This window comes from Panulirus ornatus, chromosome 1 (genome assembly GCF_036320965.1).
Source record: "Panulirus ornatus isolate Po-2019 chromosome 1, ASM3632096v1, whole genome shotgun sequence".
Lineage (NCBI taxonomy): Eukaryota > Metazoa > Arthropoda > Malacostraca > Decapoda > Palinuridae > Panulirus > Panulirus ornatus.
In genome coordinates, this window is record NC_092224.1 from 37,538,410 (window position 1) to 37,610,498 (window position 72,089).

Sequence of the window (72,089 nt, forward strand, 5' to 3'; positions counted from 1 at the left end):
TTCTCCTACTCCACGATTCACCGAATCGGCTCGCCAATCCAGCCAATTCCTCCACCGATTCAGCAAACAGTACAGGATTCATCTGCATACAACAGCTGTCGTAACTTCCATGCTGTTTCGTCACGATTTATTAGTATAACGCTATCAGCCTCCCAACGTACACACACACACACACACACACACACACACACACACACACACACACACAAACGCATACACTAACCCTCACCTCACGCAGACCGCCAACATTAACAGCATTAACTTACCCTGGTGACCTCACACAACCCAACGCACTCGCACACACACACATACACACACACACACACACACACACACACACACACACACACACACACACACTTCCACCTCTCTCATAAACTCTCTTCTTATTATTTTGAAGTCGTTTACATAAACCACAAGGCTAGAATATCCCTGAACTACCATATATATATATATATATATATATATATATATATATATATATATATATATATATATATATATATATATATATATATATACTCTTCTTCTTTTCCTCCGGAACTTTCCCACTTCTTGCTTGAATAAACACATCACGGAGGGAAATCTGGACAGAGATGAGGTCATCATGAAGAACATCATCACCACACAAGACTCTAACAACGTCGTTGTCCTCGACCCGACGCGAGACCACAGGTGACGTAACCAGAGTGATCACACCACGTGTGTTGTAACCAATGTATTAACAGCGAAAGATGCGAGGTTAGGTTAGGTTAGGGTAGGTTAGGTTAGGTTAGGTTAGGTTAGGCCTTCAAAGCCAAGAGCAAAATCCGTGATGTTAGTCCTGCCCAAATCATTTGCTCTCGCAAGCCTTGAACCCCTGGTGAACACCTGGTGAACACCTGGTGAATACCCGGTGAACACCTGGTGAACCCCTGGTGAACGCCTGGTGAAGTCTGCTGGGGTCTTCATCACCCACAGCCCAGGATACTATGTCCAGGAATGTTGGATTGGGTCGTTGGTCGACCAAGTTGTTGGAAACCACAGGCTTCAAGCCCACATTGCCCTCACAGCCTAGCTGGTCTGGTTCACTGTGCACATACTAGTCCCATGTACTCGTGAGCGTCTCTACCGCACATCCCAGACTGCTTCTGATGATACCTGGCAAGGTGTGGAAGAGTCTTGGGCCCCGGGTGTCTGAAGTATTCTCTCTTCGTGTGCATATCGCATCTTTGGATCTCAGAGGTCGTGTTTTACAATGTCTTTAATACCTGTCGTGCCAGTAGGATGTTATTTCTGAATGTAAGAATTTCCACGAATAGATGATGATATACCTGTCCCATCTGAGTATATAGCTGTATAGCTGAGTACATCGCTGAAACAGGGAATCTTCAAAGACCTTTTCATTTCCTACATCGATAACATCACAAAATACATGTTCCTGGATACGGTTACAAAACACATCTGTTTATATATGCTGGGGCTAGAGCATTACATCCTTCGTTATCTATATATGGGAAAAAAAAAACTGGATAGAAGAGATCAAAGCCTATTTAACTATATATCAATCTCGTCTAATGGTGAGATACGAGGACTTTGTGAAAAATCACTGGCTGCAAAAATTCAAGAAATTATAGCCAATCACAGAGGACGAAAACGTGATTCAACTGATGACGAATATGACAACCAATGATCAGTCAGTCAGTCACTGAATCTATCAAAGGAGAAAGCGTGTACCTGACCACCTCATAGAGAGATAGGCTGACATGAGGATTGCAGCAACATGCGCCTGGATAAGTCAGATTCTCATCAGAAGGATGTTGAACTGTGGAGGCGAAGCTGAGATACTGAAAGCACTTAAAAGTATCGTGATGGAATCAAGGTTTCTGAGGCGACGCTGATAACGTTGCCACACCGTGTTAAGTGGTCTCCATGTATCAAAAAATACAGCTTAGGACTCACCAAATTCTCTCTTTGAGGATAACATGATATTAATAAGATAAGATGAAACATCAACAGATCAATTATACTACCATTTGAATTTTCACGTACGTACAGTGTCTGCAAAAATACATTCCCCTTCCCTCTCCTCTCCCCTTCCAATATATTCTCTGAAGGCGATACACAGTTAAAACTCATTGTGGGTATACGCACACGAAAATAGGCCTGTACTCACACGAAAATAGGCCTGTAGCCTCACCTGTCTAGGTTATACCCTAATCGTGATTGTGATGGGCAGACACACACAGGCTGACCAATGATTTGACAACCTGCTCAGCAACACGCCAGCTACCCCACCCACCGACAAGGTCAAGATATACCGTTTAAATCGAGCACGATTCCCCCGGATCTAACACCAATACTTGTCAACACCATAATGCTGTCCGATAAGGGCATATCAGCTCATAGACGACTTTACTGATAAAGGAGATAAGGTTTCAGATTACCCAACTCAAACAACGTAGAGTGCTTTCGTTTAAGCACTCTGTGGTAATCTCCTCCTGTTACAAGAATCTATCATTTTCTTCTTAACAAGACATATCTACCGAAAACTGTGACATAAATAACTTCAAAACAGCAGGCCTGCCACGTTTCCATCAAACATGACCAAAAATCTAATATGAAATATATATGATACGAAACATGCAATATATCAACCAGTCTTACTCAATCCAGTATGGCCTCGCCAACCTTAGGTATAACAGAACCACAGCGAAGTACATATTGAAGACCTACACACGTCACACACATATACTAGATTACACCAGCATCATTACACACATACCAGGTTACACCAGCATCATCACACACATACCAGATAACACCAGCATCATCACACACATACCAGGTTACACCAGCATCATTACACACATACCAGATAACACCAGCATCATTACACACATACCAGGTTACACCAGCATCATTACACACATACCAGATTACACCAGCATCATTACACACATACCAGGTTACACCAGCATCATTACACACATACCAGGTTACACCAGCATCATTACACACATATCAGGTTACACCAGCATCATTACACACATACCAGATTACACCAGCATCATTACACACATACCAGGTTACACCAGCATCATTACACACATACCAGGTTACACCAGCATCATTACACACATACCAGATTACACCAGCATCATTACACACATACCAGATTACACCAGCATCATTACACACATACCAGGTTACACCAGCATCATTACACACATACCAGATTACACCAGCATCATTACACACATACCAGGTTACACCAGCATCATTACACACATACCAGATAACACCAGCATCATCACACACATACCAGGTTACACCAGCATCATTACACACATACCAGATAACACCAGCATCATCACACACATACCAGGTTACACCAGCATCATTACACACATACCAGATTACACCAGCATCATTACACACATACCAGGTTACACCAGCATCATTCTCAGCAGGAAAACTAGGTGAATATCTGGCACATTTAAGCTAGTCCTGGCTACACCTTCTCTCTCTCTCCACACTACAACCATTCCTAGCCGTACAGTCAACCATTCCACAAGTACGAAAACCAATTCCCAGCGCCACAGAGACGTTCCCAGATACATAAACGCCATTGCTGGATACAGGAAGCCAATTCTGGTACACATCGCCTCTTAACACTCCAACACACGAGTCACGTCACCAACGAGGTGACCATTACCCTAATATATGTCTCACGTCCACCACACCGCCTGTCCTCCCTCGCCGTGGAGGAGAGGTATGGAGTCAAGAGCAGCCCTCAGGCAACTGAAGCCTCCTAAAACTAAATGTGAGGCAACGTGCGCCTCCAAAACTTGCTGTGAAGCAACTAAAACCTCCAATCTTACCTCTAAGTAAGTAAATCCATCAAAACTAGCTCTGAGTGAACTCAAGCCTCCAAAACTAAATCTGAGGGAACCAAAGCCAACGAAACTAAATATGAGGTAGTTAGGCCCTCCAAAATTTACATGTGCTGCAGCTAAAGCCTCCAAGACTTGCGCAAAGAAGCGATGAGTGAATGTGTGTGTGTGTGTGTGTGTGTGTGTGTGTGCGTGCGTGCGTGCGTGCGTGCGTGCGTGCGTGCGTGTGTGTGTGTGTGTGTGTGTGTGTGTCAGCACGAATCCTCAGATATGGCACAACGCAGAGGTGGAAGGGAGGAGGGAAAAGGGAGAGAGGATGGAAGATTACTCCACAAAAGTGTGGCACTGTCAGCAAAAGGGTGTCAGCAAGAGCTGGCATAGAGGCAGTGTTGCTGCTGCTGCTGACGGACGGGCGTGCTGCCTCAAGTCAGCGAGACCTCAGAGATGAGATCCGGTGCCGCAGAAGGATCACTCCTGACGAAGGGCGACCACGACGATGCCAAGCTTTTGAGATGAAGAGAGAGAGAGAGAGAGAGAGAGAGAGAGAGAGAGAGAGAGAGAGAGAGAGAGAGAGAGAGAGAGAGAGAGAGAGAGAGTATTCTGTTGACCCTGGCTATGGGAAGGTGGACGACTCAGGCCACACACACACACACACACACACACACACACACACACACACACACACACACACACACACACACACTCCCTCCCTTGCATCGCCAGAAAACGCCGCCTCCACCATTTTCATCATCGAGCGTTTAACGAAAAAAACAAAACAATCTCAACGAGGTAATCTACCGCAAATTCCCCTCTGAAGAGCGATGAGCCGCCGTCCAGGCCCCTGACACACACACACACACACACACACACACACACAACCAGGGACGCGAAGGCTTACTGGGCGACACTGTTCAGTGTAATCACTACTTGTCAATAAAGGGTTCAACACGAGGCGAATACCTGGTGAGTCTCCCTTCGTGTAGGGGGTCTTCTACTCCTTCCCAGAGAACCCCGGGGCTGGGCCCCGGGGTCAGTTGGGTTGGAAAGACCCAAGTGTTAGACCCCGCTCACGCAGCCCAGAATAGAGGACTGAACCTGAGAGGGAAAATCCTGACTAGGCCCCCTTCTCTGTTCCTTCTTTTGGGAAAGTAAAAACAGGAGGGGAGGATTTCCAGCCACCCCGCCACTCCCTCCCCCTTTTAGTCGCCTTCTAGGACACGCAGGGAATACGTGAGGGAGAGAGACTGGCAGAAACATTAAACCATGATAGGGTCTTAAGGAATATATACACGAGGACCAACCCCCCGTAATCAAAGGTCAGACTCGTTAGTTTGTCGACTCTCTCATGTAAAACCATTAACACCCTCACCTGCGACACTCATGTCCACGCCAACCTCCACAAAGTTCCAAGTTAACATCATATGCAAGTAAGGGAAGCAAACACGAAAAGAAAATGATTGCAGTTTACCATCAGAGTCTATGCTTAATTACCTGAAGAAGGGCGAGTGAAGTAAGGACCAAAAAAAATGGAGGGGAAAAAAAACAGAGAGAAAGATAACAAAATGCAAGCGGATTAATTCTTGGACACGGTATATAAGAGAGAGAGAGAGAGAGAGAGAGAGAGAGAGAGAGAGAGAGAGAGAGAGAGAGAGAGAGAGAGAGAGAGAGAGAGAGACTCGTGTCCGCTGGCAAAATACACAGATCCGTAGGAAAGCGGCTTTAGATCCATAGGTAAACTGCTTGGGTACACACTGGTAAACTGCTTGGGCGCAAGGGTGTAAACTCCTTGCATCAACGTTTTCTAAAATCACTGGGAGGTACGTTTTCTGACGGAACGTTTTCTAAAATCACTGGTAGATACGTTTTCAACAGAACATGAATACGGTCTAGAAGGAGAAGATATATTTACCTCTCAGGATCTCCCGAAGACGTTCTTTCTTACGTACCTGAAAGAGAATGAAACAAAATATTACATGTAGAGTATAAAACAAAAAAGTATATTCTTAAAGTATATCTTCTTTAAAGTATATAAACTTTTATACCTTGCATGATGTCTTGACATCTTCAGAAGATAGGAATCATAAATCCTTTTATTCCAGCAACAAAAGTACCAAGTTAAGAAAATAATGTATAAAATCTGTCTTAATTTACAGTGACATGTTACGTGACGCTTTTTTTGAATTTAAAATCTTATCAAATACATCCAAAAGACAGTAATGATTATAGTTCTGAATTCTTTTCAGTGCTCATCTTTGAGTTTATGTAAAATAAAAGATTAATGGAGAGGAAATTACAGAAAACTGGTTTCCATGATCAAGAGGGTGGATAAGTGGGGGAGGGCATGATCCGATAAGTGAATCTCCAAGATAAGTGAGGGGAATGAACCATAAAATGAACCTCCTGAATAAGTGGAAGAAAGGAGCCTCTCTATCATTGGTGGAACTGAACCACAAAATGAACCTTCAAGGTAAGCGGAGGAACTGAGCCATCAAGTGAACCTCCAGGGTTCGTGGATGGAAATGAACCATTTACTGAACCTTCAGTCCTAAACCCCAGGCCTCGGCCACCTCCCTAAGGGCAGCGGTTCAGGCAACCCTGTGAACCCCTGAATCGATGGCCATCCCTACACAGTGGCTACGCTGAGTCGATCGTGTGACTTACACTGAAATTCCCTACAGGGGAAACTTTAGTCCCATCAAGTGTTTTAAAACTGGAAACTTGTATCAGTAAAGTACCTTAAGGTGTAAACTTGAGTCCGTAGAGGTACTTACATTGGAAACTTGAAGTCAATGAACTCTTGCAATGGAAACTTGAGTCAGATAAATCTTTAACTCTTATACAAGAAATCTGAGTTCAATGAAGTCTTACACCGGAAACTTGAGTGTGTCTGTCTGTCTGTCTGTTTGTTTGTCTGTCTGTCTGTTTGTCTGTCTATCTGTCTGTCTGTCGAGTTTTACATTGGAAAGTTGAGTCAGTGAAGTCTGACGCTGAGAACCTGAGTCAGGGAAGACTGACCACTAGAAACTAAAGTCAAGTGAAGTCTCGAGTCGATGAAGTCACACTGGAAACTTGAGTCAGTGACTTATTACAATGGACAATGAAACACATGACATTGCTACACTATGTTCATTGAAACCACTGGCACCAGCGACTTACGAGAGAGTAGCCTCTGAAAATGACGAACCTTAAATATGGGAATCTATGGCCATGGTAAACCCTAGACTGTCATTCGCCTTTGCCTTTCTCAACACCCACGTTCATGGACAGATTAAACAGCCACGGTGACGACCATCTCACAGCCTTGACGCGGACCAGAATCTTTCCACCCACCAACTGTGGTCTTGGATCTGCTGGCTACACACTCGTTAAACGAGACACTAATGGTACAGACAATAGCCTCGCGGCACTGCACGTCAGCGCTGCAAGAGATATAATGAGGAATTGAATTACTGATGACCAAAGGAAAGTCAATGGGCGAGTCTTAAGTGCGACTTTCCAACAGTTTCCTCGATCCTTTCCATTTAATATTCTCTGGGATGAAGGGATGGCGGTCAAAGGTCTTAACCCCACATCATCATGTAAGTACGGACCTCAGGAGTCTTTCTTAACCTTGAAGACACGAATGTAATTCTTCTTCGTAAATCAGGGGTGTCATGTGGAGCTCCGTTCATAGGGCTATGTCTCCGTCTATAGGGCCATGTCTCCGTTCATAGGGCCATGTTTCCGTTCATAGGGCCATGTCTCCGCTCATAGGGCCATGTCTTCGTTCATAGGGCCATGTCTCCGCTCATAGGGCCATGTCTCCGTCCATAGGGCCATGTCTCCGTCCATAGGGCCATGTCTCCGTTCATAGAGCCATGTCTCCGCTCATAGGGCCATGTCTCCGTCTATAAGCTATCGATGTGTCTTTCCATCTTTCTTAATAAAGGTCACATTTCTTACGAGTCTCTCTCTCTCTCTCTCTCTCTCTCTCTCTCTCTCTCTCTCTCTCTCTCTCTCTCTCTCTCTCTCTCTTCAAACGGAGGAAATTTACGCGTCCTTCCCGATCGACAGCGGTAAAAATCTACAACGCCGACCAAACAAGTCGACAGCCAAATATTTCCAGAATTAATGTTTAACTTGGGCGAGCTTTCCTCCCGGGGTTCATCCAAGGTCAACAACAGATGATCAACATAGCGTAAACAATACATTCTGGTTTTCGTTCATTTATCGGAGAAAAAAAAAACGAAAATGAAAATGAAGAATCTGAAAATTATGTTGCATGACCTAACCCAGCCACATGGTACAAATATCGGAAAAAATTCTTAAAAATGGTAAATTCCATCTCGCTTCTTCGAAAAAAAAAAAATGAGTTCTGAAGAATTTATTTTCAAACTTTTGTAACATTTTGCCATGATGAGCATGTCCATTGTAAGAAATGAAGAGAAAACGTTATGAAAGACACTGTTTTAAAAATAATTTCAAATTACGAATTTATCTGTTCTCCTCTGAGTTGCAGGCAACCCTCACGACATGACCTTAAGACTAAGAGTGTTGTGCGCTTGTATAAAAACGACCCAGAAGTACCGCTGGGTACATAGAAATCGCCTCGTGTTCCTGGAAGCAAGAAATCTTTGCCTGTCTGGGTAAGACATGCCACACTGGTGTATGGCGGTACCTGGGAAGCACACATTACAGAAAACTGATGGTACATGAAGAGGTTATCAGCTGAAGAGAATACATGTGAAGGACACATGATGAAGACCTGATGGCATATGAAGAGCTTATCTGATGGAAGACAATACATGTAAAGGAGAGATAGCAGACGACCTGATGGTCTATGATTAGACTATCATGCTGAAAAACAGATACACTATCCTACAATCCTCATATATATATATATATATATATATATATATATATATATATATATATATATATATATATATATATATATATTTTCTTTCTTTCAAACTATTCGCCATTTCCCGCGTTAGCAAGGTAGCGTTAAGAACAGAGGACTGGGCCTCTGAGGGAATATCCTCACCTCCCCTTCTCTGTTCCTTCTTTTGGAAAACGGCGATTAAGTATCCCCCTGGGGACAAGGGAGAAAGAATACTTCCCAAGTATTCCATGCGTCTCGTAGAAGGCGACTAAAAGGGGAGGGAGCGGGGGGCTGGAAATCCAACCTTTCGTTTTTTACTTTTCCAGAAAAGGAAGAGAAGGGGACCATGTGAGAATATTCTCTCAAAGGCTCAGTCCTCTGTTCTTAACGCTACCTCGCAAATGCGGGAAATGGTCATATATATATGTATATATATATATATATATATATATATATATATATATATATATATATATATATATATATATATATATATATATATATATATCATTGCAACAGGATAGTTAAGATGGTCTATCAAGAGGGTTATCTGCTGGACGAATTGTAATACTATCCTAAATTCCTTATCTATATATACAGTGACTGGATAGTGGAGATGGAGACGTGATAATAAAGGAGAAGATACCTCACACAGCAGATGGCCTCCGGCAGCAGGCCCGGGCCACTCTGTCAAAAGGCCAGCTAATAACACACGCCAGTTTTCCAATACTGGCCACTGCTCCCCGACTGGCCTGGACTCATCCTCTCGGGGGTCGCTATACACCACAAGACGAGAACTGCAACCCAGCAATTTGGACGACTTTACAGAAAGCGGCTACCTCACGCATGACAGCTTCAGCGTATGAATGTAGCATCATAGTACATTTCTAGGACTATTATCTACTTTTTCTGGAGTCTATGTGCACATTTCTAGGACTGTATTATCTACTTTTACTGAAGTCTATGTACACAAATCTAGGACTGTATTACCTACTTTTGCTGAAGTCTGTGTACACATTTCTAGGAATTTATTATCTCCTTTTACTGAAGTCTATGTACACATTTCTAGGACTGTGTATTATCTACTTTTACTGAGGTCTATGTACACATTTCTAGGACTGTATTATCTATTTTTACAGACGTCAATGTATACATTTCTAGGAGTGTATTACCTACTTTTACAGACGTCCATGTAATCCCTGACATTCACACATCAAATTCTACTTTTAGCATTGAGGATCATTAAGCAGGATATATTTTTCCTATCTGTTCCACCTCTCGTCATCTTCATCCCTCACTCTCATCCTTGGTATTCTAATACAGACTCAGAATCGCTTATGAAGTGTTGGTTCTGTAAGTGGTATACAAATCTGCATCGACTGATGTTTCCACAAGATTGCAAAATACAAACGTTCAGCTAATTGGACAATGGAAATTGAAATGAAAAATGGAGCAAACTGAGTTACAAAATTCCTCTTACAATACAGCAATGCCTCTTTTGCCAGACACACACACACACACACACACACACACACTGTGGCATAAGGGTATAATATGTAAATTACTCTATTACAGTCTGTGATGGAGATGAAAATCAGAGGCACGTTAATCTATTAATGAATAGTAAATGAGAGAATGATTTACACAGCTAAGAGAACCAGACTCATTTTTTATTTTGTCTTCTTTCTACTGGGATGGAAATGACTTCACTTTGCAAATGACTAATGTGTGTGTGTGTGTGTGTGTGTGTGTGTGTAAGGCGGTAACCTTCGCCACAAGAGCGCCTACGAAGCCCTCAATTTTCACATTCAGTTTACCTTTTCTTGTTCACTACTTCATGTTCGATTCAAGTACCACACTGAGTACATAACAGCTTTGAGACACACGTTGCGAGTTTCTTCACCAGCATCGCAAGGTATACGAACACTCGTGGTTCTCAAAGGCGTTACGGCGAATACAGCGAAGTGCACAAAGGCCAGGGCGGCCATCTTTATATATATGCAACTAAAGGGAGAAATATTCACAGGGATCCGAGGCTTCAGAGCCTCTTCGAACACATCTAGGCTTACAAAACAAAGGAAAACGAACATTTTCTCCTCATTAATGACACTCATGTTTACATACGGCGGAGATGGCGTCTTTCGACATACCTTGTGGCATGGTGACCTAGGATTCCATTATAGGACAAAGGGGAGGAGAGTCATCCTACAGCCAGCGATCAGGCCAATCATTGCACCAAGCAACAGGCAAGAGAATTCGTCCAGGATGTAGCAGAGGAAGGTCCACACATCCATCCCCGAGTGTGGGTGAAGGACCTAAAATTGAATCTAGACATACCTTATGCAACAGAATGGCGATGTAGTATCTACAGAATCTCTGTAGGTCGTGAGAACACAGACGTCTCGGATGAAAGACCAAAATTCTGGATCGTAAGTCGAGGCCTGAATAGGCAGGGACAAGACACAGTAAAGGAATCTGCAACCCAATTTTTAAAGAAGCCAACAATGGATCAACACTCTGTGGTGTAACAGTCAGCTTTGCTTAATACCTATGCAAAACAATCAGTTCAGGAAGGGCAGCAGACTTACAGTTTCTTGACTTTGGAAATGAGTAAACGAGTTAAACCAGTCGTTCTCTATGTAAGGCAGAGGAGAGGTCAGGAATGGCAAGTCGCTAAGATCTGTACGTTGGAATCCCAACCATATTATGTAGAGTTAGAACTCAATAAGGAGTGTTGGGGGATTGAAAACTGTTCGATATATGATGCAAATTTTAGAACTGAGAGAACAGTAGGAGAGAACGAAAGAGTGGAAAGTTTGAAAACAACACGAGAAAGTTTGGCAATGTTACCGTCAAAGTACAAAGTTTAGAAATGTTACTGCCGAAGTACAAGGTGAAAATGAAAATAATAGAAGAGGAAAAAGAAGAGGCATCTATTTTGGGAGGGACGTGGTTGGGGGACACGGAGGCTGGTGAAGAAGAGAATGCATCACCTGACACAGCACAGGTTTAATGCAATCTGAGGAGACGGCGTGAGAGGATTTACTGAGAGACGGCAATGAAGGGAAAGCGTGCGTGTTGCTGAAGGAGAGTGAAGTCCAAATGGAACCTGACAGACGCTGAGTGCAGCACTGAACGTAAACAAGAGAGTGTCTTGATGAGAATCATTAAAATGGGACCAAAGTAGATAGATATATAAACTAACACAATATATATATATATATATATATATATATATATATATATATATATATATATATATATATATATATATATATATATATATATGTATGTATATATATATATATATATGAATGCCTTCAGTCTTTAAAAAAAAAAGTAAGGTCCTGTTTCGATGACCTCGCAAATATAACACGACAAACTGAGTGATTTCTTCTTAAGGATGTGAAGACCAAAACGTACAACAGGACATACTTAAGAAGCGTTACGAAGGCTACTTAAAGGCATGACTGCCATCGTGGATGAGCCACTGACTAATTCTCACACACACAAGAGGAAATCAAGCCACAGTGGCTGTGCTTTCCTTTAGTTTCTGTCTAGAGAGAGGGAGGCTGGGTGAGTTATGTGATGTCGCGTTCGTGCGTAACATCAGTAATGATAAAAATGAACGACCCACAGTGGAATTAGTCCACTGGGCTTCAGGTGATGCTTGTGTGGCACAGTTTGGTGACGGACAAGGGGTGCACAGGATTACAAGGGATCAATCAACTCAGACAACGGAAAACTTGATGGTCTATGGCGAGATTGTCTGTTTCATGTCAGTAATAGTGTCCTAAATTTGCAATTGGTAGATAGATGGTGATAGGATACTAAAGCAGAAAGCTGCTCCCATACCCATCGTGTCCTCCAGCTATTCAGCCGAAAACGAAATTGGTTATAAAGGAAGACTAGTGTATAGAAATGAAGTTATTCTAGGAAGAAAGATAATGAAAAAAGGTATATCTGATGGATTTAAGGCCAGATATTCCTGGGAAGAGAAGTTGTAATACGTCCATATCAAACTGTCATTCTATAACATGTTTATTATGGAGAGCAACTCTCTTGCTCTTCTTGCTCAACATTACAGTGGTTAACCCTGGCATGATTCAGAGGTGCTAACACAGTCTTTGCCTTAACGTAGTCCCTTGGCATCTTTTCTTTATAACTCTATTGTCGATCAAACTTTACCCAACGTTTATTTACATCTTATGTCTGTGTATCTTTATTGAGCGTAAAAAAAAATCATTGTAAGGTATTCTAACGAAATTATATCTGATAGTTTGAACACTATTAGATCTTGGAGTCAATAGTTTATTATTTTGAGGAAATTACTGTCTGTTTATTTGTTTAACTCATTTCAAAGAGGCAAAATTAGTGTTGTTTCTCTCTTTTGTATTCGTTCGAGTATTTCCTCGTCTTTAACAAACTCTGGTGACCAATTGTGACGGGTTACCCAAACGTGGTCTGACCAGCGCGCAGTGAAACTGTCTTTTGCTTAATATAATTTACAGATCTCACCACAAAACCTAACATTCTCTTTTATTATGTGCTTCTTTTTTCTTTACAGTGACCGACATTAAACATGCTCCCAATCAAGGCCATCTCGGGTTAAAGAAAAAAATAAAGAACAAGAAAAGATTTAATCAAGGCTCCGCACGTCTTGTTAGACTGAGTGTTGAAGGATGATAAAAAGATTATACGAAGAAGGAAAGACAAAAGAGGGATGATAAGTCCACAGTTTAGCCGTTCAAGGGGAGAAGGGGGCATCATAACAGCCAATCCTCGAGTGCCAGGCCTCTACATGTAAACTGTGTTAAGCAGAAGCCAAAGCGCATAAAAGAGAATGTGGCAAGAGGGAAGATGTGTGGCAAAGGTGGCGAAAGGTGGGGTCAGGCAAGTTGTATTGTTATGATCCCTGACGGATAACACAATTTCATGGGTATAAACAAATATCCATCAGAAAATTATTATTAGTATGCATTAAATAGGCATTGGCGCGCCTCGCTGATATGAAGAATCAGGTACCTGGAAAACTAAGAGCGAACACGACAATATTGTGGAACAGTATAGGGCTGGTCGATAATTTGGATATCTGGTTTAGGCTAGGGTTTATATATATATATATATATATATATATATATATATATATATATATATATATATATATATATATAAATATAAATATATATATATATATATATATATATATATATATATATATATATATATATATATATATATATACAACGGTAAGAAGAGTTGTGAAGGAGCATACAGAGGTTAGGTGTGACACAGGTGAAGGGAAGTGACAAAGAGTGTGGAATGGGGCAAGTGTGGGAAAATGAATTGTGGTAAGGGAGGTAGACTGTGGGAGTGGTGGATCAGGTGAGGGAGCCTGATGGTGAGGAAGACGGGTGAGGGAGGATATAAGTGAGAGGATGGAACGCGGCAGGATGTCAGTGGGTGAGGCGGGATCGGTGTGGCAGGATGTGGTTGAAGGACGTACGATGGATTGTTCCCATGTGGTACTAAACCACAGGTTATGGCACCAGCTCCTCCAGCATCACAACCACACACTCCATACCTGGTGACCAGGGGGCTCTTTCACCAAGTCCTCCTGCATCACAACCACACCCCTCACCTGGTGACCAGAGATTCCTTCAGCAGGAAGTGGCACCAAGTGCTAACACCTGAGGAAGCCACCCCAGACTGTAGACTGTAACAGCAGGTCCTCCCACTCTACACTGTAGACTGTAACAGCAAGTCCTCCCACCCTACACTGTAGACTGTAACAGCAAGTCCTCCCGCTCTCCACTGTAGACTGTAACAGCAAGGCCTCCCACCCTACACTGTAGACTGTAACAGCAGGTCCTCCCACCCTACAGTGTAGACTGTAACAGCAGGTCCTCCCACTCTACACTGTAGACTGTAACAGCAAGTCCTCCCGCTCTACACTGTAGACTGTAACAGCAAGTCCTCCCACCCTACACTGTAGACTGTAACAGCAGGTCCTCCCACCCTACACTGTAGACGGTAACAGCAGGTCCTCCCACTCTACACTGTAGACTGTAATAGCAAGTCCTCCCACCCTACACTGTAGACTGTAACAGAAAGTCCTCCCACTCTACACTGTAGACTGTAACAGCAAGTCCTCCCACTCTACACTGTAGACTGTAACAGCAAGTCCTCCCACTCTACACTGTAGACTGTAACAGCAAGTCCTCCCACCCTACACTGTAGACTGTAACAGCAGGTCCTCCCACCCTACACTGTATACTGTAACAGCAGGTCCTCCCACTCTACACTATAGACTGTAACAGCAGGTCCTCCCACCCTACACTGTAGACTGTAACAGCAGGGTCCTTCCCACTCTACACTGTAGACTGTAACAGCAGGTCCTCCCACTCTACACTGTAGACTGTAACAGCAAGTCCTCCCACCCTACACTGTAGACTGTAACAGCAAGTCCTTCCACTCTACACTGTAGACTGTAACAGCAGGTCCTCCCACCCTACACTGTAGACTGTAACAGCAGGTCCTCCCACTCTACACTATAGACTGTAACAGCAGGTCCTCCCACCCTACACTGTAGACTGTAACAGCAGGTCCTCCCACTCTACACTGTAGACTGTAACAGCAGGTCCTCCCACTCTACACTGTAGACTGTAACAGCAAGTCCTCCCACCCTACACTGTAGACTGTAACAGCAAGTCCTCCCACTCTACACTGTAGACTGTAACAGCAAGTCCTCCCACTCTACACTGTAGACTGTAACAGCAAGTCCTCCCACCCTACACTGTAGACTGTAACAGCAGGTCCTCCCACCCTACACTGTAGACTGTAACAGCAGGTCCTCCCACTCTACACTATAGACTGTAACAGCAGGTCCTCCCACCCTACACTGTAGACTGTAACAGCAGGTCCTCCCACTCTACACTGTAGACTGTAACAGCAGGTCCTCCCACTCTACACTGTAGACTGTAACAGCAAGTCCTCCCACCCTACACTGTAGACTGTAACAGCAAGTCCTCCCACTCTACACTGTAGACTGTAACAGCAAGTCCTCCCACCCTACACTGTAGACTGTAACAGCAGGTCCTCCCACTCTACACTGTAGACTGTAACAGCAGGTCCTCCCACTCTACACTGTAGACTGTAACAGCAAGTCCTCCCACTCTACACTGTAGACTGTAACAGCAAGTCCTCCCACCCTACACTGTAGACTGTAACAGCAGGTCCTCCCACTCTACACTGTAGACTGTAACAGCAGGTCCTCCCACCCTACACTGTAGACTGTAACAGCAGGTCGTGCCATCCTAGACTATAAACAACAAGACCAAAAACCTAGTCATCACAGGAAGCTAAACCAAGCATCGTGTCCTCTGACACCATCATAGCACCTGCTGCTGTTGGTGCTGCTGGCTCAAGTCTATCATACCCCAACCTGCCAGTTACTCAGATCTGTAATACGTTGATGATGCTACTGATAATCACAGATTAATTTCCACTGGCGGAGTCCAGTAACACCTAGGCTGTGGACTGTGTGTGTTTGTGTGTGTGTGTGTGTGTGTGTGTGTGTGTGTGTGTGTGTGTGTGTGTGTGTGTGTGTGTGTTTGTGTGTGTGTGTGCGTGTGTGTGTGTGTGTGCGAGCGCGCGTATGTATGGCCTAAAAGGTAATAATGAAGTCCTTGAATAAATGAATTTCTTCGTACCAGTTTAGCGAACCTACTCACACTTCAGAGATATTTCAGACAATTCATCATCGTCAAATCCATGATCATCAAATTTCCTTTCGTAAGCCAGACCTGTTCGCTGGGAGCCGACGGGAGAATGCTGGAGCAAAGAACACAGGGGATCAGTTTTGTGCATCTCTTCGTCAATAACCATGGCTTGAGAAATGGCATAGTCTGAGTGTGTGTGTGTGTCCACGTACGGGACAAGGATTACGGTTTTGTGTTCGCTACAAAAAAAAAATTATACGTTCGATGACATTAATGGTGAATACCTGGTGGGCCTCGAGCTGCGGGATATGATCGCTGATCGACCAAGCTGTTGGAAGCCGCAGCCCGCTGGCTTCACATATTCCCAGGACACCAGCCGTGTTCTTTATTTCTGTTATCACCGGCACTTTTGTAGACGAGTGATTCCCTTACACGGGTGAATACCAAAGCAGGATTACATTTCAAAGAGATACCGATAATGGAATTCACAGCGAGCTTCTACCCTCATCAAGTTATGGGAGTTGTATGATGGAAACAGATACGTCTGACAACCGTCTCCTTAATCTCTCTCTCTCTCTCTCTCTCTCTCTCTCTCTCTCTCTCTCTCTCTCTCTCTCTCTCTCTCCATAGATTCATTTTCCAGTCTATCTATCTAATTTTCCACCAATCTACCCATCTATTCATCTCACTCACTGATCTATCAATCTATTTATCTATCTACATATCAATCCATATATCTGTCCATCTATCTATCCATCTGTCTACCTTCCTACATAACTATCTATCTATCAATCTATATATCTATTTACTTATCTATCATAATCACCTCCGTTCCCATTACCATAAGATAGACCTATTGTCTACATAACACAGGATAGACCTAGCGTCCACAAGTTAATATATATACACCTTTCCTGGGATTAGATTGCGTTTCTAGGCCCCCCCCCCCCCAAACCCCACCTCCTGCCCACAACACTGAGGATGGCAAAATCGTCTGTGTCCGGAAGGTTCCACGGAAAGAGATATGATATACAACCTTCATGGACCAAATGGACGAAATTGCACCTCATATCTTGCCTCTCATATATCTCGCTCTTCAAATGTCTTTCATAATAACACGCATTTGGAAGGCCTATAACGTTAACCCGGCCTGAAATGTGTGGCCCCGAAATTACGCTCCCGTTGGATATCAACCTTGAAGACAAACGCTGGTAGCGTACACTCTGGGGATGCCTTAATGAATGAAAAAAGAAAACGGGAAAATGGTTATTCCCTTTCAAAACAATGCATTGCGAGAATTCTTTTTAGGGATTATGGATTTTTTTTTTCCCAGGTGGACGAAAACGAGACGCGGAGTGGAGTGCAGACAGACGTCCCTGCAACTCGCGTCGATATAATGGTAAACTTAGGACGGTGGGTGGGTGGGGGGGGGGGGAGACGAGGTCAGGTTATGTAAGGGCGAAATAGCGGGTAAGTTTGTGGAGGGGTGGGGGTAGGGTGGGGGGTGGGGGTAGGGTGGGGGGGGGGGGTCGTTATGTGACGTCAAGCGGCGGTGGAGGAGGGAGGAGGGGGGGAGGTGAGGCTGAGTGTGCTGGAACTTGCGTCATGACGGCTGAGAGAGAGAGAGAGAGAGAGAGAGAGAGAGAGAGAGAGAGAGAGAGAGAGAGAGAGAGAGAGAGAGAGAGAGCTATGGGGAAGTTGAGGCTGTGAGGGGAGAGTAATGTGTGGAGTGTAGCGCTGAGACCGCTAGACACGAGCACTCTAGCGGTGGAAGACCTTCGCTGATGTGCACTACTTTCGCTAGCTTTTCATTCTTCTCGTTTCATACGTTTCACTTAAATTTCTTTAAATCGAATTTGAGGTAAATACTACAAAAGAAAACATTCCCAAAGCCATTAATCAAACAGTTAATAGGAAATGCTACTTACGGGAAGTGCATAACAGTAGATTACATGTGTTTCTTAAATGATAAAGATTACGATATGATAACACGAGAAGATTAGGATGGTACACTAAGTGGTTTTAAATACCCAAACGACACGTACGATAAGATACTGCGGTACGACATCGGTATGTCGTAAAGCCATGCTTTGCCTTAGTGCAAGACGTCACTACTTCCAGTAGCTGGGAAATGTAGACTCCTTTAAAGTGAGAAGTTCTTTCACGAGAGAGTGCTCCCAGTGATACAGACTCACCAAAGGAGACGTTTCACTGCGACGTAACTTTGAGCAGGTGGCGTCCGGTAACACCGAGAAAAAGAATGGATGGACAATATGAAAATTAGTTTCTGATACACAGACACATAGGTGGATGTTGCCGTACTCCGCCTGCACGAGGTTATACCGCGAGTGGAAAGTCACCTCTAGCGAGGCAATATCATTGGGAATACAGTCCTCTTAAAGATCTTCTCCCTGCAAAAGAGCACATCTCATCATTTCCCTGCTACTACATGTAGCGCAGTCTTGCGCAACAAGATCTTCAGTGAAGGAAGACTTGGGCATCATCAGGACCCATTTTCACAAAGGGGTCTTTGGGGCTGGTGAATATACCAGGTGAAGTCTTCGGGGGTCTTCCACTCCAACAGCCCTGGCTGATAACAGAGTGTTGGGGGTTGGGAACCATGCCTTCTAGGATTTACAAGGTGAAGATAATGTTACACCTCTCCCGTCTGCTAGCATGAATATGAATCTTCGTATCTTTGTAGCACTAAACTGAAATACGGGCTGTCACTGTTTGGAGCAACAGAGCAAAAGATAAGAACTGTCTATTGAATTGCTTGTGCCTGTATTCTTGCTTCCTATAAGAGCTATAGTCTTAGGGAATTTAATGTGAATTTAAAGGAACACCTCCCATTCATTCCTCAGCAGAGGCGTGTGTTGAAATGACCTTCACAAACCTACTCAGTAAACACGTTTACATTCGTGATCTCCACAGTTTACTCACTTTGTACCTAGGATAAGCTCATGATGTCTCCATATGAAAGAGCCGCTTTCGTTCATTAACAAACACTTTCCTATGGAATTCTCTCCACACACACACACACACACACACACACACACACGCACACAAGTATCACAAGTGCACTCATCTTCCACTTAAAAGTTTATTTTTCGTCACCACATCTTCACTACACTACCACAGACCTCAATAAACCACCCCTGGCCCCGGGGGCCTCCATCTCAGAAAACTAATTTCCAACGCCTGCACTCCGTTGTTTATCCGATCATCCCACGCGCCTTGCCTGCCATACAATTCAATTTTGCCCAGGGGGGGGCACGAATCTATTGGGTCTCGCCCCACATCCTATCTGGAAAAATACCTCAGCCAGAGAATAGAAATAAATGCTACCCAAAGAGTTAATACGCTACTGGTCGCATCAACTCAGTCTTATAAGCCCAGGTTTAAGGGTCGAGACGCATTCACATATGAGCGACCAATATATAAAGTCTCCAGAGAATGAACGACACCTCTATATTTTCTCAAGAAAATCCTATCTAAACCATGGCATCTAAGTCGCTACATTTTCAGACTATAAACTCGTCAAAGAGACTAAAGGAGGAGACATAATGTTCAATACTATTGACACTTGGAGGTATTCTTAAATCACTATCATTCTGATAATGATTAAATACAGGCTTCAGTAAGGACTCTGAAATGAAGATGAGTATGATTAGATCATAAACATGAATAAACTGCACATTATTATGATGAATGAAGAACAGGGAAGTTAATAATGGGCCCCTGAAACTTGAGGCATGGGGTAATATTTTCTGAAGGTAATCCAACAAGCTATTATAATAATAATATTACATAATAACATTTATTTGCATTTTTGGTTCGGCCCATCAAGGATGGTTCAAGATCGAGTCTGAGACTACGCTGTGTTGCTCTGTCGATATTACTGATTACTTGATGGAAACAGAACTATCCCTCAAGGCATCTTGCCTCTCAATGATTTCCTCGTAGCCTCGTCTCCCACACACCTGACGCCGGGGCTGTCAGTCACCAAAGTGATGGTCTGGCGGGCTGGCAGCAGGGCAGGTAGGCAGGTACCGCACCTCACTCGCCGAGACTTGAGGGGGTTCCTTTTGCCTACCATGAAGGACGATCAAATGTCGCTCCTATAATATTACAAGACATCTATTTCTAGGCTTTATCAACCCAGCCCACGTAGCTGACATTCCCTCCCTCACCCGTGGGTAGCGAGAGTCGCATGACGGCACCTTCTTCAGCAGGATGTCACTGACATACGTGGGGAAAGTATATATATATATATATATATATATATATATATATATATATATATATATATATATATATATATATATATATATTGCTCCTCGAATAGGATGTGTTTAAACACTGTATATACTTGATCTTATTCGATAGCAGCTTATAAGAGTCAGGATCCTATATCATCCGACATAAAATGTGATGCATATCCCCTCAGAGGGAAACAGAAGCAACAAACACCACTTATGCACAACTTAGAGCCGCGGTGCGATCGTACAATCCTCCACGATTAATGCAAGAAAGACTACTTGACGACATCCTTTAGTGCAATAATTCCAAATATCAAATCATAAACTTCACATACCAGGAAGATGCATGTCAAGGCTTTCGCTCAAGACAGACTATAAGTTCCGGTTTTGCCAGGAGGCGAAACAGCAAAAGACAAAATCGCATCTGAGACTGGAAGACGAGACTCACTTGTGGTCTTTGACGGAGAAGGAAATGCACTTGCGTCTGGGACATAGTAGGAGACACCCTCGGTTATGAGAAAGTAAGAGAGGACGAACCTGGGCCTGAGACAAAGGAGGAGACGCACTCAAGACAAAGGTGGAGACGTACTTCTGTCTAAGACAAAGGAGGAGACGCACTCAAGCCTGAGACAGCCTGAGAAGACTCGCTCAAGAGCGAGTAAAAAAATAACAACAACAACTGTACAATACATCCCAGACAACGCTCTGTACCACTGGTGTGAGCAAGGGCGTCATCGTCGACTTTTCGTAGATGTGTCCGTCTAACGCCGACCTTACACGCTGGTTGACATGGGGTCCAATTCCACCAAACAACAGTCCACGTTGGATTAACTTTCACACTGAACTTTTTACCTCCATGTGTTCTTATCCTCCTCGTCCCAAGCGGCGTCTTAACGTCGTCATCCTCAAAAACATATAAGTTGGCCTGCGTCAGCAAGAGGGACTGACTGACCGCCTCATTGGTTACCAGGATGTGCGACGCATCGCTCCACTCCTCGCGGGAAAACCTCGAAAGCCACATCCTCCATCAGAGGGAACCATTTTACAATTACGTTTCCTATTTTCTTTTTTACTTTACACTTCACTCCCTCGCTAGCACTACTAGTGCTTCTTTAAGTCTCTTTCGTTTTTTATTTTACACTTCGCTCCCCCTCTAGCACTACCAGATCATCTAGTGCTTTTTAAAGTCTTTTATTTTCATGACGACATTTAAACATCTATTAGGCCTTTAAATACGTTCCTACAATGGCACTACCACAGTTATGCGTCTTTTACATTCCCCTTCACTGATACAGAGATTAAAACCTCATCTCTCGCTTGCTGTTTAACTCTTCGTTATATTACGTTTTCTCTGATGAATATACTGACGCCAGTCGCTCTCTACAGACGGATCCATGCGAGTTGTCTCTCATTTCTCCGTCACAGGAATGAGAAGATTAACTCGATGCAACACGTATATTCTGCATCATGTATTCGATATATTATATATTATGGATACTCTGAGCTGGTACAGTCCACACGGGCGTCACTGCCCTCACCTTGCATCACAAGTCCCTCCTTAACTATCAACCTTGCCTCTCACTACTGACCTGGCCATGCCTCAATGCCTCACCCACTCACGACCACCTACCTGAGCCTCGCTACCTTCCTCCTGCTCACACATGCATCACCACCGGCCACACTCGGCGAATCCTCAGAGGAAATGAAATTTCCTGAAATTATGTTTTCCTAATTATATCTCCTGGAGAGGAGAAAACTCCCTCTGGGCTTACTCGGTGAGGAAAGAGTTCCCTTTCCGTTCACTTCAATAAAAAAAAAAAAAAAAGATGAAAAAAGTATTTCAAAAGATGCTAACAAAACATGGGTCAACCTTTGAACAGGAGTGAAGAGAAAAAAGATGGGGTTCTCAGACCTAAAAAAAAAAAAAAAACTGGACAAGTCCTGCACTGAGATGAACACTTTAAAAAAAAATTCTATGTAGTGCTTTCAAAGACGAAAAATTCCAATTCTAGGCTTATGTCTACAGGTGACTAGTTCGAGTCTGACTGGGATAGAAGAAGTAAAAATAAGTAATTAAGAAAAAACAAAGATCTAGAAGAGTTTAGGACAACAATTCACTCATTCTAGGATGAAAGTGAGTAAATTTCTCTATTTACGTGTTGCATGTGGTTATCTGAACTGAGGAAAGATAAATCATAAAGACTGGAACACAAAGAAAGTGTTGTTTGAGGCGCACACACACACACACACACACACACACACACACACACAGAGTACACAGAACATAAACATGAAACTGTTTTCACTCCTAAATCTGATTTTCACGAGCATCAGAAACGCGCTGGTGAAAGTCTGGGTTGAAAGCTACCGCGTTGATGAGTCGTCCCACATTTTCCTGGAGAATCATCCATCAATTTGCCTCGGTTAACTTGCCTTGAACAGCCTCGGCTAATCTCAGCAACCTCAGCTTACATCAGAAGCCTCACCTACTGCCTCAGTAACCTAGCTTTGCATTAATTAAAAGCCTTACTTTCCTTCATTCGCCACTTTCGCCTTGCCTGGGGCTAGCCTCACCAACCTAAATGATCCTGAGTACTTCATGCCAACCACATTAGCCTCGCCTCACCCTCAACAACCCCGTCCTCACCTCACCAGTTTCCCTCCGTCTCGGCATCATCAAATTTTTTTTTCCACCAGACGCATCTTGTCCTTACCAGCATCGCTCCTCTGCATCAATTTGCCTTCTACACCAACCTTGCCTTTGACACTAACCTTGCCCTCTACACCAACCATGCCATCTACACCAACCTTGCCATCTACACCAACCTTATCTTCTACACCAACCTTGCCTTCGACACCAACCTGCCTTCTACACTAATCTTGCGTTTCTCCTCTCCGATCTAACTCTGCCTAATCAACATACGTCTTAGCAGGGGTCCCTTCTGTCTTCTTTAGGGGACTCCCGCAGCGCCCAGGAAGCCGCCCACGTCCACTGAGCGGTGCAACAGTGATGTCTGCAACCTCACTCTTATTTAACAACTACATCTTTTCTTTTTCTTGCTCATCATCATCTCACCTTGCCACTCCCACCCTTGTGTTAGTGACCTCATCTTACCTCCCTATAATTATCAGGGTCATATTCGCCGCACAAGTATAGTACCTGTTCCATTTCTGTCGATGGGAAGGGTGTCCGCCTCCCCTGAGGCAGTGTAATTAATATATATGGTCACTGGTGTAACTGGTCTTCACAGTTGATTAAACCAGAGTAAGTTATACTGCTCAATGTCAATAATGATCTCCGCGAAGTAAAGTATGAAGTTTAACATTTTCCACTTTTTTTTTTACCAGTTACACACGATTTGGAATATTCCTAGTTGTTAGTGTATTACTGCAGATCATATACCACTTATTCTATATTCCTACAGTATGTATAGGGTGCTGGACCTTTGAAAAGTTTCATAAAAGACTTAATCTTGGGATTGATCATGATTGGTGAAGGTCCTACTACACTAGGGTAGTACATTTGGTGATGGTAAGTAGGCACAGGTCTGGGTTTTGATGATCACCCTCCCTCACAATTCTCTCTCCCCCAGATGTGTCTCTGTCTTCCCCTCGTGATGTTAAGTCTCACCTAAGCAACCTCACTTTACCACGCTGTGCCTACGCAACTCAGTTTTGCCTGTAACATCGTGTTGCCATAGCAGCCCTGACTACAAGAACGGGTAACCAAAGCAGCCTTGCTATGTCTCGCTTGCTTCATACTCCTCATCCATCTATTCTTGTTACGCAAGTCTCCCCTTGCCACGGGCAACATCTCTCATCTGCATACATTGCTTCAGCAACTTCGGAGTGCATCAGTGGCTTATTGATCTTTCCTTTACAGTGTGCCTTACTTCAGCAAGCCACGCCAATTATGAGAACCCACAATACACGTCAATTGTAGTATAAAGAAAACCTCTCTTGAGATTCCAAAAGATCCAATGCAATGTGGAGCTTCTAGCTTGTGTCTCGACTCCCTGCTTCAACACGTCTGAACCTTATAAACTTCCTTCTCTGTGTGGCGACATATAGCGTCTGTTCTGTCCGTGATTAGGTTACCTAAGGCACGTGTATACAGGCGTTCCAATCACCTTACTGGTCAAGATCACGTAACCAGTGAGAGCGTGTGTGGTCTTAGAATGATACTAACCATAAGAAGGATCAGGTATTCGAACTTATTCGAGTCGTGGGTCTTGATGACCCTGGCAATCGATAGGATTAAGATCCAAATAACCAACCATCCTGGAACATCGTTGGCATGCCATCCAAACTATGCATAACTCGCAGCAGTAATAGAGCCGGGCTAAGGCCATTAGACCTCTTGAACTGCTCCTTTTGTGTATATCCAGCAGTACCCGCTTGTCGAACAACTTTAAGAAGCCACGAACGTCACTGAAAAGAACAACAGAGACGTCTAAAAGACTGGTCTTACACAGTGGAATGAGGAGAACATCGTTCAGCAACGATGATGTTCCTGCTTCATAGTACTCTCAAATTCTTTAGCTATTTCCAGTCTCGGAATCCTTCCTTGACTCCCATATCCTCAGACGTCTTGATTCTCACAGTCTTCCCTCTGGGCACTATCATGGCTTCCGTAAGGTGAGATCCACAGGTGATTATATATATATATATATATATATATATATATATATATATATATATATATATATATATATATATATATATATATAGTCATGAATTTCAGAAAATATAATGTTATAGTAATTGTAATTTGGCAAATAGGGGATAGGGGAGAAAGAATACTTCCCATGTATTCCCTGCGTGTCGTAGAAGGCGACTAAAAGGGGAGGGAGCGGGGGGCTGGAAATCCTCCCCTCTCGTTTTTTTTTTAATTTTCCAAAAGAAGGAACAGAGGGGGCCAGGTGAGGATATTCTGAAAAAGGCCCAGTCCTCTGTTCTTAACGCTACCTCGCTAACGCGGGAAATGGCGAATAGTTTGAAAAAAAAAAAAAAAATATATATATATATATATATATATATATATATATATATATATATATATATATATATATATATATATATATATATTTTCCTATCTTACTAATGTCTAGTCATCATCCCTGAAAGAATTTTGAGGATCCTATGTAGCTGCCCTTGATATATCCAAAGCTTTTGACAGGGTGTAGCATAAGGGTCTCATCTCTAAGCTCCATATACATTTATCATTTATTCATTATACTTTGTCGCTGTCTCCCGCATTAGCGAGGTAGCGCAAGGAAACGAAAGAATGGCCCAACCCACCCACATACACATGTATATACATACACGTCCACACACGCACATATACATACCTATACACTTCAACGTATACATATACATACATACACAGACATACACATATATATATATATATACATGCACATAGTTCATACTTGCTGCCTTTATTCATTCCCGTCGCCACCCCGCCACACATGAAATGACAATCCCCTCCCCCCGCACGCGCGCGAGGTAGCGTTAGGAAAAGACAACAAAGGCCACATTCGTTCACACTCAGTCTCTAGCTGTCATGTATAATGCACCGAAACCACAGCTCCCTTTCCACATATACCACCCCAAAAAATATGTCGACAGGACTTACGGCCAAAGTAAACAGTATATGTTGACACGGGGAACCATAGGGCGGTAGTGCACCCTGGCTCTCCTCCCTCCGGCGTCCACTCAACGCCCTGCCATGATTAATGCATTCTAATTACGGCGCCTGCCTGGCCGTCCGGCCGTCCGCACGCGTCCACTCATATTACCCTCATCTGGGTGTCCCTCGCCGCCTCATAACTCTCCCCAAGTCCACCACCAGCCTTCCTGTTGTAACACTTTCATATCCCACGTTCTTCTCCGTTGAAAGTATCACTTCACTACGCTGACTTCTCGTGTGTTTCACTACACTCAGGAAAGAACAACGTACTTTGACAACAGGCATAGGAAACTTTGTCAAATACTACCTCTGACATGCAAAGGTGCGACATGCACAATCGAAGGAACATCTAAAACATCCAGGGCCCAAGACTCTCTCCAGCACCTTGCCTCCTCTCATGAAACAGCGTGAGATGCACGGTAGAGAAGTTCAAGAGTACACTGGACAAGTACCCACAAAGCGTCCCAGACCAGCCTCGTTTTGGGGGCTATGAAGGCCTGCAAGGCAGCAGCTTCCAACAGCCTGGTCGACCAACGACCCAACCTAAAACTGCCAAGACGCAGCAGCCTGGGCTAATGGAAGAAGAAGACCCACGAAGACCTCACCAGGTATTTCACCTTCCCACTCATCCATGAAGTCTAATCATTTCCTTACGTGTCTTGTATCTCCTCTGTCTCAAGGCACTTGCCCCGTCCCGCTGTAGCCTCCACACACCCGTGTCCTCAAGTTCACAGTAGTCGGACGCCACCAGTTCGGGAAGAGGCTTGAAAAATCCTTGGAAGTTGACGTTTTAAGTCCAGCTTGGTAGCCTTGGATGCTCCTTAGCCCCTGCCGTCACCGAATCGTTGCAGCTACTGATACGGCTACTGCTGCTACTGCTGCTGTTGCTGGTGTTGACGCTCTCATGGGCAGAGCTCGAACACCTCTGAATACCCTGACACACCAGACGACCTTGACAAATGAAAATGCTTCCAAGATCTTCGCCGTACTCGGGAAAAGGAAAAAAATAATATATGAAGGAAGGGACACTGGTCAGTCTATCTGACCAAAATTCTTTAATGTAATTCTCGTCAGTATCTATATTTTTTTTTTTTCCAAGGAAAGGGAATGCTCTTTAAGAAGTGATGTGAACCACTGGCAAAAATCTAATGAACAAGATTCGATCATAATGTGAGACTTTAACATACCGGTATTTAAGTGAGGGGGGAATTCTTTCTTCACCAGTGGCACGTGGAGTAGGCTCGACCTATATATGCTTGAGACTGTCATAACACAATTACTTGAGAAACCTACACTGGGTGAAAACATACCAGATTTAGTTCTAACTACAAATGAAGATCTCTTTCCATAATCGTATTGATGAAGATATACTAAAGGTGCTCAATGGAAAGAGAGTACATCAAAACAGCAGGCCCTGATAACTTTAATCTAAGGACACTGAAGACACGAAAACAGATAGTTAAACCCTTGGTCGCTCTTTTCAAAAAGTTGCTCGCTACGGGAAACGTTCCAGAGAGAATGGAAATTTGCCAGTGCAACACCGATATTCATAATACGAATAAATCACTACCCGGAAATTATCGTCCAATCAGCGTAACGTTTGTAGTTGGTAAACTGATACATAAACCATCAACCTGGGTAAGACTGTTCATCATCTGGAGGACCGCCTTTCAATACACGATTCTCAGTGAGGTTTTCGACGATATCCTTCGTGTTTGACAAATCAGCTTTTGAAACTATCAGTATGTACGATGACAGTAAAGCTGTAGATGTCATGTATTTAGATCTTCAAAAACCATTCGATAAGACTCCTCATCAAAGGTTACTTACAAAAGTCAAGTTACACGGCATAAATGGAAATGTACTTCGATGGTTTGGGAAACTGGCTGTTTGGCCGTAAACAAATAGCAGTAATTAATCGTCAAGCCTTTGAATGGTTCGATGTAACAAGTGGAGTGCCGCAGGGTCTTGGAACCAGTTCTCTTTCTCACAAGTGTATCAACAATACTGATAATGCGGTGCAATGTAAATCCACGGAGGATACAACCTTGCGGAATATATCTTCAACAGAAATTCAATGTCTGTAGCTGCACACTTACACAGACAAACTAATGGACAAGGTTAATAGGTGGCAATAAATTTTGATATTGATAAAAGCAAAGTTTTACATATGGATGGTAAAAATGAAAAGGCAGGCCAAAATATGAATTCTGTTGAGCCTCAAAAGGTAATGAGGAAAAGAACTTGGGTATGATATTCATTGGTGATCTACTGAACCAGCATAAAAGGAAAAAAAAAATCTGTGAACCATAGGTAAGGATTTCGAATCTAAGTCTCAGGAAATTATTCTCACTCTTTACATCTCAATGGTGCGTCCCCATCTAGTATACTGTGTCCAGTTTTGGTCACCCAACTTGAGGAACAATGCAAGGCAAACAGAAGCGAGCTAACAAGATGATTCCCAGCCTCAGAAACAAATCCTTAGAGAACCCAATAAAAGAACTGAATAAATAGTTAACTTAGGAAAGAGAAGGTTAGGAAGTGAACGAATACTTGTACTCAAAACCATTAAATGTTTCGATAATCTCGACCTCACGAGCTATAATTAAGGTAACATTCCTCTGATATTACTTGTGGTAATGGCTGTAAACTCGTGGGCAAACGTTGCACCTCGAATGAGGAGAAGTACTTTTTCTTCAACAGAATTGTTAACATATGGAACGATATACTAGTTAAAGTGGTTGAAAGCAGACTCACAAATATGAAGCACAATTTGATAAAAGTTTTGCTTTAAATCCACAACGAACATATCCGCACCTCCTAATGAATATAGGTTTATGAACAGGTCTTCATCTTTTGAAAAAAAATCTGTAAGCCTTTCTCCTCCTACCACAATCATCCATGACTTCCCCATCTCTTCCATTATCACAAACAGCCTCGTTACGACCCAGTGTTCCTGTTGCTGTTTGAATTCAGTTATGTTATTCAGCTGTATTCCCCTGTGATTCATATGACTCTCTCTCCTCTCTCTCTCTCTCTCTCTCTCTCTCTCTCTCTCTCTCTCTCTCTCTCTCTCTCTCTCTCTCTCTCTCTCCACTGCTACAGCAACCCATGTCATGGTCTTGAGAGCCTATCTTGACACACGCTGAGGTCCTGACTTAGAGGCGTCCCAGGTTGGGTGTTAAGTAAGACGGCCTTGGCAGGGGTGTGCGCGCTACACAACTGACGTTATGTTTATACTGATCTGCCATCTTCGATAACCATAACTGTTCTCGTAGCTCAGTGGGTGTGGTTGGCATCCGCTCCCGATGTGTTATTATTGTGATACATGTTAGCTGACACGGCGCGGGCAACTGAGGCCCTGATCAAGGCCTTCCATTAACGCTATCTATCTATCTATCGATCTACACACACACACACACACACACACACACACACACACACACACACACACACACACACACACAGAGCTGTATCGTTGTAACCATTCATCACAATGTTCACCCACGTGCATTATGCATAAACCATACTGTTTACTCTGGAAACATCCCTTGTATATCTGCCCCTCTCTCTCTCTCTCTCTCTCTCTCTCTCTCTCTCTCTCTCTCTCTCTCTCTCTCTAGATGTACCTTACCCATGTGCTTGACCACTGTGGGAATATCCAGCTCACCCTAATCTTCAGCTCTTGTATGATCAGTTAACTAGTAACTAGCATGACCTCCCAGGTCTGTAATGTCTGTAATAACTCAACTGTGTATTTTCAACCGACTGGCTCAGTAAAGCCAATGAACCGCTACTCATCTATTTGTTGTCATATGGCTTACACACACACACACACACACACACACACCCTACGCACTCAAACATAGCTGGTTGGGTGCCCGCCATAGCTGGCTATACCGTGGCGACCACCATCTGACATGGTTCTGGTAAAGAAACAGAAGTATATAATAAATTCATAAAACCTGTCAATTTTTTTATTATCATCTGAGACATAGGTGAGAATTCTTCAGGTTTCTTGGTACGCAATACGTGTTCAGCAGGAGATTCGAGCCGTGGCTTCGCAGCGTCAAAATCGAATACGAACCACGATTCATAAATTTCGTGTGATTGCTCAAGGAATCTTTCCCTTCTGAGGGTAAACCCGGTCATTCCAGACTGAGCGAGCAGCTTCATTGATCAAAGATGAAGTACAAACCGAACATTGAGGAATTCACAACAGCAACAGACCACTGGAAGGTATCAGGCACTCAGAGATTAGAGTAGAAACGGCATAAGGATGGTCCAATATAAAAATCCTGTTCATGTGAACAAAGGAAGAACCTACGAACTGTTCATCTGAACCGAGAGGCGTGAATAACATTAGTCGTTGACCTGAAGCAGGAAACGTTCATGAGATATCAGTAAAGATCGCTAGGCCCATTCACAAACGCTGATAACGTTGCCGCAATCAGCGGCTAATTTAGCGTGTATCTCCACTTAATCCAATGAACTACACAGCGCTGAAGGATATACAGTGGTCACGATGGGACCTTTATCAGACCACAGTGAGCTGATAATACACGTAGAACGAGGCATAACCTTCCAATCAGCGTAGCAGACCACAACACCCCACACGACCTGTTATTTCAAGGACGACAGAGGTTAACAAGACACTAACCCTCCCTTCCCCTCGCCCCCGCCCGTCCGTCCGTACGCCCCGTTCGTGGCTGCTGCTGCTCCTGCTGCTGCCGAGGGGGTACAACAGCAACGTGCTGCTCATAATTGACATCCGCCGCGGCTGCCTGGGGGGAGGTTGGTGGTTGCCAAGTGAGTGGCCAGCTTGTCTTCGTCAAGTCTAACATTCTCAAGTAACTTGCTTGAAGGTCTACTGGCTCCTTAATGTACCAGTTGAGAGGGGGGAGGAGGAGGAGAAGGATGAAGAGGGGGAGGAGGAGGAGGAAGAAGAGGGGGAGGAGGAGGAGGAAGAAGAGGGGGGAGGAGGAGGAGAAGGAAGAAGAGGGGGAGGAGGAGGAGGAAGAAGAGGGGGAGGAGGAGGAGGAAGAAGAGGAGGGAGGAGGAGGAGGAAGAAGAGGAGGGAGGAGGAGGAGGAAGAAGAGGAAGAGGAGAAGATTGAGGAGGAGGAGGAAGAAGAGGAAGACGAGAAGACTGAGGAGGAGGAGGATTTCCCTGGAAGGGGTTCAAGATCCTGGTAAACAGTTATCATATTAATGACCCCCAGTTAAATGAATTAATGTCTTCCCGCCGTAGTAGGCAACATTTAATTGCCGTTATGGCTGTCAGCTATGGTAAAACAGGATCTCAGATCTTGTTTTCTTTATAAGAGAACCGGAGGACTTGCTTATTTGTGAAATATTCGGGTAATAGTAGGAGGCAGATTAATGACCCGGGGACATGTACATATGGTTAATATTGCTGACCATGAGTCACGCACGGGATTCGAATATCAGACCAGGCAGTCAGCCCTGGTTGGTCATCCTTTCAGCCCTAATATATATATATTCATTTATCTATCTATTTATCTATTATACTTAACCGCTGTTTCCCGCGTCAGCGAGGTAGCGCAAAGAAACAGACGAAGAATGGCCCAACCACTCACATACACATATATATACATAAACGCCTATACACGCACATATACATACATATACATATCAACGTATACATACATATGCATATACACACATACATATATACACATGTATATATTCATACTTGCTGCCTTCATCCATTCCCGTAGCTCTCCGCCACAAAGGAAATAGCCCCCCCCCCCCTTCCTTCACAACGAGGTATATATATATATATATATATATATATATATATATATATATATATATATATATATATATATATATATATATTCCTATGAGTCCACGGGGAAAATGAAAAACGATAAGTTCCCAAGTGCACTTTCGTGTAATAATCACATTATCAGGGGAGACACAAGAGAGAAATATAAGTCAGTTGATATACAATGAAGAGACGAAGCTAGGACGCCATTTGGTAAACATGTGATTGTTACATGTGAGTTGCTTTCCTGCGCCTACTCTCGTCTCCCGATCACCTGCAGACTTGTGAGCTCTACACGACGGATGCGTCAACGACGGTACGACGAAAAAAAAAAGAGCTGTACGAACCGTCTACGTCAAGAATCAAGGATCACGGTCTTGCGGATCCATACAAAAAACACGACGGCAAGTCCCACAAATATTTCCTCTTTTTTTTTGGTACTAATCAAAGGCTACGACGAGCACGGACGGTGCCATTGTTGCTGGGGCGCTCAGCTCCGCGGAGATCCATATCTAAAGAGCGAAGATTGAAAAGGTGTTGGAGGAGGAGACGAGGGAGGGGGGCTGGCTGGCTGAGGGGTCCTGGACAAAGGGAGGCCCAGAACGAAAAAAAAAAAAAAATACGAAAAAGGAAAGGAAGAGAAATACCCTTCCCCCTTTACTTTCCCATCCATACTTCTACATCTCTGGGGATATGATGAGAACAGAGGCATTCCCTCTACATCACTGAATATCATGGTCAATGGTTGGTGTTCATGCATCCATGTGTGGTGGTACATCAACCTTCACGACAACGCTACACACACCCTTACATATCAAACGCACATATATACTTCTTTTTCTTTCTTTCTTTTTGGTGTGGAAAATCATTCAGATTTTGGGAGAACATATTGGAGTCACGTCAGCAAATACTTACCAACGTCTTAGAGCCTGATAGATTCCCAAGATCTTGACGAGTGAGATATCATTTTCTCAGGACAATTAAAGTCTTAAATCAACAGTGATCGAAATCACCTTTACATCATCATGGGTTTTAATCTTCTCAATCCTTCGACGAATTCTCGAGAACACTGGTATGTTGTTGACTGACTCGCGACATATTTCCATATTTTGATAACAAGCATCAGGAGAATGTACATGAAGTGTTCTGCATCATATACGTACATGACAGTTTACATATGAAGTTTATCGACACAACGATGGTGCACTTGCTCCCAGCACCTGTTGCCTTCCTCCTCTTTAACTAGCTTTCTCATCCCGACGGCACTCCCACGAGCCCTCATACAAACCCCTCCCAAATTCCACAACCATTCCCTCCAAACAGCAACCATGAGATGTCTTTCGTGGCTTCGTCTCCCACCTCCACAACAAGTAGATCTTCATCTTCCCTCAGATTTAGGTTCTGATATATCCTATACGTTCCTTCCTTATCATATAATCTCAATATCTGTACTGAATAAATTATAAACTTTATGCATCTGTTACCAGAGGCTTTCAAACCATGGACATGAGTCTAGTGGAAATTTATGATCACACAGGTAATAGATGCAGAACAGCAGAACAGAGAGAGTCAGGAATTAAAAGTTATTTTCCACAATATATCGCTGATCATAACTCATTAAAAGTTATTTTCCACAATATATCGCTGACCATAACTCATTAAAAAAAGTTGATAAGTCAAGAGAGGGACTATCACTTTCAACTGGTTCTCCTGTTATGGAATACAGCAAAATTAGTGGTGTTTTGTAAGTATATATCCGAACACTGTGTATACCTTACATGCAGCTTACGTCGGTTAACACAGAGTTCTTATTCATTTTCCGATTTGCAACTAGAAAATGGGAAGATGCGGATACAAGGGTAAACACGTATAGTAATGGCTTTCGTACTCTCAACTTGGGAACGTTACCCAAATAGAATAGAAATCTGGAAGGTCTCGTCAATACACTGGAAGTCTGGAAGGTGTGGAAATCTGGAAGGTATTGCTAATATACTGGAACTCTGGAAGGTCTCGACACTGGAAATCATGACATCAATTATAATAAATTCCAAATGCATCGTAACACAGAACCCGGACTAGCGAATCTCGAATACACCTTCACTTTCTACCAAGACAATACACCGCTGAAACAGTGACTCGCTTACCGAGCGCTTAAAATCATGCTTCGCTACAACACATCTGGACGTGGATGGGGTGCTGAATTTTGTGTTCATCATGAACAGATACGAGAAGCCATTTTTTTTTGCACCCATGAGAGTTTACAGGATAAACGATTTTGTGTAACTTTATTGATCCTAAATCTTCCTACTCCAGATTTACAAGAAAAAAAGTATGGACCATTTATCAGGAATATTACGATATATGAGTTTTCTCTGGGATGTGTTATACGCCACGTCTTATGAAATGGTTCATAATAATGTCTAAACTGCACACGTGCACTCACATGCACGAGTAAAAGAAATATAATATAAACGCAGAGAAAGAGACTCAAACAGACAGACCGACAAGAAGAAGAAAAAACCACATATATCTACCCTAACAAAGGCACAGGCGTACACGCACAAGGACACACATCCACATGACAAAAGAGCACGCATGATAATCCTCAATCCCTCTTGAACCACTTTTCATGAGGCGCCCGACCCTCTAACCCGTGCGAGTCTCGCCAACCCTCGCTTGTACCTCATCCCACAGCTCGGGACGTAGCTGCTCCACCATCCACGCTCCCGTCTACCCCTGCCACATGAGATCACTCGTCCCCGAGTTGCAGTTCGACACCAATATAGCCCTGAATCCAATGTGAGTTTATACGGCCCCATCCTAAACACTGTGAATAAAATGATTGACTGGTTATACTTCACTCCAACTTTGTTGGACTTTGGTTCCTCTTTGGCTAAGACAGAGGCGGAGTAAAGCCATCCAAAATTCCTGAGCAGTACTCCTTACTGTGGCGAATAAGATCCGCTAACCACGGGGCTCTCAGCGATACTCAAAGTAACCCAACCAGGTAACAAGATCAGTTATCAATAAAATCTTTAACTTACTTCTCAAACAGTCCAACCACTCAACCGAAATCAACCGAACCAATCAACCTGACTTAAAAGAGATCTTAGCTTGATGGACAGGGCGAGCGCGTCCACAGATGTCAAGGTCCCGTGTGTAGGAAAGAAGGAAGGAAGGAAGCACAACAATATAATAACCATCAATAGACGACGTGTGTCTCTAAAGTCACGCTAGTTATCGTAACAAGCCCAGGCAGACCAGCAAGCAGGAAGAGCACGTCGCTCTCCTGGACAGACTCAGGTAAAAGGGAAAGGCTAACACGGCCTCCAAACAGCACCATGCTTACACTGAAGGATCTTTGCCCGTCACAACTCACACGAAAAACAAAGTCTCGCTACTATACAGCTTCAGCCTCGCTTCCTCTAGCTGCTCTGCTGTCGCTCGCTCCTCCCTTACCACGAATCCCCCCCCCCCACCACCCCCGAATGTTGAGGAAACAAGTACTTACAAGGCCCTTCCAACCAGCAAGCCATTATTTACGAACGCGGATGGCAGCTACGCCCTACCGTATGGGCCACAACGAGACACCCTGAGCTGGGGTAGCTTGGGATCTAGGGGGGAGGGAGGGAGGGCGAGAGAGCACGTGATATCTTGACCTCCTTCATCAGTATGCACGGGCCCCCAGCCAGTCCCTGAGCTAGGTTCTCATTCCGCACATTCTGTTGACGGTGCCAGTGCGGGCCCCGTCAGCACCCAGGAAATGCGCGGACACATTTGTTTGTGAGGCTGTGAGTGCGCTTATGGCCTCCCGTCTATCAGCGTGTGTCTGCAACTCCTCCACCGTCAAGGTAATTGATTATCTGTCCTCGAGAGGGGGTGCGCGTCTGTCCTTTCAGCAGGACGCCTGGTGGAAGACTCGGTGGCTCTTATGTCTCGTACTGTTATGATCGCTCCATCAAGAAATGAAGCATTGGTTTTTATTTTCTTCTTCCTCGCTGATTGAGAAGAAATTCTTTACTCTCCTATGACACGTGTGTGTGTGTGTGTGTGTGTGTGTGTGTGTGTGTGTGTGTGTGTGTGCGCGCGCGCGCGCGCGCTGCTGCGGGAACACGGTGTACTACTCCATCAACTTGCCCCTCGTTCAGGTCTCTGTGTGTGTGGTGTATCGGCTACAGAAGCCCTTCCACAGGCAAGCCCTAGCTAGCACTCTCCAACACGCCTACCTCATCTTCTGGTCTTTCCCTTGCCAGCCTCGCTGTGCCACATCACTGGTGCTGTGGTGTGCTAACAACTGCGCACTGCATGTTTCTTCCCCCGAGTGATTTCACAGCGCGAGGAAAACAAGGAAATTCTCAATCTTCGGGGAAGTTACCACCTCTCAGACTTTATGGTCCACAAGGGATCGAATTATGAGTCTTAGAAAATATTAGATTTATCAATGCATTTTCAGCGTGTTCCTTAGCATAACCGTTTGTCACTGTGTGGTCTTGCGTTACAATGGAGGCTGCTTGCAGGGCTTTCATATGCAAATAACATGACGCTGCTCGCCAAATGTCCTTGTGTCGTTTTCTATTCATTGTTCAGTTTTCTATAGTTTCTACGACGCCGCCTGATCTCAACAACCTAACACAGTCCTTTGGGAGGTCCTTATCATCATTGGAAGGATTGAGTGAAAAAGATTTTGAGCGATCGGCGCCTGAACATACAGGAGGGTGAAAGGCGCGCAAGGAATAGAGTGAATTGGAACGATGTGGTATACCGGGGTCGACGTGTTGTCAATGGACTGAACCAGGGCATGTGAAGCGTCTGGGGTAAACCATGGAAAGTTCTGTGGGGCCTGGATGTGGAAAGGGAGCTGTGGTTTCGGGGCGTTACACATGACACTAGAGACTGAGTGTGAACGAATGTGGCCTTTTTTACTTTCCTAGCGCTACCTCGCGGGGGGAGGGAGATGCTATTTCATGTGTGGCAGGGTGGCGACGGGAATAAATAAAGGCAAGTGTGAATTATGTACATGTGTATATATGTATATGTCTGTGTATGTATATATATGTATACGTTAAAATGTGTAAGTATGTATATGTAAGTGTGGGGACGTGTACGTATATACAGGTGTATGTGGGTGGGCTGGGCCATTCTTTCGTCTGTTTCCTTGCACTACCTCGCTAACGCGGGAGACAGCGACAAAGTATAATATAGATAAATGAATAAATAACTAAACATAATATATATATATATATATATATATATATATATATATATATATATATATATATATATATATATATATATATCTTTTTTTTCTTCGAACAAGTGACTAATAAAAGCACACACACACACACACACACACACACTTATCCAAAGCGTTTAAGTATCCATCCTTACCTTAATGTTAAGCTCTTCTGTAATCAAAATCAACTACTTACTATCATGACCTCCCAATACTGTAATATCTGTAATATCTCGACTGTATATTGTCAGCCTCACTTCAATGTAAACCGTGTGGAGAGACACGATGGGCGAAGGAGACCGGGCCAAGGCTGAGGGAGGAGGTGGTAGACAACAACAACAACAACAACAACAGCAGCAACAACAACAGCGAGCCGTCCTGCTAACCACCACAACTAACAACCATCCGCCTAACAAGCACTTACTTAGTCCCAGTTGGGCACTTTACTGACATGAACCCTGACAACACTGACTGTATATGTTATTGTATCGACTGTCTCCTTACTCTCTACATTGAGTGTCCTCTGAGGTCACTCTACACTGACCTCTCCTCTTGTGTGGTCACTCTACACTGACCTCTCCTCCTGTGTGGTCACTACACTGACCTCTCCTCCTGTGTGGTCACTCTGCTCCCACAGCTGTGGTGTCTCCTGCATTGGGCTGATATTGATGTGTCCTGTGCTGCTCTGATGCCTCAAGTACTACGCTGATGCCTCCATCAACTATGATGGTGCCTCAAGTCCTTCTCTGATGCCTCCATCAACTATGATGGTGCCTCAAGTACTTCTCTGATGCCTCCATCAACTATGATGCTGCCTTAAGTACTTCTCTGATGCCTCCATTACTATGATGGTACCTCCAAGACTGTGACACTGGCCCTTCTACCTCATGCTGCCTCTACTATTGTGGTGCTGCCACTACTGCTGTAGCACTGCCTCCACTACTGTGGTTGCTGCCACTACCACTGTAACACTGCCTCCACTACTGTCGTGCTGCCACCAATGCTGTAGCTCTGCCTCTTATACGATGACACGGCCTCCAGTGCCGTATTATTCCCATCAGCAGACTGTAACATTACCTGAATATTTTCAGTTCGTTCACATGGGTTGTTCTGCCTTCTGAACTGTTATGTATCACTGTAGTGGAGCTGGTGCCTCTCATGTTGTGACGGTCTGTATCCCTGTAGTGGAGTTGGTGCCTCTCATGTTGTGACGGTTTGTATCACTGTAGTGGAGCTGGTGCCTCTCATGTTGTGACGGTCTGTATCACTGTAGTGGAGCTGGTGCCTCTCATGTTGTGACGGTCTGTATCCCTGTAGTGGAGTTGGTGCCTCTCATGTTGTGACGGTTTGTATCACTGTAGTGGAGCTGGTGCCTCTCATGTTGTGACGGTCTGTATCCCTGTAGTGGAGTTGGTGCCTCTCATGTTGTGACGGTTTGTATCACTGTAGTGGAGTTGGTGCCTCTCATGTTGTGACGGTCTGTATCCCTGTAGTGGAGTTGGTGCCTCTCATGTTGTGACGGTCTGTATCCCTGTAGTGGAGTTGGTGCCTCTCATGTTGTGACGGTCTGTATCCCTGTAGTGGAGTTGGTGCCTCTCATGTTGTGACGGTCTGTATCCCTGTAGTGGAGTTGGTGCCTCTCATGTTGTGACGGTCTGTATCCCTGTAGTGGAGTTGGTGCCTCTCATGTTGTGACGGTCTGTATCCCTGTAGTGGAGTTGGTGCCTCTCATGTTGTGACGGTCTGTATCCCTGTAGTGGAGTTGGTGCCTCTCATGTTGTGACGGTCTGTATCCCTGTAGTGGAGTTGGTGCCTCTCATGTTGTGACGGTCTGTATCCCTGTAGTGGAGTTGGTGCCTCTCATGTTGTGACGGTCTGTATCCCTGTAGTGGAGTTGGTGCCTCTCATGTTGTGACGGTCTGTATCCCTGTAGTGGAGTTGGTGCCTCTCATGTTGTGACGGTCTGTATCCCTGTAGTGGAGTTGGTGCCTCTCATGTTGTGACGGTCTGTATCCCTGTAGTGGAGTTGGTGCCTCTCATGTTGTGACGGTCTGTATCCCTGTAGTGGAGTTGGTGCCTCTCATGTTGTGACGGTCTGTATCCCTGTAGTGGAGTTGGTGCCTCTCATGTTGTGACGGTCTGTATCCCTGTAGTGGAGCTGGTGCCTCTCATGTTGTGACGGTCTGTATCCCTGTAGTGGAGTTGGTGCCTCTCATGTTGTGACGGTTTGTATCACTGTAGTGGAGCTGGTGCCTCTCATGTTGTGACGGTCTGTATCCCTGTAGTGGAGTTGGTGCCTCTCATGTTGTGACGGTCTGTATCCCTGTAGTGGAGTTGGTGCCTCTCATGTTGTGACGGTCTGTATCCCTGTAGTGGAGTTGGTGCCTCTCATGTTGTGACGGTCTGTATCCCTGTAGTGGAGTTGGTGCCTCTCATGTTGTGACGGTTTGTATCACTGTAGTGGAGCTGGTGCCTCTCATGTTGTGACGGTCTGTATCCCTGTAGTGGAGTTGGTGCCTCTCATGTTGTGACGGTCTGTATCCCTGTAGTGGAGTTGGTGCCTCTCATGTTGTGACGGTCTGTATCCCTGTAGTGGAGTTGGTGCCTCTCATGTTGTGACGGTCTGTATCCCTGTAGTGGAGTTGGTGCCTCTCATGTTGTGACGGTCTGTATCCCTGTAGTGGAGTTGGTGCCTCTCATGTTGTGACGGTCTGTATCCCTGTAGTGGAGTTGGTGCCTCTCATGTTGTGACGGTCTGTATCCCTGTAGTGGAGTTGGTGCCTCTCATGTTGTGACGGTCTGTATCCCTGTAGTGGAGTTGGTGCCTCTCATGTTGTGACGGTCTGTATCCCTGTAGTGGAGTTGGTGCCTCTCATGTTGTGACGGTCTGTATCCCTGTAGTGGAGTTGGTGCCTCTCATGTTGTGACGGTCTGTATCCCTGTAGTGGAGTTGGTGCCTCTCATGTTGTGACGGTCTGTATCCCTGTAGTGGAGTTGGTGCCTCTCATGTTGTGACGGTCTGTATCCCTGTAGTGGAGTTGGTGCCTCTCATGTTGTGACGGTCTGTATCCCTGTAGTGGAGTTGGTGCCTCTCATGTTGTGACGGTCTGTATCCCTGTAGTGGAGTTGGTGCCTCTCATGTTGTGACGGTCTGTATCCCTGTAGTGGAGTTGGTGCCTCTCATGTTGTGACGGTCTGTATCCCTGTAGTGGAGTTGGTGCCTCTCATGTTGTGACGGTCTGTATCCCTGTAGTGGAGTTGGTGCCTCTCATGTTGTGACGGTTTGTATCACTGTAGTGGAGCTGGTGCCTCTCATGTTGTGACGGTCTGTATCCCTGTAGTGGAGTTGGTGCCTCTCATGTTGTGACGGTCTGTATCCCTGTAGTGGAGTTGGTGCCTCTCATGTTGTGACGGTCTGTATCCCTGTAGTGGAGTTGGTGCCTCTCATGTTGTGACGGTCTGTATCCCTGTAGTGGAGTTGGTGCCTCTCATGTTGTGACGGTCTGTATCCCTGTAGTGGAGTTGGTGCCTCTCATGTTGTGACGGTCTGTATCCCTGTAGTGGAGCTGGTGCCTCTCATGTTGTGACGGTCTGTATCCCTGTAGTGGAGTTGGTGCCTCTCATGTTGTGACGGTTTGTATCACTGTAGTGGAGCTGGTGCCTCTCATGTTGTGACGGTCTGTATCCCTGTAGTGGAGTTGGTGCCTCTCATGTTGTGACGGTCTGTATCCCTGTAGTGGAGTTGGTGCCTCTCATGTTGTGACGGTCTGTATCCCTGTAGTGGAGTTGGTGCCTCTCATGTTGTGACGGTCTGTATCCCTGTAGTGGAGTTGGTGCCTCTCATGTTGTGACGGTCTGTATCCCTGTAGTGGAGTTGGTGCCTCTCATGTTGTGACGGTCTGTATCCCTGTAGTGGAGTTGGTGCCTCTCATGTTGTGACGGTTTGTATCACTGTAGTGGAGCTGGTGCCTCTCATGTTGTGACGGTCTGTATCCCTGTAGTGGAGTTGGTGCCTCTCATGTTGTGACGGTCTGTATCCCTGTAGTGGAGTTGGTGCCTCTCATGTTGTGACGGTCTGTATCCCTGTAGTGGAGTTGGTGCCTCTCATGTTGTGACGGTCTGTATCCCTGTAGTGGAGTTGGTGCCTCTCATGTTGTGACGGTCTGTATCCCTGTAGTGGAGTTGGTGCCTCTCATGTTGTGACGGTCTGTATCCCTGTAGTGGAGTTGGTGCCTCTCATGTTGTGACGGTCTGTATCCCTGTAGTGGAGTTGGTGCCTCTCATGTTGTGACGGTCTGTATCCCTGTAGTGGAGTTGGTGCCTCTCATGTTGTGACGGTTTGTATCTTCATCCATCCTCCTCATGGCGTCATAACTTTGCAAAGACCTTCAAGTTTTCAAGCACAGGCTCTCCATGCCTTCCTGAAGACTTTCTGCCCTTGTGTCATCCTTCTAAAACATCTCTCATCAGACTTCCTCCTTGCAGTGTATGAATTAACCCAGTTCCCAACTCTCTTCGTTATCATCCAAAGAGGCACATCGACTTGCGTGATCTCTCCTTACCATTTATAGGATATCATTACGAACAGAGTCTGTCAACAGGGCTGCTCGAAGACTTCTGCTTCACCATACTGTCTCCATCTGTACAGACTGGATGTGTAGGATACTAGCGTTGTCCTCCAGCAGACGGCCTCGTCGTTGACCATGGGATCTGTTATCTGCCTTTCCCATGTACCGTTATCCAACAGACAACCTCGTCATAGACCATCAGGTCTTACTGTTATTCTGTTATTTGTTTTTCCATGGACAATCTTCCAGCAGACAACGTCGTCACAGACCATCAGGTCTTCTCGTAATTTGTTTTTCCCATACCTCACCCTTCGGCATACAACCTCGACACACATCATTAGTTCTTGTTATCTGTCTTCCCCCACGTACCTCTGGGGTGCTGGGCTGTGTTCACTGACGTAGATATATGGATCAAGAAAGCCAGCATATGTTCCACACAGGAAGCTACAGTCCAACACAACAGCTTTCGAAGTAATTTCTAAGATTTTAATTTGGCTTCTTTCCCACACACTCCTCGCCTCAGGTTCCTTGTCTCACGCCCCTAGCCTTTAGGCTCCTAGTCTAATGCTCCTTGTCTCATGCTCCTGTCTTTATGTTTCTTGTCTAATACTCACCACTTCATCCCCCTTAACCTATGCTCATCATTTCACAATCCCTGTATTATGCTTCTCACTTAATGTTCTTTGTCCTATGCCCCCCTCACTTCATGCTCCTCGCCTCATGCTCAACACTTCATGCTCCTCGCCTCACGATCATGTTCCTTGCCTCAGTCTACTCGCCTCATGCTCCTCAATCCAGGTGTCTGTTTTTAATTCGGCCAGTGCTCCTCGCCTTGTGTTCCAAGTCTCCATTTATCAAAGCTCGCAACGAGCTCGCAACCGAGATTCCCTGGTCATTCTCATCCATGATGGACCTACACACACACACACACACACACACACACACACACACACACCTGTAAATGGACTACCTTTGCTTGCAGTATACTAAAGACGCACGGCTGCCACGTCCCTCGTGTATATGATGTGAATTCTACAAGTTCCCTCCTCCTCCTCCTCCTCCACCACCAGGAGCAGGTGTAATACATTTCCCCTTACTGAGCATAATGACCCAACGTTATCCATCCTCGTCAAATACTCATTGTTAGTCAAGAAAATATTCACGGTTTCCCCCTGACATGAAAAAATACACTTCATGAGTTTATCATATCTGTTCTCTGACCCATATATACTTGACGTCTTGTCTCATCATTGGTTTATAAAAGTAAAGGTGGTAAAAAAGAGAGTTAAATCTTGACTAAATATTGCCCCACTGATGCAGGTCGCTTCCTCTCTCTCGTGGAAATTCTATTCCTGATGACCTCAGCAACCGCCAGAAAGGCAGAACCAGATCAATCCCTACAAATACTGCTGTACTTTACGCGTCTTCACAACGGCCACGACTCCAAAACCTGCAAGATACACCAACAGTCTTGCAGTCACTGTGCTGAGGTTGAATCACAGCTTTCGCCAGTGTAAGACCACCAGACACCAATGTGTGTAAACTGTAAAAGGTCCTCACACTGCGGTGCCTGGACAATGCCCGAGACGGAGAGGACAACTAGACACAGCACTGAACTCTCCTCGCTCCTCCCGCACCACAAACCAACCACAACAGCTGTTGCTAACAAGTCTACCGCCACCCAACCTGTTCCTACGCCACACACGAATGCCTCTGACCTCCTCACACTTCAAGCAAAGCTGCGAGCATGCTTTCTAAAAGCCATATACCTGAGCGACGGAGATGTTACAGAGTTCAACAGAGTTTTCCATCTCATGCAAATCCACAGCAATTTATCAACAGTACAGAATCCTCCTGGATTTCTTGCTTCCATCCCGAACAACAACCGTTCAATTCCTACTGAACATCCTATACCGAGTTCCTGACATCCCCGCTTCTCTCCCTCACCTCCACCACACATGCTAGAGCCCAGCAGGCCACCGCCAGCACTACCTCACACCTTTCCATGATACACCGAACCCTTGGCCTTTCCTCCTCCAGAATCACCTCCGCCTCCTTCACCACCACAGCTCCCACCACCACCACCACCACCTCCTCTTAGACCATCAACCCACTCCCTCCTGGACTCTGCTTGCTAATTCCTCCTCTCCTCCCTCCACCACCCCACCACCCCACACACTGAACCTAACCTACCTGGAGGAGCTCAAGAGTCAGACTCTGATGACGCATCCCATGACTTTTGAACGTCCCTAAGAGCTTTTATACTAGGAGAATTACAATGTGTGGGAGCATGTGGTGGCATGAGTGAGTGTGCTGGTTGGTTGGTTTGTTGGTTGTGACACTATATGTGGCTGGTTGGTTGGTTGGGATACTCCATGTGGCTGGTTGGTTGGTTGGGACAGTGCATGAGGCTGGTTGGTTGGTTGGTTGGTTGGGACACTACATGGGGCTGGTTGGTTTGTACGTGGGCCTCTACGACTTGCACGTGGATTAATGCTTTGAAGATCACACGATCATACAGGAGGTATGGCAGGTGGAGAACTGGTGGAGATGATGTATGGTAGCATGGCTGAGGCACAGGAGGAGAAGCGAATCGCTAGAGAGATGGACAAATGTAGAACACAAATTCTTGAAGGCTAAATGTATGTCAAGCGAGGACGCCAAGAGGAAACCGTGGAATGGAGGCATCTTGTGTGAGGGACAGTGTGTTAATGAACGCTATAATCTCACTGAACGAATGATCTCAATCTGCAAAGGAAACAATCAAGGAACGTAACAGCAGCGTGGGAATCCACCACTATTCGTAATGTCACGAAGGTCATGAGCGGACGACTCGAGAGTGAACTTATGCAGCCGCATATCCTTGACCCCATCCTTCGCTAATAGGAACGGAGGTCAGCGTAAGAGACACACGAACAGACCGAATGGTGAACCCATGTATGTTCGTACGTGTCTCTAGATCCATTGTCACACAATCAACAGAGAACATCTGCGGAGTGGCATCCAATACGCCGCCTCTTTCTTACTCTACCGGAGGGACAGTCACCTCCACTAAACCCTACCTCATCACTAGTGTCAACACTCCTCCTTGTTACCACCCGTCTAAAGCAAGTGCTCCCTCACTCCATCCCTCCACCTCACTCTAGCTAGATGTCATTCTCACCCTCGTTCCGTTCCTCTCACCTCCTTCGCACGCTCTTTATCATTCATCTTTCCCACATCCATTCTTTCTTCTATATACCGCACCATTCTCAACATTCCATGTTTCGTCCAGTTCTGTATACATAATATCTATTGTATCTATTTTTTTTTTTCTCTCTGTAACTAGTCCTCTGAAGATGTGGTAATATACGAAAGCGCTTAGGATTCTTGTGTTTTCTTTTCCTTGTGATGTTTCTGCGTTTACGAAGTCACGCGTTTGTTCTGAATTTTTGCAATATATATCACTCTGCTGTCTTCACTGGCCATCACAGTGTACCTGTATCTATTCCCAGTTTCCACTGTGTTACTCCGTTGCTTCACACTTGTGTTTCGCTATCTCACATTAAGTGACACGGCATCATTCCTTCCACAAAAGTTCGTTGCCCTTGCTCATGATGATCCACTAAAGATCTCAAACAAATTCCTGACCTTCCAGACACCTTTCCACACATCTAATACTCATTATTCCAACTTCCTCAAGAATATTCCTCGATATTCGAAATTCTGAATCATTTTCAACTTTCCCCCATGTAACCGAATCCCACGCTTCGACTCCCTCCTCTCTCACGCACCATCACTCAGCTCGTGCTACAACACACACACACACACACACACACACACACACACACACACACACACACACACACACACACACACCTGCACTTTCTTCCTCTAGCTGTTTTAAATTCTTTTTTGCAACCTCATACAGGTATCAAGCCACTTGTCACATCATCATCAGTGTAACTGCATTAAGTATGGAGCCTAATTTCTACCCTCATTCTTCCCTAATTATACTCCTTTACCTAATTTCTGCTCTCATTCTTCCCTAATCAGACTCCTTTTCCTCATTTCTACCCTCATTCTTTCCTAATCATACTCCTTTTCCTAAATTCTACCCTCATTCTTTCCTAATCATACTCCTCTTCCTCCGTTAACTGCTAAGGTCTGCCATATAACATCATATACATATAGTAAGTGTTGGTGTTACACCAGAGATGCAGCACATCCACCTTAACCTAACCTCAGTCCCAGACATTTACCTCATTCCCTCCCTCATTCGTTGTGATATATATCAAACCCTGGCTGCATTAACCACCTGTTACCCCCGCACCAGTTCTGCACTCCTCCAGGTCCGCGTACACTTAATGTATACCACAACACATTCCTGTTATTCCTAGCATATATACCTTGGGGCATATATATACCTCTCCCAAGACTATAAAATGGCTTGGGCACACCTGATATTTCACCTGCTCCACTATGAGCCTCAGGGTAACAAGTGAACCGATCTACCGTAGCGCTAAAGTAACCTTATACTTTACCTCTTGTAATTCATTTCTACTTCACTAAACTCTCACCCACCTTGCTTCCCCCCCCACTGAAGAAACTAATCCTCCTTTTCGAAATTCCATATATCTGTACATATGTACCGAGGTACTATTACTGAATTTAGCGGGTTCCTTGGTACACTGCATACCTTCCAAACTGAAACGCAAATTGAGTGAAAGACCTATGTGTTATCGGCTCTGTATCTGTCCAGTTGTCTGTATATCACAGGTGTCTAAAATCAGTCCTCATTCATACCTCAACGTATCAAGCCTTCTTGTACCACTAAGTCTTAACCAATTAGCCTATCTTCCTTAAGACATCTCGAAGACAATATAGTGCCTCCCTGCATCCATATCCTTCAGTCGTCTTCCTTAAAACCTTTCGAAAACACTCTAGTTTCCTCTTCATCCGCAACTTTCAGCAAGTCTTCAAGGTACTCCTTCCATATTCACTTATAACTTGGCTTTTATTATCTTATTCTCAACCTCCTCTTCCTTCGCTACCTATTCTCAAGCCCTCTGATACTTCTCCAATTAATACAGTCGCCTACATTAAACTATATCTATATTCATGTTTTGGAATCTATTGTTCTTTCATATACCATAACTAATTTAGTTGCACCGTGGCTTCATCGCTAATCCCTCCCACCGCACCATCATTCACCATGCTTCTCGTATATCGTTCACCGTGTCTCTCATTCCCTCAGTCCACATACCCCTGCCACCACTTCACACACACACACACAGACACCCGTCTTTGTCCACCACCGAACTCTCTCTCTCTCTCTCTCTCTCTCTCTCTCTCTCTCTCTCTCTCTCTCTCTCTCTCTCTCTCTCTCTCTCCTTGCCGCATTCACCTTCACTCTCCCGAAATAGACTAATGATGTCTTCAGTTCCCTCGAAAGTAGTTCTGGTTTATTTGATTCTGCTGTCTAACTTTACACGTGCAGGAGTTTGAGACAAATGTGGAGGAAAAAAAAAAAGAGGTTTCGGAGCAAATTTCCGGAAGACAGTGGCGTCGGCTCCAGCCCTACTGACTTGAGGGAGAGTCTCCGCTTCCCTGATGATAAGGTGGACGAGAGCCAACTTTCCCTAGTTTGGTTTCCATCACTGGAATACGTTCTTTAAAGATGAGTTCTTCGGGGATGTGTCTGGCATAGAGCTCTCTGGGGGTATCTGGTATTGGGTTCTCTGGAGGTGCCTGGTGTTCAACTCTCTGGAGGCATCTGGTGTGGAAGCTCTCTGGAAGTGTCTGGGGCTAGTTCGGGGATGTGTCTGGCATAGAGCTCTCTGGAGGCATCTGGTATTGAGTTCTCTGGAGGTGCCTGGTGTTCAGCTCTCTGGAAGTATCTGGTGTGGAAGCTCTGTGGAAGTGTCTGGAGCTAAGTCACTGGAGGTGCTGCCTGGTGTTGAGCTGCCAGAGGTGTCCACCACACTCGAGCTTTTTTTGCGGAAATGGCCCGTCATCTCACGTATGGATGGGCTGCCGTTTGTCATGGACAAGGCCATCACGACCGAGTCTATGTGAAAATCAGAATACTGGTGAATACCTAAAGAATACCCAGTGAAGTCTTCGGGGGATGTCTTGTAACCACAGAGCCTGGGATAAGCCCAGGCTGTTGGGTGAGGTCGCTGGTCGACCAAGCTGTTGGAAGGAGCTGGCCTACAACAGTCTCTATAAAAGCCTGGCTGATCTGCTACACTTTGTAGGTAAGTGTCTTGAGTACCCTTAAACCTGTCCACTGTGCATCCCACGGTGTTTTTGATGATAGCAGGCAAAGTGTTGAAGAAATCCTGGATCCCGGATGTTTATCGTGTTTACTTTTTTTGACACTTCAAATACAATGAACTAACCACTAAAACGGAATATACACTCAGTCATGAGAGTAAAAAAAAAAAAGCCTAACTTTGCTTCATATGCATTATAGACTACTAATGCTGAAGCAGAAGTCAATAACACAATAAAAGTAGTTTCTGATTCGAGATATCTATCCCAGGCTAATGATCGCCTGGTGGACTGTTAACTTACATCTACCTAGGAACACAGAAGCTCAACCCACAGTGACATTCTTGTACGACACTGTCACACGGGAAGTTCAACCCAGCATGAGATTTTTGCATGACACCCTCACACCATGGAAATGACATTTCAGGTTGGTTTTAAGAGATGAAGTAAACAAAATCATCAGTAATTACACATCTTTTCAAAAGGAATTGTTTGCGATATTGTTTTTTTATTGGCGTGACACGTCTAATGAACGAGGCCTGGCCTTACTCCACCTCCGAAAATAAATGTCATTAACCACAGAAAATTGACTTCGACGTGTTTTGAGAAAACCAACAGCCGACGATGACTTAAAAGGAACGTTTCATTTGGCTTGAGAGCTTCACGATAACATCATTCAGTCAGACAATATCCAGTGAATTTCTCGATGAGTTAAGGTAAAATACTTGACTTCAAGACGCAAGATCTGTGCCTTTCCTCCCTTCCAGCAATCTCCTGATTCCTCAGCTCTTTCCTAGCCTTCCTCCATGACATGAAACTGGAACATTAAAGACAAATGATTCGCCCTGGTAGACTTTCGGACGCTCAGTGAACTGAACTCTATACGTATCAGTGGCAATTCCTGCTATCTGATCCCACTGGAAGTAGAGGACGTCCGACTATCCCAAAACTAGTTGGATTCATAGATGATAATCAGTATTACCAGGCGATGTATCGAAACACATGAGGCTTCGGTACAATGCCGGACGAAGCACTTCGAACCAGTCACTACTGATCATGGGCTGCCATTATCTCTACGGTGACTAATGTCAGAATGTCTTTCGAGGTGACGGACGAGAAATACCTACGCCTGTCAGGTGACATCCACTGTATCGGAGGACGGAGTATCTGCCTGACATGTGACATCCAGGACGTCTGAGGGAGGAGACACCAGCGCAGTACGTGATATACGAGCATCTGGAGCTGGAGGAAGGGAAGTCGCTTCAGAGTAAACCAAAGTTGGTTTCACTACCATTACTGAGGTTCTTAATGGCTTCTCAGAAATAACAAATCTGTATTGCAAGAAAACATTCATTTCCAACATTTATTAATCTCCAGGGATTCTCAGGCAACAATTGCTGAATCACTGTTAAGAGATGTACGATCATTTGGCCACCTTGACGCTATTCTGGGGTTATATCTGGACACAGTTTCTGAAAAGTCATGATTAACAAACACTCAGACGTGCACATTACACCTGCTGTATTCATACACCTGGATGTGTACACATTCCTCAAAAGCACTTACACACAATGGTATACATACACCTGTATGTGTACTGAAACTTGAATGTGTACATACACCTAAATGCTACATGCACCTAAATATGTAGAGTCACTTGAATGTCTACATACATATGCATATGTAGCTTTTCCATTTACTTTATATATATGGAAGCCTTACATTCCACAAACAGCTGAGTCTGCCTCTAAGGAACTGGGAGTCCTGTTCAGTCGCCCGATATTCCCCTCTACTGAACAGCAGAACCGATCATAAAAAGGATCCAATCCTCCTTGCAGTGAATACTGCTCTCACACCTCAAAAGGTTCCCTCCTCTATACACGTACACGCCAGAGTGGAATCCAAAGCAGTCCGCCCAATCAACTCTTCCAGTCTGGCCTCAGAAGTCGACCCACTTTCCCCACGTCACAGCGATGGTCTTCTTTGCTTCTTTTGTAGGTATTACCTCAAGAGTCTACTCCGGAGAATTGACTACGTCTGTGCCCCAAGCCATTAGCTACACCACGTCATAACTCGGCCAGCTACTGCGTTATGGTGTTAACTATGAGGCCGGCGGCAAGTCATGGGTGAGTCGTGGTAATGTCTGGTTCTTTTACGCAATCATAATGTTCCAATCTCCTTGCCATCTTATATAGTCTCTCATGATGAAAAGAATTCGATCAACAAGTCATCAGGTTCCTCCAAATTTCTCAAATTATTTATTCCTCTCTCTCTCTCTCTCTCTCTCTCTCTCTCTCTCTCTCTCTCTCTCTCTCTCTCTCTCTCTCTCTCTCTCTCTCTCTCTCTCTCCATTTCCATCGTCTCAGTCCCTTTCTATATCTAAGGCCTGGCTAGTTCTTCACCCTTACTGAATATCTTCTTGCCTGGGCGTGGCCTAGGCTGGATGAACACCTCAACAAAGTTCATTCTCCTTCATAATGACTCTTCCTCCCACACCTGCTATACATGGGATGCTTGTCATAACTGTTCCTTCTTCCCGGGGTTAAATAAAAAAATGTCCATTTTAAACGACGCTACTGGGTTAAAAGCGCAGCTGCTAGCTTGGCTGAGTATTCTGTGGTCACCATGATGTCTTCGAGGATCCAAAGTTGTAAGATTTTTGGGAATACTTTTCTTACACTTAAGTTCTTGCCCTACGAAATCTGCTCTATTTACTGATTTCCTTCAGCAAAAGCTTCTCCATATTCAGCATCAGTTATTCTCACATACACCTGGTTGTTCCATTCCTTTATTTTATCTCACGGCTGAAAATCCTGCCACACCTTGGTCAAGTCTGACACCAGAGTTCAGTCCTTAACAACACTGTTTTCAAAATGGAGTTATGAAAAAAATATATGTTATCAGACTTGACTCATTTACGAAAACAAGAGAGTCTAAACGTGTAATTGTTTTTTAAGAGATTTTGTGTGTGTGTGTGTGTGTGTGTGTGTGTGTGTGTGTGTGTGTGTGTGTGTGTGTGTGTGTGTGTGTCTGTGTGTGTGTGTGTCTAAATCCGTTTATGCCAGCATGCAAATCATCATATACCCACGTGTGTGCCTGCACGTATCTGCAAGTGTGGACGAGACACAAGGAACACGACAGAAAGTCTCGACCGAGGCTAACCACAGCGCCCCGAGTCGCTCTGTGTGTGTGTGTGTGTGTGTGTGTGTGTGTGTGTGTGTGTGTGTGTGTGTGACCAGTGGTGGACGTGCCTGGGCTGGCTTCCACCGGCTTACGTCGCTACCATTCGTGAAGAAAAAAAAATCTTGTTAAGGGTCGGGTTGTGTGAGTGTACCTAGTGGCTGTTGCCGCCGCATACCACACTCCCTCCCTCATGCTCCTTCCCACCTACAGTCGTACACAAGACCTACATGCACCCACCCACACGAGCCTCTACACTGCAGTTGGTTGGTACTACGACCCCAAGAGTTTGACGTGCCCCGGGTTCGAGTCCCGGAGAGGGCAGGTCACGCGTAGACGAACCAGGTATCTTTTTTGAGGGGGAATGGAGGACTGGTCGATGAATGGGTACCTGGTTTCAGCTGAAGTGTGCATATAAATTAGATTAAGATATGGTACATATATAAAAGGTTAAGAAGCGGGACAATACGAGCGTCAAACCGTCTCTCTCTCCCAGTAACACACACACACACACACACACACATCAATCGTACATATGCAATTATGGTTCAAATGATCACATACGAAGAAAATGAGACTCTTATGTTCCTAAGAATACGGTCTTATTTTCACGGTAATGAAAAAGTCCTTTGAGTGTAATACAAAAAAAAATCTACGAATTAGTACCATAAGACATGCAATGTAGATTAGCTGTAGTATGACAAAACTGTTCTGGCTTTATCATTTTCAGTGGTGGTGTGTTTCTAACCCCTTCTTGCAAACTCAGTACCACTGTGATAGCAAATGTGACGCAGGAGTCGATGATTTCCTCCTGGCGTCGAGATGCAATTCTCTTCGTCAGTAGCTGCTGAAGGCTTGATCTATCTCGGTATGGAAGTGTTTCTCACACACTTCCTCCGGGACTCCCTCCTCCATCCCTTCCCTCTCGACAGGACTCGATCAAAAGCAGCAGTCCACTCTCACATCACCTCGCTCCCTCTTACTTCTCAACTTCGATCCCTTTTCCCCGTCACTGCAGTGCTCTCTCTCTCTCTCTCTCTCTCTCTCTCTCTCTCTCTCTCTCTCTCTCTCTCTCTCTCTCTCTCGCTGGCTTCTGTCGTCGAGAGTTAGCTCCCTGCGTGCCCCCACTCCTTGGCTAGCTTTTTTTTTTTTTTCTTGACGTAACAATCGACAGCCCAGCGCGTTCCCCAGACAACCGTTGAGGGAGTTCGTAACTCAAGGAACGAGCGACTCGTAGAATGCATCCCCCACCTCACTCCACCCTACCCCCCCCACCCCCACCCTCCCTCCACAGGTAGACTGTAGAACGCTTCACGTTTTTCACGTATCTCTTTTTTCTTTTCTTTCTTTTTTCTTTCATCTCACAACTCCCACCATCTCTCTGTCTTGGTTCAAGGGGCAGGTGTGTATTATTACTTGATGAACGAGTGGCTATTCTTAGTCTCCTCCACCGTCAACCCCGTCCTCGATGTGGGCACCAGTGCCCGTGGGGTCGGGGCCTTATGGTCAGGGGCGGGGGGAGAACATACCACTACGCCAAATGTTTCAAGGAGATAAAACGAAACCCAACTCCGATGAGGAACACTTTTCCCCCTTCCCTTCCCCCTTAAGAAATCCCTTCCCACCTCCCTTCACCCTCCAGAAAACCCCTTCTCCCCTCCCATCCCCCTTGAGGAACCTCTTCCCACCTCCCTTCACCCTCCACCACCCCCTGCGTTGGAGGAGACGCTCTGGAGGTGATGCCTGAAGAAAAGAACCTCTGCAAAAGCCATTAAAGAAGATCCATAAATGGGACTACACCCCCCCCCCCCATCCCAAAGAATTCCCCAGAATGAGACCCCTCGAGAATGTTACTAAAGGAGGGTGGGGGGGGGGGACCTGAAATAAAAAAATAAGCCCACCTTGGAAGGGATAGAAAAAAAAAACAGAGGAGATCGCCTCTATTGAGGGCGTCCAAGGATAAGGAACCCATGGAAGAAATAGAGAAGTGGGCTGCATTAAGGAGAAGGGAGGAGGAGCTGGGGATGATGGGGGGGGGGATGTTCGCTGTATAAGAGAGGTCCTTTGGAGGTAACCCCAGCCAGCAGTGGCTCATGGGGAGGGGGGGGGGGAGACACGAGGAGGCAGACGCAGGAAGAGGATCAAGGGAAGGCACCCGCGGGAGGAGGAGGCGGAGACATGTGCGCCAGACGCAGAGGGAAGGATTATACAGACACCTTGTGTCGCGCCACACCACAAGTGATCCCACTTTATGGGTAACACGACTTCTTCCCTCACCCCGCCCTGCTGCACACTCCCTCCTGCAGCACACTCGGTGCCTAGCAGCGCCCACTGCGGTCTACAGCCTTGCCTCAAGTGCCTATGGTCTCATTGGCCATGAGCCCAGTTCTTTATCGTTGACCCATAAGTTACCGTTGGGGCTGGCTAGTATGGATGACCGCCTCAGAACGCCAAGACACCACTGGTGTACGCGGTCAGCACTACGCGCTAGCCATGCCTAACACTCTTCCGACCCCCCTGAACCAAACTCTCATGTACCTGCCATAGCCTCCCGCGTCCTACCACACACTACCACAACCTGCTCCACTCCTACAAGCCTCGTCCATACATTCACACCCTCGTGCAACTTTCTCGCAGTCCTCCTTTGTGCACACACACACACACACACACACACATGAGACGGGTCCCCACGAGTGTAGACCCCCCCCCCCCCCCAACACAGACATACTGCACAAACAAGTAATTACACAGACACACACAGACAAACATACAGGTCTTGAAGATGTGTAGTGGTTAGCTTTACCAACCATAAGTCCTGGGTACGGTAGTCGGGTTACACTCAACCCAGCTGTTCATCCTCCCCGTAGGGATGGTTGACAAAAGGGGTACCTGGCTTGGGCTGGTGTGTGTGTGTGTGTGTGTGTGTGTGTGTGTGTGTGTGTGTGTGTGTGTGTGTGTGCACATATCTGGGAGCAAAGACAAGATAAATATATACAACGTTAAGAGACGGGGCAAAACTAATGTAAAACTCACTCCGCGTAACATATGAACAGCAACAACACATTAATTCATAGAAGGATGCCAGGAGAGAACAACCAGAGGCCATAAAATAAGCTGGAAACTTGTAAGGAAAGATGTCAAGAAGAACTTTTATGGTATGAGAGTGGATTAAAGTGGATTAAACCTGAGAAAACTGTGAATGTGAAACGTATGCAGATGATCAAAAAGTTGTAAGACCATAGAGAATAGAAGGAGACCCCGCGAATGCAGAAATCCCTCCTCATTCATCACAAATTGGCACCTTACAATACAAATATCTACACGCAGTGTGTGAAGGATCGCGAGAGAAACAAACTTAAGTTTGGTCAGTGTGGAAAACCGCCCTTAACGTAATGGAGAGCGAGATGTTCAGGAAGATGGATGGACGACGTATATTGGCCATAATATGCAGCAAGAGTCTGGTTCCCCTGGGTTGAAGAACCACACAGAGAGCTGGATGGGATCCAGAAAGGAATGGAACAAGAATGGTTCCAGGAGAGGGAGGGAAGCGAACCACGAAGAAGTGATACAGAAATGCACAGACCACCTCCAAGCGAGGTGGTCCGGCCTTTGCACTACTTTAAAAAAAAAATAAGTGAAACTTCCTATTTACTCATCCTAGAAGAGAGAAAAGTTAGGAGAGTCATGATATATTCATATAAATTTCTAAGGAGAAATGACAATGGTAACACAGCTCACAAGCACTGAGGGAGAGGAAAGCCTGGCTGGAGACTAGGTGAGAGAAGAGTGAGGAAGAGCCTCTCGGTGGACTTGTGGCTTCAGGAACAGAGGTAAGGTGGACCCCTGGCTTCAGGAACAGAGTCATGGTGGACTCGCGGCTTTAGGAACAGAGGCATGGTACACTTGGGGAAGCCAAAGCAAGAGCAGGTAAATGCAACTACCACTGAGAAATTCAAGGACCCGTTTGAAATTAGGACAGAAATAGAGGCGGGACCCCACAAATGTTAGAGCACAAATATGCAATCACACACACACACACACACACACACACACACACACACACATACCCTGGGTCCTGCCCTGCACACGCACACACCTCCGCGCATTTCCCACACTCCCGCGTCCCACCACACACTCCCACGCTCTGTCTAATGTTTATACCATGTCGAGATTCCCTCCCATTGCCACAAGCTCTCGCGTATATATATGCAGACGACCACGCTCTGACGACAAGCCCACGCAATGCCACTCTCTCCCACGCCCTGCCTCACACTCCCACGCCCTGCCTCACCCCTGTCCATTTCCAGTGCCCTGCTTCACACCTCTGCTTTACACTGGACTCTCCCACGCAATGTCCCACACTCCTGCGTCCTATCCCACGACATCTCAGACTCCTACACTCAGCCGACACTCCAGGGACCTTGTGTCATCTTCTCTACCTTTTCACATATCCAAACATCGCAACTCACTCCCACTCCCTCCCCTATACTCTTAAGCCTTGCATTTCACTCCCACACCGTAGCTCTTTCTACTCCCTACCCCACACTCCCATCCCTTTTCACACAATCCTTGTCACACACACAAAAACACACACACACTGCTAACTATGCCCCATACTCCTCCTGTCCATTACTCTACTCCCACACGATATCTGTACTGTGACTACATTCATGTAACGTAAACATGGGACCATCAGACTACCTCCACCCCTTGAAATCTACGGTCCATACATACGTGTACTGACTCGACGAGTAATTTACCAGTGTGTCTATACTGAGCACAAAAGGGTCGTCAACCCATGTGTGAGACACAACTCACGTGTTACCCCACTGTATCATTTGTTAAGGTACAGACGCATCCAAACAAGGGGCTCTATCTTTGTGGTGAATACAGGGGCCTTCAAGCCCACCTCTGTAACTTTCCTCATACCCACATATATCTATATAATTCTACTATGCCCTCGCGTTTGAAGGGAGTCTGTATGCCTTGCCCCCGCCACGGCATGTTGGGTGACAAAAAAGAAAAAAATGTGGATTGAACGAAGCAACTCTTCCTATCTTACCTCTATAAGCGGCCTCCTAACTCCTTGCGCCGTCCCCAACTACATTCAAGCACTCTAGTCCCCATACTATGGCTTCCCCACTCAACCTTCAACTCTCTCGACCTCACCCTATACTCCCACGCTTTGAAACACACTCCCACGTCCTGCCACACACTCCCACGCCCTGCCATACGCTCCCACGCCACGTACCACACTCCCACACACTGCCACACTCTCCCACGTCCTGTCACACGCTCCCACGCCTTGTCGCAAACGTCCAGGTCTGTCATACACTCCTAACCCGTGATCCACATTGATATGAACTGCCTCACTCTCACTCGCTACCCACACTTTGCCACGTCGTGTTCCTTACTTCAGAGCTTTGCTCTACCCTTCTATACCTTAACCCACGCTGGTGGCCTTGCCCTAAAAATCCAGACACGGCCCTGAACTCCTAGCTATTGCCCTAAACTACCAGGCACTGCCCTAAATAACTCCCATGAACTGTCCTGAACTCCTGGGCATGGCCCTAAATCGCCTTACACAGACCTTGACTCCCAGACACGGCCCTAAACTCCCAGTCACTGTTCTAAACTCCCAGTCACTGTTCTAAACTCCCGGGCATTGCTTTAAATTCCCTGGCACTGCCCTACGCTGCCGAGCCCTACTTCACATCATTATCCAAACCACATACATCACTTCAAACACTGGATCTCACATTCACCCTTCTACCACCACATACATACTCCACCCACACCCTGTGTCATAATACGTTCAAGAAACCCAGGTCGTGAACCGCATCTCCCTACCACAACCTACGCTCTGCAGAAACACATCCACACCATCCCAACTCTGCATCACGCCACCCCTTTCCTCCACAACACTTGCATGAACACCACCTGCATTACCCACCCGTACCTCGCTGCCACACCACTACCGCTAATGAGACGCAGTACCACACCTCCTGTGTTTTATCCAAGACCCTTACACGACCTGCATCCTTCCAGCAACCCCACACCATCCAATCATCTTCTGTTCCACTAACCATCCACACATCCTCTGTTCCACTAACCATCCACATATCCTCTGTTCCACGAACCATCCACATATCCTCTGTTCCACTAACCATCCACACATCCTGTTCCACTAACCATCCCTACATCCTCTCCTGTTCCACTAACCATCCATACATCCTGTTCCACTCACCATCCAGAATACCAGTGACGTACACCATACCCCAACACACACATACCTACACCCTGCACCACACACATATACCACTCATACGTCCAAGCCTCGACATCATGCATTCCTCCCTCACTCCCTCAACACCGCGCAATATTTTGCACCAGTCTTATGACCAATCGTCCAACCCCGCAGATATTTCTATTCCCTAATCCTCCTAGCACAGCCACCCTCACGTCACCCCATACCATCCCTCACACTGCCCTCTCTACTCTCATCCCTTCCCTCACACCTACCCTGACTATCCATCGATCCGTCTCTAGAACACGTATCCTGACTATCCCTAACTCTATCCGCACATCCATCCTCCCTCGATCCTCTTGGCACACAAGCTCCCTGCTCGTCCTTTAGTTGTCTGTCAGCTTGTTAATGAGGTAGAAATGTCTACCCACGTGGACACAAGGTGTGTTGCGGTCGCACAGCGGGGGGAGAGAGAGAGAGAGAGAGAGAGAGAGAGAGAGAGAGAGAGAGAGAGAGAGAGAGAGAGAGAGAGAGAGAGAGAGAGAGAGAGAGAGAGGAAGCCGTCCATCACACGTTCGTCCGGAAGCGCATGGGCTGGTGAGTTTGTCCCCCCTCGAAAATCACCTCTCCGCTGGGAGGAGAAGGATGGATGGATGGAGGCGCCACAGACTACAACTATATACACAGAACTCCAGCCGGTGTCTCTGTCTGCAGCTATGGGGAGGTCCACCAGCTGCTATGGGTTCAGTTCTCGTACTGCCCATTACTCTAAGACATCCATACCCGTGCGGTGCCGCCCTACGCTGGGGAGGGTACTGTACGATAAGCCACAGCTTTCTTATGAAGCACATTTTCCGTGTGTGTGTGTGTGTGTGTGTGTGTGTGTGTGTGTGTGTGTGTGTGTGCTGGGAAGCCATACTGTACTCTGGGCAAGTTCTCTTAAAGATGTCTGGACAGAGAGTTAAAAAAATATATATCCCATTAGTTGGAGGAAACGTTTATGAAGATAATAGACTAACTCAATTATTTCTTCTATATGAAAATTCAAGACGTTCTATACAGCCAACAGTCGTCTTCCTGCTCCACTCCTCGTTTTGTCACGTCCCTCATAAATGTAACCACTTGTATCTCATCTGCCTGGCTTTTAACACTTATTTCTGCTAGTCAAGAGATCATTCCTCAACACAAGAGGCTAAGAACGGCCTTAAGACCTAAGCACAACTCAACAAGTTTCGAGTAAGAATCTACATATAAGAATGTGCTGTGTATCATGTCAGGCTTTGGGTGTGCTAGCAATATGGGGACAGGCCAGACTGATTCATATTAACAACAAACCATCATCTCTCATGAAGCCTGACACAAAGGACCAGGTTAACAAGGCATGAGTTTATATGCCATCAGTTATCTGTACAGGTACATGGATCATACAGTAATAAGCTTTCGACCACCATTCTGTCTCAAGCATCTTAGAGGTCAAAACATGAAGCGTCTAATGAGTTTACAAAATTATCAAAGCCTAACACAAACTCATCGTCAGAAAGAGCAACTGGCAACATGATGGTTTCCAGACGAGTTCTACAGTGGTGCTTCACAATGTAACATCCGCATTTAATACCATTCGAACGAGACGCATCTAAGGTGAACCGCACTGCGAACCTTATCTTTGCAGTAGAACACGGGCAAAGTGATCCGATTCTTTCGTCCAGATTGTCGAACACATCCCACGTACCTGTACTATGTCCGAACAACAATATCGAACACCAAGAAGGAAACAAAAACCGCAGATGACCACACGACGCTCACACTGGACCATCAGTCTACGACTGTCAGTCGAGTCTGGCGTTCATCGATAGCGTCATTCATTGCCTTTTCATTCATGATGGAAGAAGAAATTTCACAATCTCTTCCGTTTCAGAGTCGAATGTTAAATACTTTATTCCGTCGAAAATCTACTCGGAAAGGAAAAATATGCCCATGTATTGGGTGCTCAAAATTTTTTCAGTACTAATGTATTCTTCAGTAACAATGATGCGGTTAGGGAAAGTCTTGTTAGAAATTCTGTAACTTCTCAGAGGGGTTGCGTGTACAATATCCCCTGTAAAGAGTGTAGTCAGTTTTACATTGGTCAAACTGGTAAGGTTCTTCATATCAGGGATAAACAACATAAGAACAGAGTTAGGTATGGTTAGGAATCTAATGCAATACTTGTTCACCTCAAAGTCTTTGATCATCAAACTGACTAGATTAGTGATAAGTAGATCAGTGATAAGGCTATTATATAAATAACTGAGCGATGGATGTAAATATTGATGAATCGTCTTTTATCATGTGATCAAAATGTTGGTTCATAAGTGAACACATTGTACATGTGTTGCCCAGAACACAGGTTAACCTGAGTTTGTAACATGAGAAAGGTGAGGTCGTCGAGGGTGACCTGTGACCTAATCCCTTCACCTGTTTCTTAATTCATTCACCTGCCAGCCTCATCCAGTGGCGGCTGGTGTATTATATTCTGATTCTCTCTGTCTGTATGAAGGAACGTCAGGAAGTGTATGGATGTGTACACACACACACACACACATAAATTCCTGCAGGTTTTTTTCCGTGGAAATGATTTGTCGTTCAATTCGCTCAACAATTCAGCAAAGGCTGTGTTTCCAATGCTACTAAAAGCTTTTGATGTACATAACTAAAAACCCCAATGTATTTGAAGAGTTCGCTTGGTTTACAGCAACACGAAGAGGAATTAGCGAACTGGAATACCGTGTGACCAATATTCTTTGCGACAGGCGACCGGGAACATCATCAAAGGCTTCCGTATTTTTGACGCCCGTACGTATTTTTGACGCGTGTACGTATTTCAGACGCCCGCACGTATTTTTGACGCCCGCACGTATTTTTGACGCGCGTACGTATTTCAGACGCCCGCACGTATTTCTGACGCCTGTACGTATTAATTCACTGAAAACGGGCGACGCGTCGCTGAATGTCGCATGGACAACACAAGCATCATCAATGCGCCTGGCTACGTTCGATCTGACCATGCCTCAAGGCGACATGAGACGGTCCGTCCATGAAGAATACAAATGACATGATACGTCATCTTCTTATACGTAGCCCCGTGTACACCACCTGCCTACCCACAGACACCAGAACTGCAGGAGAGAATGCTACCCGTCAACAAGTACTTGGGAGAAGCATATGGGTCACGTTTTGGCTACTGCTGACCGTACAATAAAGTCTTCGGCTTCGCAAGAGACATCTAAAAAAATTTTTTAAGTAATATGAAGGTAAAACCGGGTCCGCAAGACATCTAGTCATGGATTCAACTGCTCACGTCTTCTCTTTTCTCGGCCTCGATGGATGTGAACCACAAAACCCTCACTAATAATGATCTCAACAAACTGTGCTGTAATTAGATCTTCTTTTTCTTTTTTTTCAGATACGTATTATTATCGTGCGTGGTTATATTGTAAGTCTTAGTGACCGTTCAGCAGTCGACGGTAAAATTCATGCAGAATCCATACTTCCATCCATCCATCCATACATACATCCATCCAAACATACCCACCCGTACATACACCCATCCGAACATACATACAACAATCCATCCATCCATCCGTCCATCCATATATCCTTCCATACATACATACATACATACATAAATACATTCATCCATACATACATTCATTCATCCATACAGACATCCTTCCATACAAACACACTTACATGCATGGAATTGTAGAAATGACCTCCAAACATCCTGGATCCTGAGATCTTACCACACACTCTCCTACACATCCCCCCTGGTAAAGCCTCCTTCACATCCGCTACAGTCGTGCGTCTCTCTTATAGCAACAGAGAAGATGATGTTCATCCCTTGCAAACCATCCCTTTAAAAGTATCAGGACTTTCACAAACTACGCGACTGGCAACTCATCTCCATACTTTTTTGACCAGAAAAAAAAAAGGAAGAAAAAAAGGTATAATTTCACGCACGTATCTTTCTTGTATTTACAGCGTGTATGTAAATTTCCTCCAGCGTTTGTATAAGGCCCGCCCACTTGAAAAAAAAAAAAACCTCTCCAGAATGTGCTGATGTGGTGCGGGAAAGTTACCCTCATTTAAGAAGTGGTTAAAGTACGAGAGACGGTTACCCAACCAACCATGTAGATATTCTAGACTTTTAAGTTAGTGATACAATTTTATCTCCGGAAAGAAAATAACAAAGAAAAACTTTTAGGAGACAAGTAACTAGTTACCTACTAACTAGTTACCAAATAACTAGTTACCTTATAACTAAACTGTCATCGAACGACAGTGTCATTATGTAAACATAATCTTCCGTCATCGTGATGCACACTGAATGGCGAAATCCTCCTCTCTCGTTGTTAATTTCCCAAAAGAAGGAACAGAGAAGGGGCCAAGTGAGGATATTCCCTTAAAGGCTCAGTCCTCTGTTCTTAACGCTACCTCACTAACGCGGGAAATGGCGAATAGTATGGTAAAAAAGAAAAAAGAAATATATATCTATCTATCTATATATATATATATATATATATATATATATATATATATATATATATATATATATATATATATATATATATATATATACATATATATATATATATATATATATACATATATATATATATATATATACACACATCTAATGCCCTCCAACGGCAAGGATTCGTAGCCGGGAACGCTAATCGCTTGGCTATGATCGCCCCTAACAGGGAAATGACTATTCGATTACAAGCAATCGAATAGTCATTTCCCTATTAGGGGCGATCATAACCGAGCGGTTAGCGTTCCCAGCTACCACGCAAATGATGCGTGGTTCGAATCCTTGCTGATGGAGGGCATTATGTGTTCTGTGAAAAGTGCGTATATATATATATATATATATATATATATATATATATATATATATATATATATATATATATATATATATATATATATTCTTTACATAGATTCTCTCTCGCTCATCCTCCTGCATGGTATTACCGTCCAAGCAATATATAACAAATATTTTGGGAAGTTTTGGAGGCAGCGAGCGAAAACGGTAAACAACCCAATCAATTATAGAGCCACTGTGCGTACACGGGTCTGCCAGGCACCGTGCAACGCCACGCTACGCAAATAACAAGAGATTCGTGCACAGTTCTCATGGTAATAACTAATGTCAAAGATCGATATTCGTATTCGTTCACAATTCTCGCGTTCAAAATATCAAATATCGACAGTCATTTGGGGATTTCGAAGTTTCTTGAATCACGAATGGAAATCACAGGAGTAAGTGTAATCATCATAACCCATTATGATATCTGTACAGCGAAAGCCCTTTATAGGAAACGGGGATGACCGCATCCCCTCTGCCCAGTGTGTTCACAGAAATTCTAATCATGCGACTGAAAGTGATCACGTGATATATGAAGAAAAAAACACCTGACTAAAGGCGTCGTAAATGAAAAAAAACGACGCGGCCTCATAGGAAAAGCAGTCTATATTTTCTTACGAGCACCAGAGGGGGAGTAGTAGCGGTCCATCATACTGATTCATGTTGTATATAGACACCAGGGGTAGGCGGCTCTTAAAATGGCCACTGTTTCCCTGGGAGGAGAGAGAGAGAGAGAGAGAGAGAGAGAGAGAGAGAGAGAGAGAGAGAGAGACAGAGAGAGAGAGAGAGAGAGAGAGAGAGAGAGAGAGAGAGAGAGAGAGAGCCTTTGTTTTTCCCTTTCCTTTTCTTGCGCTACTTCAAAAAGGTCTGCAACTTTACAGTGGTATTAAGGTCAGACCACTACCTCACATGGACCATGGGGGTCTGTGTGGTCTGTGTATCTACGTAACTTTCTCTGAACCAATCATTTTCGACCATCTGTAATCCTTCAACGTCTCTCTTCTCGAACCCTTGTGTCCCTGAACCCTGGCGTGGTGTAGTGGTAAGCATTGCTGACGCGAGCATGGGCCACCCGGGGTCCAGCCCAAATAGGTTCGAATCCTCATCGCGACAGTCGGTCTACAGTCGACCCAGCTGTTCTTCCTCCTCCTGGGGTTGGTCGATAAAATGGCTAATTGACTTTAGGTTAGTATTCATATAGTATATATATATATATATATATATATATATATATATATATATATATATATATATATATATATATATATATATATAGCGTTAAAAGGATGGCCTTAAATAGGGCTTTCTGTTACCCTTGCCGTCTCAGTTACCATATAAAAAATATGCTTCTGCGTATTTCATATATTAGCTCTCTTTTCCCTCCTCATCTTCTCCATTCCTTCTCCCGCCTGCTGCTCACTCTTTTACAGAAGCCACGTCCTTCCTCACACTGACCAACGCTCCCGCAGTTGATGAATGGCATCTTGTGTCCCTGACCACACCCGGAAACTTCCAAGAAAACGCGACGCGTCTTAACACTAAATTGGAGGTTGGTTCACTTCCATTTTCCATCCCTTTCACAATCACTTGTTTTGTATCCTATTCATCCTATTGCTACCCTCACAGTTACACATCTTATTCTGTTTCAATCCCCCTCAACAACCCATGAGCTACAGCCTGTCACCATTACACACACACACACACACACACACACACACACACACACACACACACTTTGCTCCATTCATCAGAGCTTCAACACATTTCCTTCCTTACTTTACTCTTCATCACAGCATTCCCCCCACGGTGCCTGGCTGGCTTGCCTAACCTAACCCCCGAAACATTCAGACTAAACTCACGCATGGCTTCCAGTTCTTCACAATGGAAACTGATATTGCAGTGTGATCTCTCATGCTTTTCAACACCCAGACTCTAAATTTCACTCATAATCGAATTTAGCACAGTCCTCCAGCAATATATATATATATATATATATATATATATATATATATATATATATACATATATTGGAAAGGATCACAATTTTGCGCGTGATCAAGATATTTCTATGAGTCGTGTTTCATTTTTCCCCGTGGACTCATAGGAATATACACACACATATATATATATATATATATATATATATATATATATATATATATATATATATATATATATATATATATACATATATATATCATCGTGTGGGCGCACCCATTCTCTCCATCTCCACATTCTGATTCAGCAAACTGCATCCAGCAACTTCCGGCGTGTTCCACCACGATTTCATCAGTACACTGCCATCATCCCCTCCCAGTTCTCATCGCCCGTAGTGCTCCAGCCCTCAGAGAGATTAAACGACAGTGGTGACATCACACAAACCTGATACACTCCCAAGTCTTTCTGTTCACACCGTTCACTCGACCACTTACTCCCTCCCAAGCATTGCCTCAGTTACAGAAGGTCTCAGCACCGTCCACAGGTCCTTCATACACGCCTGATGTCTTAGAGAGACTATGAAAATATACTGTCATCAGGTGACACCATCTTGGTGTCGCCTCTTTCACTGAAGGTGGCCAGCCAGGGTGGTAAGTTCTTAGTCGTGGTCTTTCTGAAGGTATACAGTTCATCAACCTCATGATTTTCCTCATTGTACTCACCACAGGGAACCACCCACTCGGGCAGGATTCAATACAATACGTTATACATGAATATGCTAATGTCATGCTGGAATTTCCTTGTCATATGTTTCTACCCAAGCCAGTAATATTACCTACAAAGTATACCAAATCAGTCAGGCTACAGGGGATATGCGGGCCTGGGGGTTGCGGCTTCCAACAGCTTGGTCAACCAAAAACCCGAGCCTGCAGCCTGCTGGGCTCGGGTATTCACCACGTATTCACCAGGTGGTGTAAAAAGACCACCTTTAGTTCTGTATCTAAGTCCAGGTTTGGCATTGAGGTGTTTCCTTAACTTTCGAAATCTTTTGGATATATCTTTACCCGCACAATCCTTCCCCTGCGCAACACCAAACTTATCTGCGTTCGCGATCACTGCTCGTATCACTAACGTATCCTTGCCTCCGTGTAAGAACCATCTCTGATGGGGCACAGGTATATTATCATACCATTAACATCTTCTTTCGTACAGTTTATCCACACGTTTTCTATGCATCCGCAGGTGGACCAATGCATCCAATGTCATCGAAGGTCAGTTAGACGATCAACAGCTTGTAGCCAGTGCATGTAGAGCAGTGGATGTGAGAGGATGACGACATCCATCCATCCACACACACACACACACACACACACACACACACACTGTGCCGCCGTCAAAGGAGGGATCAAAGAGCCGGGGTTCGAAACGCGTCCTACAACCGGACAGGAAAGACTTTGCTGACCCTAACATTCTGACGTTTCACAGGGACGGTGGAGCCACGGCATACACCTTACCAACACACGTTCCGCAGCCACTGTACACCAGACGCCATCTCCAACACTAGCGCCAACAACGCCATCGTTTAGATTATGTGCTGGAGAGCTAGCCGCGCTGGTGGGCAAGCCTACACAGAGCATGGGTATACGAGTCACCCGCGTGTATACAGTGATAACTGTATCACCACAGGGAACCTATGATACCTGCCCCCATGATCTCTCTCTCTCTCTCTCTCTCTCTCTCTCTCTCTCTCTCTCTCTCTCTCTCTCTCTCTCTCTCTGTTTGCTTGTGAGTGTGTGTGTGTGTGTGTGTGTGTGTGTGTGTGTGTGTGTGTGTGTGTGTGTGAACGTTCGGCTGGAACAATATTTATTACAGACTTCCGTAAACAATGTAGGGCTTTCGTTACATGAAACAAATGGATTACCAGGACATAAACTTGGAATATAATGCCCCCTCACCGACACCCACAGAAGATCAGGGTAATACAGGAAAGAGCAGAGAATGCATCTAAGGTTCCTCTAAGAGATGATTACAACAGGGTATTTGATCCCTCTTCAGATTCTGATCCTACAGACAATCATGGAGAGGCAGAGTAACCTTACGAACTGCACGGAGTACGACAGCCTTAGGTGATCCTGGACTACCGTAATCTCTTGCTTCCCATTAATCACGCCGGCCGCGGACATTAAGGCTCTCCCCACACACACACACACACACACACACACACACACACGCACACACACACACACACACACGCACACACACACACACACATACACTGACGCAGGTCACACAGGGACAAGAGGTCAACTAACCCAGAGACGACATATATATATATATATATATATATATATATATATATATATATATATATATATATATATATATATATATATATATAAACAAAAAGAGTGTAGTTCAGGCAGTGTAAAACGACAATCCTGTTCCCCAGTCCTGCAACAGTAAATGGTTTCTTTCAACTGTGACAAAATCTAATTCTGTGTGGGACACATATAACCAAATGAATTACGGATTGCCACACTTTTTGCTGCAGGACGTCTGCCTGCTGCAGCTGACCGTCCGTGGCCTGTGCCACACTACCAGTCTGTACAAAGCTCGTGGATCTGACGACAGAACGAGCCACAGAGAAGGATTACGAGACCATTACGAACTCTGTCACGTAAGAACGCTACAGGACCCCCAAGAAAGGTGTCAAGAAACTGCCTCACACAAATGCCACAAATGCTAACAAAAAAACTAACATCAATACTACAATGCCCAAAGTGTTGACCATAAAATACATCAACGACCATGGCTGAAAAGTAAACAAGATGCTTCTGGTAGTTTTGTACTGGGGTACCTACTGACAACACTAAGATCCCGTTCCTCCATCAAGGCATAAAGTATTGAAATTGAATTTGCCTGAAGAACTAACCACAGGTTCTGACACAGGGAGAATTCGAGGGCAGGAAGCCACCACAAGCCTGGCTGGTAAAACAAGTTTACAAGACCATTACTGCTGACCACAGCTTGTGCCAAGCACCCAACCACAGGTCCAGTGGATCTGACAACAGCTTGATCCAACCACGTCAACTACACACCTAGTAGTTCTGACCATCACCTGTGCCACTACCTAAACTACCTGGTCCAGCAGTTCTGACTATCACCTGTGCTAACAACCTAAACTACCTGGTCCAATGTATATAACAACTCAATGAGCTTTACATGACTAAGTATAAGGCTCTCAAGGGTAATACCAGACAGACTCTTTACATCCAAACTATAAAACTTTTGGGATGCTGAATGTGTATTGTGGCAAGAGGTTTGCATAAGTCTAAGATACAGCAATGTATAATCTAATCATTCTGCCTGCTCCTTGTGTGTGTGCATGCATGCTTGTGTAGTCCTTCATGCATGTGTGTGTGTGTGTGTGTGTGTGTGTGTGTGCTTGCCATGTATGAATGCCTTTCGGGACAAAAATTTTAATTTCTTTTTCCTCTATCATCTTGCTTGTATATACATATAATACTGTTTTCTGACCTACTTTTGCTCATAGATTTATGACTGCCTCTGTCCTTCCCCTGTGTACGGAAAAATAATATGTTGGCTGATATGGTCATGGAAATGGAAAAAAAATGCTAGAATCGACATGCAGGGCAGGGCCTCCAGTCGCCAAACGTGTTACAACGAACAATATTTCCTCATTTTTGCATATGATTAATTCAGGCGACCCATCACTGAAATGGCGAAAAACGCAATATATAATTTTGTGCATCTGATCCATCCAAAGTACATGAGGTTAAACGACAACAGATGAGGGGAAAAATATATTTCCAAATTACATTATAGAAAACTGTTACAAGTTAACTACAATTAATGTCATTCTTTCAAAACTAGGTATAATTTTTTTCTCGTTTCTAGTACGAATATATCTATCTACGAGTAAGAAAAGAGATCCGATACACATGAAAGATATAAGTGGCTATACACAAGAAAGATACAATAATGTGTCTAATATATATCTGTGAAAGATAACAGCTGATAGATAAGTCTTATCGAAGATTAAAATCCAATGTGAAGCAGGAAAATTTGCTATATATATGTTTCTACAACGACTCTAATTAGTTATCAATTGATTCCTCACTGGCAATGATGGTAGGAATTAAAACCAAAATGAGGAAAAATGACAAATGTGCGAATCATTTTGTCAGCAAAGATGACCTTCCAGCCTAATCCGCTGTCTCGTTCAAATTTGTGACACCACTAATGGGTCCTGGTTGTTGGAGGTCGCTGGTAGTTTCGCACTGAGTGTGTGTGCGTCGGTGTGAGGACGAATTTGGGTGTTGGAATGTGTCGTGAGCGAGTTACACAAACACACACACACACAGCTGCGAAAGAACGGACAGTCAATCGAAGGACGGCCAAATACCATACGACGGACGGCCATATATCATACGACGGACGGCCATATACCATACGACGGACGGCCATATATCATACGACGGACGGCCATACATCATACGACGGACAGCCATACATTATACGACGAACGTCTAAATATCATACGACGGACGGCCACACCATACGACTACGGACGATACCATACGACACACCACTACACCATACGATGGGTCATAACCCTGCCATTCAAAAGCTCTATGAAGACCCCAACTATGAAGATAACAAAGCACTGGATTCACTATGACGCTACGTAATGGACCTCCAGTAAACAAGCGTTTCCTATCTTTTTTTTAGATGTCTTTGCTTAATGAAGCAATAAAGGCTGGACGAGTGCCAATTACGGAGGTTAATTACTGCAGTAAAAACATTCATTTTGGATGATCTAGACGCCCTTTAATGTACAGTACCGAGTTCTAAATGAAAACCCTCACTGTTCATCCGGTCAGCAGCCGAGTGAATTGTGATTTTCATAAGGCAACAGTACCTACACCTGCTGGGGATTTAAGTAATGTTCATCAACGGATGAACATAAGAACAGATCTGAAAAACTGTTCTACTTCAGGGAACGTCGGTTTAATCTGTCTGTCTGTCTCTCATACCTGTTGGAGAACTAGTTTTTGTTCGTCACGTAGTGAACAAAGGAACAGATCTAAAAGTTTCTTCTTCTTCTTCTTCAGGGAACTTAGAGATTTAATGAGTATTGTGGAACAGTTCTTCGCTGGTGGAATTTTTTTCAACGTAGCTGGAAAACTGTCAAAGAAAACGCGAACCAGCAACTTGAGTTTTTCCTCCAAACTTATTGTCTTCAAGTTTGATTCATGACACATGACTGTCAGACTCGTCGTTGAGCAGGCATAAAAATATGTGATGCTCATCCATTGTAATTACCGGGGACATCAAACGTCGTTCCAAACTTAGCTACTCATAATAATAAGGCTTCGCGCTATCACAGATGTCCGAAAGATATCTTAAAAGTCATAGCTTCGAAGCTATCACAGATGTTCGAAAGCTATCTTTAAAACGTCATAGCTTTGGAGTTATCAAAGAAGTCTGAAAATCATCTTTTAAGATATCATACCAAGTTAGCTATCGCAAATGTTCGAAACTTATCTTTAACTCGTCCTATCTTAGAAGCAATTATTCTTTAAGTTATCTTCACTTAAGTTACCTGAGCCCAAATTATTAACGGTAATTCCTTAAGACATCTAGAAACGTATTACATCTAATGTTTGAGAGTAGCATCTCTTACCTTCTGTAGCATTCACAGTCAGACTCGGCTTAACAGCTGTGTAGTGATACGGATTGCCAGTTCGCTAACAGTTACGCTTTGGTCAGTATGAAAGACAACGCTGGAATATCTTGGACAGCTTGGAAGTTATGACGTGTTAGAAATAACTGTCGATCATCTGTAATAGTTTCTAAGTTAGAAGTATCAAATCCAACTCTCGTACATCTGTCCAAGCTTAGAAGATAACATAGATGTTCACAAGATAGTATCTTTAATTCGTCGTGCTGCAAAGTGGTGTCTGAGGAAAATAAATAAGGATGTAGCGTAGGGTTCTACTGCACGCATAGATGGCGCTCACTCTGAGTCATACACACACACACACACACACACACACACACACACTGACCATGATACAGGTACGGGCCCGGCTGGGTTCAAATTCTGGGCGAGGCAGTCGTCCCACAGTCGGTCCTAACTGTTCATCTTTCCCTTGGGTCTGGTCGATTTATGGATACTTGAGCTGTGTGTGTGTGTGTGTGTGTAAATCACCTGCTTGCACTGTATACAAAGGGAGTTATACACTCATAGGTAAATGAAATAGATAAAGGAGGTTAATTGAATTCAGGCAGCCAATCAGCTCAAAATGTATATATTTCAGAAATTATATAACTATGGGAGGGTCATGATAACAACGAGTTCATGAATCACAAGCTTTAGATCAAAGTGGGTCTCGATCCTTTAACGCTTTGGATAAACAGATGAGCGAGTCATATCTGTCATGAACACCAAGGTATACAGAGCAGATTGTATGGTTTATACATTATACACTTAGTGGTGATTGGTTGAACATTCCGTGACGTAAAAGTTACGTATAGGTTGAATATCAGTAATGCCATTGTTGACGTACGAGTTGAGTGGTAAACATCAAGTGATGAATGTTTTCATGTTAGTCACGTGACAGTAATATAGCAGTTGACATACACATAACTACGGAGAAACTAAGCTACCCGCTTGCTTAGCCGTGCACTTGTTCATGAATTGTCTACGACACACACAGGTGTGGGTATAGGGCTATTCTTGCATCTGGCTGGGCGGGAGGGGGTGTATGCGACAGAGCCGATGGTTGCGACTGTGCTGGTGGTATGTGTGTCTCTGTCTCACGGTGTTTACACGAGGCGGTCACCTCCTCTGGCCCCAAGATGACTCTAGTGGGGCGCTGCTTCGCCCCTCCACTGCTGGGAGGGAGGGGGTGGACGTCAAGTGTCAGGGTGTTTACACTAAGGCGACCGCAGCTCCGACACAGAACCTCTGGGGAGCCTCTCACTGTGTACAAGGTTACGAGACAACGTAAAAGCTTTCTCCCAGTAACACACACACACACACACACACACACACACACACACACATAACTACAATCCACAGGGGGTCACTATGATCTTTATAATATTTCTTCATGAACGAGACACAACAGTACGAAAATCTTGCACTTTCTGCATGTATATGTGAAACATCAAGATCGCCTTGAGTGTACGACGTATGTTCCACGTTCACAGTGTAGCAAGTGGATCAGTTTACAAGAGTGTTAACTCTGTCGCATATACAAAGCAGCGACGCAAAATGGAGTTCAACTCTTCCTGTACATACGAGGGATCAAGAACAGTAGGATCATCTTATATTGGTTTATGGACATGAATTTACGTGATAGGAACTTCCCCGAGAATCTTAATGACGTTGCCTCCGGCGATGATGTGTCATTGAAAAAACAGTCTTGTCAAATGGAACTTCTTGCACCAAAGGTGTCCATCCTTTCCCTGCTACTGATTGCAACGCAGCACTGAAGCTGCAGGTGCTCTTGAAGAATGGGTCTTG